The sequence below is a fragment of the Halichoerus grypus genome, chromosome 6, assembly GCF_964656455.1.
Source record: "Halichoerus grypus chromosome 6, mHalGry1.hap1.1, whole genome shotgun sequence".
NCBI classification, from domain to species: domain Eukaryota; kingdom Metazoa; phylum Chordata; class Mammalia; order Carnivora; family Phocidae; genus Halichoerus; species Halichoerus grypus.
The window spans coordinates 33,746,952-33,803,581 of record NC_135717.1 but is presented as its reverse complement, the minus strand read 5'-3'; the positions used below and the strand labels follow the sequence as shown (position 1 = coordinate 33,803,581).

At 49.6% G+C, this 56,630-nt stretch overlaps 1 protein-coding gene and 1 long non-coding RNA gene across 4 annotated transcripts; one reads left to right on the top strand and one right to left on the bottom strand.

Moving 5' to 3' along the window:
* Positions 1-25,974: 25,974 nt before the first annotated feature.
* On the bottom strand, positions 25,975-30,868 carry LOC118524649 (uncharacterized). 2 transcript variants are annotated; one of them, XR_004911763.2, is made up of 4 exons: positions 30,725-30,868; positions 27,259-27,594; positions 26,500-26,583; positions 25,975-26,388 (listed from the first exon to the last, which is right to left on the bottom strand). It is a non-coding gene; the product is annotated as an uncharacterized LOC118524649 (long non-coding RNA). The 2 variants fall into 2 exon arrangements; XR_004911761.2 differs by having other exon boundaries at positions 25,975-26,583.
* Positions 30,869-30,913: 45 nt separating this feature from the next.
* On the top strand, positions 30,914-48,296 carry METTL22 (methyltransferase 22, Kin17 lysine). 2 transcript variants are annotated; one of them, XM_036074869.2, is made up of 11 exons: positions 30,914-31,007; positions 34,372-34,537; positions 35,947-36,303; positions 38,956-38,996; positions 39,085-39,229; positions 42,341-42,412; positions 43,755-43,808; positions 44,603-44,683; positions 44,894-44,996; positions 46,618-46,786; positions 48,185-48,296. In XM_036074869.2, exons 2-11 carry the CDS (start codon positions 34,432-34,434, stop codon positions 48,218-48,220), a joined length of 1,164 nt encoding a protein of 387 aa, XP_035930762.1. In that variant the 5' UTR covers positions 30,914-31,007; positions 34,372-34,431; the 3' UTR covers positions 48,221-48,296. The 2 variants fall into 2 exon arrangements, with proteins under 2 accessions (XP_035930762.1, XP_035930771.1); XM_036074878.2 differs by lacking the exon at positions 30,914-31,007 and adding an exon at positions 32,145-33,053.
* The last annotated feature ends 8,334 nt before the right edge of the window (positions 48,297-56,630 follow it).

Sequence of the window (56,630 nt, the reverse complement as noted above, 5' to 3'; positions counted from 1 at the left end):
CCACCGCCATGATTAGGATTGATCTTTTCCATAACCGTCACCACTGAAGGCTTTGCTTTCAACTCCATCCCACTGTTGCTGTTATCCTTGCTTGCAACATCATCAAAACAGCGCTCAACTGTTCCTTCAGCACTAGGGAGCCAAGACGAAGGTGAAATTCAATGAGGCTGGTCCCAGGCCACCCAAGAATGTCTTTAAAGTTGAATCTCTTCTTTCTCTTGGCTGTTTTTCTCTCTCTCATCTTCATTCTTACCCAGACTCTCATTTGTTGGACCCCGGGGGCTGCCTTTCACAGATTAGCAACCCCGCCAAAAAGAATCTCTTTTTCAGTGGTGCAAGCCAGATTTCCAAAATTGAAGCTGACATCCCCAGCTCTGACCAATCTCTGTGGGTGGGAGGGATAAAATGCACTGGTTGCCCAAGTCTAGATCACCTGCCCACTCCTGGAGCCCAGGTAGGGTGGATCCATCTCACTCCAACATTTGAGCTAAGAGGTGTCATGGCTATCAAATGTAGCAAATAAAAACACAGGACACCCAGTCAAATGTGAATTTCAGATAAGCTGTGAATGGATTTATAGTATAAGTATGTCCCGTGCAATACTTGGAATATACTTATACAAAAAAAATTATTTTGTTGTTGATATCTAATCTGAAGTTCAAACTTAACTGAGTGTCCTGTATCTTATCTGGCAAACCCAGCTGGCTCCCCAAAGGAACACCAAGGTGCTATCACCAGAACCGGGAGGAGGGGTGAAGGGAGACCAAAAGAGCAGATGCCCCTACACCCAGCCTGTGTGCCTGCCTCAGGTGTGCTTCCCTCACCTACATAAGGAGGACTTCTCCCAGTCCCCTCTGCAAAGATAACCTTGTTGGTTTTGAACATTCTGTTTTTCCCCGAGGATTTTAATATAATCTACCTAATTATGCTCAGCCACTCTTGAAGAAAACAGACAGTAATGTTTTTCAATAAATACGGAAACACATCAAACATTGGACAATATCATTACTCAGCCAGTCAACTGAAAAGGCATGATAAAATTGGAAGGTTCCCGAGGCAGAATCCAAACAAGCCATAGCATTGAGAATTAAAGCCACACTGGCCCCATGCTGGGTCCTGGAGTGCTGGAGGACAACGTTGGGTAGGGGTTCCAGAGGCTGGTTTTTAGTCTTAAATCAGCATCTGACAGGCTCTAAGAGCCCAGAGAAGTCGCCTTCTTTCTCTGAGCCTCAGTTTCCTTAGCTATAAAATGGGGGTGCTCATACTTATCAGTCCCAGAAGGGGCACTCTGAGAGGATGGGCTGAGCGTGTGCTGATGATTGATGTAAAAAGCACTTTGTAACTTATGCAGAGTCAGACCAACAGTTACTATTAAAACATGGGGAGGGAGGGAAGGAAAGATGGCAGAGGAGTAGAGGACCCTATTTCAACTGGTCCCCGGAATTGAGCTGGATCTCTACCAGACCACTCTGAGCACCCACGAAACCAGCCTGAGATGTAAGAAGATCTGGATCTCTACAAACAGAATATCGCAGGGGGTTGGTTTTGAGGTACGAAGCAGGGAGCCGTGATTCCGCGGGCAGATATCGGAGGATAAACGGCAGCGGGAGGGTGCCTGGCCGTGGGGATCCTACACCGCCGGTGAGCGACAGCCTCGCTTGCTGTGGACGGGCACAGACTCGCAGGTAGCAGAGGGGAAAGGACTCTAGGGCAGCCCCCGGGGCGGAAACCCAGAGCAGCTGGGGTCGCAAGCGCGAACTGGGGGCAGCTGGCGGTTTTAGAAGCACAAAGGGCAGAGATGTGCCCCGACCTGGAGGCAGGACTGGGAGCGCTGCGGAGGGGTGCACAACCCAGGACACTGCAGTTTATAGCAGCACGGACAGAAACAGAGACGGTGTGGCCTGGAGAGCTCACTGAAGAACAGACTGAGGTCTCTCTGCTCTGAGGCAGAGGGTTGGAAACGGTCTCTTCTGCTCTGACTCGTGGAAGAGACGTGGAAAGCCGCCAGGGAAAGCCGCCAGAGAACAAAAGCCCCAAAAACTGATTCCCACTGAGCCCATCCCCCGCCAGAGGGGGGCAGGGCAACTCCGCCCAAACAGGGTTGCCTGAGTAACAGCACGGCAGGTGTCTCCTGCAGAAGACAGGCTGGGAAAAAAAGAGGCCAGCAACCCTAAGGTCCCAAGAAAACAGGTGCATCTTGCTTGGGTTCTGGTCAATAATTTGGATTCTATACATTCCCTCAAACACCCATCAACAGAATGACTAGGAGGAGGAGCCCCCAAAACAGAAAAGACTCAGAGATTATGACTTATGCTGCAGATTTACGAATGGATGCAGATATAACCAAGATGTCAGAGATGGAATTCAGGATAGCAATTGTGAAGATAATGGCTAGAATGGAGAAATCAATTAATGGCAACATAGAGTCTCTAAGGGCAGAAATGAAAGCTGAATTGGCAGAACTTAAAAATGCTATCAATGAGATCCAATCCAATCTAGATAATCTAACAGCTAGGGTAACTGAGGCAGAAAAACGAATAAGCGACCTGGAAGACAATATAATAGCTAAAAAGGGAAAAGAGGAGGCCAGGGAAAAACAACTCAGAATCCATGAAATAGAATCAGAAAAATAAGTGACACCATGAAGCGTCCCAATGTCAGAATAATTGGAATCCCAGAGGGAGTGGAGAGAGAGAGAGGACTAGAAGATGTATTTGAGCAAATCATAGCTGAGAACTTCCCTAATCTGGGGAATGAAACAAACATTCGCGTCCTAGAGGCAGAGAGGACCCCTCCCAAGATCAAGGAAAACAGGCCAACACCCCGGCATGTAATAGTAAAACTTGCAAATCTTAGAACCAAGGAAACCATCTTAAGGGCAGTTAGGAGGAAGAGATTCCTTACGTACAGAGGGAGGAACATCAGAATAACATCAGACCTATCCACAGAGACCCGGCAAGCCAGAAAGGCCTGGCAAGACATATTCAGGGTACTAAATGAGAAGAACATGCAGCCAAGAATAATTTATCCGGCAAGGCTTTCATTTAGAATGGATGGAGAGATGCAGAGCTTCCACGACCGGCAGAAGTTGAAAGAATATGTGATCACTAAGCTGGCCCTGCAAGAAATATTAAGGGGGGGGTTCTATAAAAGGAGAAAGACCCCAAGAGTGATCTACAACAGAAATTTACAGGGACAATCTATAAAAACAACGTCTTCACAGGCAACATGATGACAATTAATTCATATCCTTCGATAATCACTCTCAACGTGAATAGCCTAAACGCTCCCATACAACGGCACAGGGTTGCAGATTGGATAAAAAGACAGAACCCATCCATATGCTGCCTACAAGAGACTCATTTTGAACCTAAAGATACATCCAGACTGAAAGTGAAGGGATGGAAATCCATCTTCCATGCCAGTGGACCTCAAAAGAAAGCTGGGGTAGCAATTCTTATATCAGACAAATTAGATTGTAAACTAAAGTCTGTAATTAGAGACACAGAAGGACACTCTATCATTCTTAAAGGGTCTATCCAACAAGAAGATCTAACAATTGTAAATATCTATGCCCCCAACATGGGAGCAGCCATCTACATAAGCCAACTGTTAACCAAAATAAAGAATCATATTGATAACAATATGTTAATTGTAGGAGACCTCAATACTTCACTCTCAGCAATGGACAGATCATCTAAGCAGAAAATCAACAAGGAAACAAGAGCTTTGAATGATACATTGGACCAGATGGACCTCATAGATATTTACAGAACATTCCACCCTAAAACAACAGAATACTCATTCTTCTCGAGCGCACATGGAACTTTCTCCAGAATAGACCATATACTGGGTCACAAATCAGGTCTCAATCAATACCAAAAGATTGAGATTATTCCCTGCATATTCTCAGACCACAATGCTCTAAAACTGGAACTCAATCACTAGAAAAAATTTGGCAGAAATTCAAACACTTGGAAGCTAAAGACCACTCTGCTCAAGAATGTTTGGGTCAACCAGGAAATCAAAGAAGAACTTAAACAATTCATGGAAATCAATGAGAACGAAAACACATCGGTCCAAAACCTATGGGATACTGCAAAGGCGGTCCTAAGGGGGAAATACATAGCCATCCAAGCCTCACTCAAAAAAATAGAAAAATCCCAAATTCACCAACTAACTCTACACCTTAAAGAACTAGAGAAAAAGCAACAAACGATGCCTAAGCCACTCATTAGAAGAGAAATAATTAAAATTAGAGCAGAAATCAATGAATTAGAAACCAGAAACACAGTAGATCAGATCAACGAAACTAGAAGTTGATTCTTTGAAAGAATTAATAAGATTGATAAACCACTGGCCAGACTTATCCAAAAGAAGAGAGAAAGGACCCAAATTAATAAAATTATGAATGAAAGGGGAGAGATCACGACTAACACCAAGGAAATAGAAACAATTGTTAGAAATTATTATCAACAACTATATGCCAATAAACTGAGCAATCTGGATGAAATGGAGGCCTTCCTGGAAACCTATAAGCTGCCAAGACTGAAACAGGAAGAAATTGACAACCTGAGTAGGCCAATAACTAGTAATGAGATTGAAGCAGTGATCAAAAACCTCCCAAAAAACAAGAGTCCAGGGCCTGATGGATTCCCTGGGGAATTCTACCAAACATTCAAAGACGAAATAATACCTATTCTACTGAAGCTGTTTCAAAAAATAGAAACAGAAGGAAAACTTCCAAACTCATTCTATGAGGCCAGCATTACCTTAATCCCCAAACCAGGCAAAGACCCCATCAAAAAGGAGAATTTCAGACCGATATCCCTGATGAATATGGATTCCAAAATCCTCAACAAAATCCTAGCTAATAGGATGCAACAATACATTAAAAGGATCATCCACCACGACCAAGTGGGATTTATCCCCGGGATGCAACGGTGGTTCAACATTCGCAAATCAATCAATGTGATAGAACACATTAATAAGAGGAGGAAGAAGAACCATATGGTCCTCTCAATTGATGCAGAAAAAGCATTTGACAAAATACAACATCCTTTCCTGAATAAAACTCTTCAGAGCATAGGGATAGAGGGAACATTCCTCAAGCTCATAAAATCCATCTATGAAAAACCCACAGCGAATATCATCCTCAATGGGGAAAAGCTGAGAGCCTTTCCCTTAAGATCAGGAACACGTCAAGGGTGCCCACTCTCACCACTGTTGTTCAACATAGTACTAGAAGTCCTAGCAACAGCAATCAGACAACAAAAAGAAATAAAAGGTATTCAAGTTGGCAAAGAAGAAGTCAAACTCTCTCTTTTCGCAGATGACATGATACTTTATGTGGAAAACCCAAAAGACTCCACCCCCAAATTACTAGAACTCATCCAGCAATTCAGTAATGTGGCAGGATACAAAATCAATGCACAGAAATCAGTTGCTTTCTTATACACTAACAACGCAACTGTTGAAAGAGAAATTAAAGAAACGATTCCATTTATAATAGCACCGAAAACCATAAGATACCTCGGAATAAACCTAACCAAAGAGGTAAAGGATCTATACTCTAGGAACTACAAAACACTCATGAAAGAAATTGAAGAAGACACAAAAAGATGGAAAAATATTCCATGCTCATGGATCGGAAGAATAAACATTGTTAAAATGTCTAGGCTACCCAGAGCAATCTATACCTTCAATGCCACCCCGATCAAAATTCCAATGACATATTTCAAAGTGCTGGAACAAACAATCCTAAAATTTGTATGGAATCAGAAAAGACCCCGAATCGCCAAGGAAATGTTGAAAAAGAAAAACAAAGCTGGGAGCATCACATTGCCCGATTTCAAGCTATATTACGAAGCTGTGATCACCAAGACAGCATGGTACTGGCACAAAAACAGACATATAGACCAATGGAACAGAATAGAGAACCCAGATATGGACCCTCAACTCTATGGTCAAATAATCTTTGACAAAGCAGGAAAAAACATGCAATGGAAAAAAGACAGCCTCTTCAATAAATGGTGCTGGGAAAATTGGACAGCCACATGCAGAAGAATGAAACTCGACCATTCTCTAACACCATTCACAAAGATAAACTCAAAGTGGATGAAAGACCTCAGTGTGAGACAGGAATCCATCCAAATCCTAGAGGAGAACATAGGCAGTAACCTCTTTGACATCGCCCACAGCAACTTCTTTGAAGATACATCTCCAAAAGCTAGTGAAACAAAAGCAAAAATGAACTTTTGGGACTTCATCAAGATAAAAAGCTTCTGCACAGCAAAGGAAACAGTCAACAAAACAAAGAGGCAACCCATAGAATGGGAGAAGATATTTGCAAATGACACTACAGATAAAGGGCTGGTATCCAAAATCTATAAAGAACTTCTCAAACTCAACACCCAAAAAACAAATAATCAAGTCAAAAAGTGGGCAGAAGATATGAAAAGACACTTCTCTGAAGAAGACATACAAATGGCTAACAGACACATGAAAAAATGTTCATCATCATTAGCCACCAGGGAAGTCCAAATCAAAACCACATTGAGATACCACCTTACACCAGTTAGAATGGCAAAAATGGACAGGGAAAGAAACAACAAATGTTGGAGAGGTTGTGGAGAAAGGGGAACCCTCTTACACTGTTGGTGGGAATGCAAGTTGGTACAGCCACTTTGGAAAACAGTGTGGAGGTTCCTCAAAAATTTAAAAATAGAGCTACCCTATGACCCAGCAATTGCACTACTGGGTATTTACCCCAAAGACACAGATGTAGTGAAGAGAAGGGCCATATGCACCCCAATGTTCATAGCAGCAATGTCTGCAATAGCCAAACTGTGGAAAGAGCTGAGATGCCCTTCAACAGATGAATGGATAAAGAAGATGTGGTCTATATATACAATGGAATATTACTCAGCCATCAGAAAGGATGAATACCCAACTTTTACATCAACATGGATGGGACTGGAGGAGATTATGCTAAGTGAAATAAGTCAAGCAGAGAAAGTCAATTATCATATGGTTTCACTTATTTGTGGAACATAAGGAATGGCATGGAGGACATTAGGAGAAGGAAGGGAAAAATGGCAGGGGGGAATTGGAGGGAGAGATGAACCATGAGAGACTATGGACTCTGAGAGACAAACAGGGTTTTAGAGGGGAGGGGGGAGGGGGGATTGGTTAGCCCAGTGATGGGTATTAAGGAGGGCACGTACTGCATGGAGCACTGGGTGTTATACGCAAACAATGGATCGTGGATCACCACATAAAAAACCAATGATGTATTGTATGGTGACTAACATAACATAATAAAATTTTTAAAAATAAATAAATAAATAAATAAATAAATAAATAAATAAATAAATCATGGGGAGAGGACGTTGAGACAGGGTAGGGGGGAGTGCACTTTAAGAATGTAAGGAGGAAATATTTTAAAAGAAAGAGAAGGAGGGCAGAAAGGAGGGAGGATGTCAGAACATCAGGAAGAATGGTTACCCCTCTCTCATTATGAAGCACCAGGCATCATGGGAAACGAGGCATTTTTTTTTTAATTAGAGAGATCTGGATCCGTGCAACTCTGCAGCCCTGAGGCCCCAGTTGCCTCACCAGCCTCACCTACCGGGGTCCTGAACACACAAAATTCTTTCCTGCCCCTGGGCCTTCACACATGCTGCCCCCTTTAACTGGGACACTCGAAAGTCTACTGCTTTTTTCTTTTTTTTTCTTTTTTTTAAAGATTTTATTTATTTATTTGAGAGAGAGAATGAGAGAGAGAGAGAGCATGAGAGGGGGGAGGGTCAGAGGGAGAAGTAGACCCCCGCTGAGCAGGGAGCCCGGTGCGGGACTCGATCCTGGGACTCCAGGATCATGACCTGAGCCGAAGGCAGTCGCTTAACCAACTGAGCCACCCAGGCGCCCTACTGCTTTTTTCTTATTTGGTCTCAGAAATTACTTCTTCAGGAAGGGTTTAGCTCACACCCCAGTGTAGGTTAAAGGCTCTTACGATGCGCTGACTCAGGTGTGGTGAATGCCCCACCATCTCCCCTCCGGCACGCAACTTCCAGCTCGCATCCGACCACACACCCCAGTGACCCTCCACGTACGGACTTTTCTCCCCAGGGGAGAATGCTGGAATTGCTGAAGAGGGAAGGCCCCCAGGAACAGCCAAGGATGGGTGGGGTTGGAAGATAAATAGCCGCAGGTCTCTCACCCCTTAGAGGAGGACAAAGCTCTGAGGTTCTCAGCCTAGGTGAGCCCCAGATGCCAACCGCAGTGACTTGCTCAGTGGTACAGCTTATAATGGTTTCCTTCCTTCTCCACCTTAATTCCCCTACTTGTACCAGTGTGTCCTAGGATCACCCCCAATGCATATTGTTGGCTTTTAGGTTAGTGCATAATACGCAGTAGATATGGAATGAAGATTTGTTGATTTAATAAATGAATTCTGCCCAAAAGTCCCTTCCTGCGCACAGGCTTATTTTGTGTGGCAAACCCATAAGGAACAAACTCAGGGCTTTAGCCATTTAGCCAGAATTAACTGTATAGTTATTAAGATTGTGGCACTAGAGAGAAATGGTCTCTGTTTATTAAGTCTCATGAGGTCATGGTGTTCTACTGGCCAGTTGGACCCCACAGACTTGACCCGTTTGTAAGTATTTAAGCGCAAAGCCTCCATCTGTCCATTAGAAACACCTAGAAGAGCTGGCTGCCGCTCTTCATACCCTATATGATATAATTAGCTTAGAATGAAAAGGATTCAGTAACCCATTGGTCTAATTTCCCCATCACACCCCTGGCATGGTGCCAAGAGATGAAAGTAGGCTGCCCTTTCTCCATTTCTGGAAACATCTTCCCAAATCAGCATAAAAATCCCTTGGCCAGAGAGAAGCTGCTTCCAGGAGCAATGTGGTAGGGAGAGCGCTAGGACCAGAAGCCAGTGCATCTGGGTTCCAACACCACCAGCCTGCTGAAAGATCTGGAACTGGTTACTTCCCCCCTCTGAGCCTGGGCTTCCTCCACTAGTAAAAGTCCTCTCCTGGAAATCTCTTCCAGGAACAGCTTACATGCTGAATGAACTGTTACAATGTGGCAGACACATCAGGTGTGTTTCCTTTTTGACTCCTCACATCAATTTTATCAGAAAAACACGCTGCCCCAACCTTATCATTGGTACAACTGGTATACAAAAACACTGCACAGGGTTAATGTATACAATTCAGTGAGTTTAGATATTTGTATACACTTGCGTTACCATCACCACAATCAAGATGATGAACATATTCATCACCTTCAAAGGTTTCTTTGTGTCCTTTTGTGGTTGTTTCTTTGTTGTTATTGTTACTGTCTGTGGTAAGAATATTTAACCTGACATTTACCCTCTTAACAAATGCTAATCCCCTCTCTTTAAAAAAAAAAATGCTAATATCTGGGAACACCCACATAGACACACAGACACACCCAGAAAAAATGTTGAATTAGGCCAATCAGGTTGACATAAAATTAACTGTGGGGGGGGGGGGACGAAGAAGGACTATAAAGGGGCATGGGGTTGCTTTTGGGGATGAAACAAAGTTCTAAAATTAGATTGTGGTGATGGTTGCACAACTCTGTAGATAAACTAAAACCATTGAAGGAATATATATATATATATATTCATTCAGTGCATATATATTTATACATATTCATTCAGTGCATATACATATGTGTGTGTATATATGTATATATATATATATATATTCAGCGCATATACGTATGTATGTCTATACCTATATATGCAAATATATGTGTGCAAATTTGTAAACACCACATCAGACTTGCCCAGGCCTGAACAAAAGGAACCGGAAGGAAGAGCTCAGGAATGCTGAAAATGAGAGAAGGTGATGACAGACGCGATGACCAGAACGACAGAATCACAATAGCACCACCTATGGAAAGTGGACCTCCGCCAAGTATCAGGCACGGCGGCTCCACTCACCTCTGTAATACTGCAGTCCGGGAGGTGTTGCTGGTCCGGGGGTGGGGGTCTGCAGCCAGCACATGGGCTCTGGAGACAGGCCATCGGGTGCAAACCGCACCTGCAGCCCTTCCTAGCCTGGGACGTGGGCAAGGTCCAAAGCCTCGCCAAGCCTCAGCTTTTCCATCTGTAGAGAAGGCCTAAGACCTTGGGATTGGGAGCACATGAGCTGGAATCGGGCATGTGAAGCTCTGAGCAGAGCCCTGGGTAGCCCGTAAGAACAGCCGGTAAGCATTAGCTCCAGCTATTAGCGTGGGTCCGCGCTTGATAAGACATGCACAGCGGCTCAGGGTTTGACCCAGCAAGGTCACACAGCTAATAAGACATGAACTTGTTGTTCCAACCCAGGCCCAGCCCCAAACTGGGGGCTGTTGCCACTACTCATCCAGATATGAATCTAAACAATTAGGTCTGCTGCCTTCGCCTGCCCCAGCCCTGCCCCTGAAGGCATCTCTCCAGATCATTAATGCCAAATCTGCCACAACCGTACCCAGCACCAGCCTCCAGTCAGCTCCCCCTGGCCCTCCGAGGCCAGGGCATGCGAAGGCCAAGCTAGAAATTCACTGATAGAGATTCTGAACAGCACAAGCAGTGGGTCTGGAACCAACCAGATCAAGGTCATGTTCCCCTGAAACCGCCTGCTGCTGGGGCCACTGTCCCACCCTTTCCCAGCTAGGACCTACAGTGAGAGACTGTGAGAGACAGATGTCTCAGTACTTCGGCTCAGCAGGGGCTGGGAAAAATCACAACATCAGCCCAGACATCTTGCAGAAGGAAAGGGGGACCCAAAAAGAAAGGGTACAGTTACTCAGGCCCCGGCAGAAGATGAGGAGAGGGCCACCTCTGTTCAGCCTGGCAAGCTCTCATTTGCTGAGCAGCAACTGTGTGCCAGGCACTAAGGAAACCACAGGAATAGGACAAGGTCCCCTTCCTCCTCTGAGGACCTCACAGTGTCCTGGGGGACATGGAAAAGGGAAGGAATACATGCCACACGATATAGCACACGTGGTCACAGAAATAGGCCAAAATCGTCCTCTTTGATGACAACTGCCATTTGTAGAGTGCTGACCCAGAACCCCTTCCCACACCAGGGGATTCAGAGCGCCCCCTGCCCACGTCCACCCCAGTGGCTCTCCCTCACCCCTGTCATGCTGGTGAGAACTGAGCTTCACAACAAACCAGCAGGAATTTCGTGTGGCCACTGTGCAAACTCATCACAGATTTCGTGGCTTCAAACAACACATATGAATCTGTTTCAGGTCGGGGGTCAGATGTCCGAAATCAGTTTCCCTGAGCTGAAGTTAAGGTATCTGCCAGATGCACTCATGCTAGAGACTCCAGGGGATCCGTTTCCTTGCTGCTTCCAGCTTCTGGAAGCCACCTGCTTTCATTGGCTTGTGGCCCCTCCCTCCATCTTCAAAGCCAGCCTCGGGGTACCTTCTCTCCTGTCTGACCTCTGCCCTGTCTTTATACTCTCTCCCTCTGACCCTCCTGCCTCCCTCTTGTAAGGACCCTGGTGATCACAGTGAGCACACCCAGAAAATGCAGGAAAATCTGTATTCCCTGTATTCCCCATCTGTATTCGAGACTCTTAACCTAACCACATCTGTAAATTCCCCTTCACCGCGGAAAGTAACAGAGCCACACGTTTCAGGGATTAGGCTGTGGACACCTTTGGGGTCCCTGATTCTGCCCAGCACAAGCCCTATGAAGGTGGGGGCTCACCATCACCCCATGTTAGAGATGCGGAAACCAAGGCTCAGAACATTGAAGTAACTTATCCAAGGACTCAAAAGGAGCAGGGATTTGAATCTGGGTTTACCCGGTCCGTACAAGTACGCAGGTTCTAGTCTCCACTCCACTACAAAAGACAGTGGGAGGAAGTCCCCAGCAGGCAGTCAAAGAGGGCTTCTCAAAGGAGGGGACCCCCAAGCCAAATGGCATCTGCAGTTGGGGCATAAATAGAGTATTCGGGGCTGAACTGCAGGCCGCCTGACTGTGCTTCCCTCCACTGCTCCCCAGGGCGGCATCCACGCATGCCACATGGGGGAAAGAAGCTGGGTAGCCAGTTCCCCCTGTCGTTCCAGACATCACGACAAAAATAGTAGCTGAGCTGGAAGTTTTAACAATCCAGCCAGTTATCTGCACACTTGTTTGAATATCTGGGCCCTCCCTGAGCATCCGTTTCCTGACTGAAAAAAATGAGCAGAATTGATGTCTGTTAACGTAAGTGCATTAACCCACCCTCCCTACCTCCTTCCATTCTTTTCCCGGGCCCTGGAGTTCTGTTCAGAAGCATTTTTCCAGTATGAGGAAGGATCTCATTTCTACAACAGCTGGGGGAAATAAGGCATCTAGACACAGACCAGACAAGCCTGGCCTTCCCCAACCTCGGCTGTTAGTCTGAATAGAACCCCTTGGAGAAGCTGCAGTCAGGGACTTGTGGGACCATCCAGGCTGGGAAGGAGTGGAAATGTTTAGTATAAAAATAGTACATAACCTCTTTTTTTTTTTTAATCTTGGGAAAAAGGAAGAAAATAAAAGTTGCCTATTATCCCATAGCAGAGAAATTTCTATTAACATGGGAAGCGAATTTCTTTTCTAATCTTTTTCCTATGAATGAAATAATGATAATGGCATTTATTAAGCGTACTCTGGGTGCAGGGCGCTGTTCTGAGTGTTTGCATCCATTGTGTCGGCCCTCCTGGCAATTGCATGAGGTAGGTGCTATTATCATCCACAGTTCACAGGTAGGAAAAAGCAATAAGATGATAAATAGAACCTGGATGGTGGACAAGAGCAGAGGCTTTGAAGGCAGACCACCCATTCTTTCTTTTTCTCTCTCACTTTATATATTCCTTGTGTAGGTAAATATACACAAGTTTTAAAGTTCAAAAGGTACAAAATGCCACACCACTCGAAGTCCCTCTGCCTCTCCTGATCCCAGTCACCAGGTCCCCTTCTCCAGAGGCAACAGCTCTTAGCAATTTCTTTTTTAAAAGATTTTGTATTTATTTACTTGAGAGAGAGAGGGAGAGAGCACAAGCAGGGGGAGCAGCAGAGGGAGAAGCAGACTCCCCACTGAACAGGGAGGATCCTGGGATCACGACCTGAGTTAAAGGCAAACGCTTAACCAACTGAGCCACCCAAGAGGCCCCTCTTAGCAATTTCTTTGTATCTTTCCAGAGGTATTTTGGGCAAGCAAATAGGGCTTTGTACATCTCTGTGTGCGTGTGTGCATTCCTTTTTACAAATGGTGGTATACTCCACACCTCCATTTGCTAATTTAACAAAATATCTCATTGGTCATTATGAGTCAGTTGAGGGTGGGCTCTACTTACCAAATGCATAGCACCGAGAAGACATTTCACTAGTTCCTCCTTCAGGCAATCATTGTGAGAAGCAAATAATGCAGGTAAAACACTTGGCTAGAGCCTTACACATAGTAAGCACTCACAATATGCAAGATATTATTATTAGAATTGCAATCGTACTGCTTATAGTCTTCTCTTCAACTCTAATTGCATCGCTCAACTGACCATAATATGCAAAAGTAAAAAACCTCAATCCTTACCTTGCACCACATATAAGAATGGGCCACAGATCTAAGTGTAAACACCAAAGCTATAAACTAGAAAATCACATGGGAGGAAGGCCTTGGGGCTTGGGGTTAAGCAAGATTTCTCAGGGGGTTAAGCAAGATTTCTCAGGCAGGACACAGCACCATTCATAAGAGAAAACCATGGTCCCCAATGATGCTACCCCCTGGTAATCACATACACATGTAACCCCCTCTTTGTGAGTGGGAGTGGGAGCCTCAACTTGCTTCTAACCAATCAAACACAGCAAAGTTGATGAAATGTCATTTCCATCATTAAGTTACCCAAGATCGTGATTGTAATGTCCATCTTGCCAGCAGATTTTCTCTGTTTGCCTTCTCAGCATGCATACTCTGTGTTAGAAAGGCCTGCACAGCCAGAAATTGCACACGGCTCTCTAGCCAGCTGAGGCCCTAGTCAACACCTCTGGAGGAACTGAATTCTGCCAACCACCTGAGTAAGCTTGGAATCAGACCCTTCCCCAGTCAAGCTTTCGAATGAGACCCTGGCCCCAGCAAACAACGAGGTTGCAGCCTTATGAAAGACAGACACAGAGAGGACCCAACCAAGGCATGCCCGGGTTCCCGCCCCACAGAGATGGTGAGATAAAGAGATGTGTGCTGCTAAATTTGTGGTGCTTTGTTACATAGCAACAAAGAACTGATACAATTGACATGTTTCTGCAGAGCAGTTTGGTGCTGTTTGTCGAGGACCTAAACATGTACATGCTCTTTGATTCTAGAACTCCACTTTGGGAAACAGAGCCAATTTCTCCAAAGAGTATATACAAAGATATCCATCACAGAGTGCCCTAGTCTGAGAAAAGTATCTAACATTTAGTGAGGACCTGCTATATGCCAGTTATTTTGTATGCTTCACTTCACTTAAGCCATGTAGCAATCCTATTCTTATGATATTACACCCATTTTACATGGCAGCTAATAAAGTCTCCAAGAGATGAAGTGACTCACCCTAAAATGAATCAGACAATGCTTATTACATTCTTTGCATGGTGTCTGGCACAAGGCAAAGAGCTCAATAAATCTTAGTGTTTGTACTCATTTCATTTCGAGTGGCAAAAACCTAACCCAAAACAGTCTAAGCTAAAGAAGGCTCAAAGAATTGGGGAGTTCAAAGAGGTGGCTGGCTCCAGGTATGGCTGTATCCAGGAGCTGGAAGGATATCTACCAACAGGACTGTCTTTACCAATCTATTAGTTCTGCCTGCTTCTGTTTTTCAGACTTTAGCCACATGACAAGCAAAGGCCCCAGACTTATTTCCTCCTGACCTAGCAAACCTGGGAGAACAGGAGCATCCGTTTCCCAAAACCCATAGGCTGATCCCAGAGAAGAATCTGATTGGCCCTGATTGGGTCACATGCCCCTTTCCAGAATTATGTTGCCAGGAGGTTAGGGCTATATGACTGGCCATCCTGGATCACATGACCATCTTCCAGGGGTGTAAATATCATGACTGAAAGTCCCTCCCAGAACCACAAGCGCAGGACAGAGTGGTCCCCAAGAGGAAGGAAGCGCTGCAGACAGCATGGGCACAGCCACCCCCATTAGCAAGGATTATTCCAGCATGGACATTGAGGGCAGGCCACAGTCAGGCCACCACTGTCAGCTCTGGAGCTCACATCACACCCCTCATCTCTTACCTCCCTGCGCTAACCCTTTCAAATCTCAGGGCAGCTCCAGAGCTAAGACCTGAAGGTGGCTGTCAGCAGGTCTGCAAAAAAACTCCCTGACAGTGTGCAGGAAAAGCAGCTCCTCAGAGAGCCTCTGTCAACCAAATCGGCTGGAGGCAAAGGTCAGAGCCGAGCCGAGCTGACGTGCCCCCGGGTCCTCACACACAAGTGCCCAGTGCTGCCAACGCGGCCGGTGACAAAGCCAGCCCAGGGGAGGCCCTCCGGAAGGCCGAGGGGCTGGCCGCTTCTCCGCGGCCCCACCCAGATGACAGAAACATTTATAAATTGGCAATTAGGGTTGTTGTCGCTATCTGTCTGAAGTGTGATCTCCAAGAAGAACAAGGACCAGGTTTCTGGCTCCCCAGCACTAAAGAGCTTCTCCATCCCTCTTTCACACTGCATATTCCTCGAGTACAGAAGCTTCCATCCTCAGGAGACAGACCACACATTGTTTCCCCCCCAGCCCAACTTCTCCTGACACCCCATCCAGCAGAGCCCCATCTCTCTGTGCTGCTCCCACACCTTGCTTTTCCGAACAGGAGTCAACGACCACCCGGCCCTGTACATGAGCTGGCGCGTTGTCTGTCCCTGCCACCAGAATATAAGCCTCGTGAGGGCAGGAATGGTTGTCTCTTTCGTTCACTGCTTCATGCTCCGCTTACAGAAGCGTTCCTAGCACATAGCAAGCACTCGACATGTGCTTATTGAATGAATAAGTACATTGCTTATTACCCAATCTCTGTCAAACGTGGAAAACAAACACACGACCGATGAGACACAGAGATGTCCTGTTTCAGGAAAAACAGACGATAGTGTATTCATCTGCAGAAATGTTTGCGTAAGCAAACCACAGATTGGCCTGACCAGCCTGATGCCTTCAGCATTTGAGGCTTGCTGTAGACCCCTAGCCTACCTCAACATATCCGTGAAAATCTAAAGAGAGCTGAGGCTTCCTATAGAAGATACGTATCTTATATACAGATAAAGACTCAACCAACGTTTACTTAAGGGGCTGGAATAGTAAATATTTGAGGCATCCCTGGGCATAGGATCTCTGTCACAACTGTTCCACTCTGTCTCTGTAGCATGAAAGCAGCTAAAAACAGTTGCAAATGAGTGGACCTGGATTTGGTCTGCTGCGTTTTTGCTGGCTGGTTCTACGTGAACTCTTCAGGGACTGAAGAGAGGAATCTGTGTTAGGGTGCAACTATTATATACCAGGTAGTGAACTGGGCTGTTTCCTTGAGTCCCTAAAACAACTCTGTCGGGTGGGCATGATCCCCATTTTACAGATGAAGGAAAGTGAGGCTCAGAGACATTAGTAACTTGCCCAAAGTCACACAGCTCATTAGCCAAGGTCAGGACTTGAATCCAAGACTCCAAAGCCCCGGCCTTGGTGGCCACATCACACTGCCTCCCCTGGGATGACTGTTGGTTCTCGTTACCCCACTCCAGGTCCCTCAGCACCTGTGCACCCCCGTCCCCACTGGCATTCAACCCACCCCCACCCCTGCCCAGCTCCTGTGGAAGCCTGCTTATCCCCAAGAGCATGCAACTGCTCCATTTGCCTGCAGCCCTTCCTACCAGCCCACCCTCCCTGAATCACCCCGTCAGCTGTCTTGCTCTCTCCTTCTCCCCTGAGCTCAGCGCTGCTCTGTTGGCAACACATTTTCCCACCTGGGAAAGAAGAAATTGAAAATTTTGTTTTTGCACAAGCTGTCCTCTTTGCCTATGGCTAAAATCCCACAGAACAAGAATAATAACCAAAGTCATACAAAAAGTCGATATATATTGAGCTGGCACATGGACCAGCAGCTGGCTAGGGGCTGGCTAGGAACTGGAGAGGCAGGAGGAAGAAGGAAGAGCCATCTCCAGGAGCAGATAGAAACCAGCACAGACCCTCCTGCGGGAACACGGAGTTCCCTTAATTCAGCCGGGCAAGGGAATGGAGGAGATTCCAAAAGATGGAGAACTTATAGGAACTCATCAACGGGGAAAGTCACATGGAAGGGCATTTGGGTGCAACGACACAGAAGGAGGGCATGGTCCTGGTCAAACAGCCAGCAGCCTGGCAAGACTAGCCACCGGGAGAGAGAAGGACTGCCTGTGGGCATCTGGGGTTTCAGATGGCCCAGCACCCCTTCCCCCTTTTTCAATGGAGAACCACGCCTTCCAACTACACTCTTAGTGGGGCTGTCAATCAAGGCGTCCCACCCACTCACAGCAAGATAGACCCTTCAGATGCTCCTCTTTCTGGAATTTGCCTCAGGAACACAGAACCTAATGAAGGAAAATGCTTGGGGGCATGCGGTTGACTTATTTCTAAGATAATGCCTTGCAAAAGGTCCCTTTGTTTTCGTCCTAAATTTCCTGAGCCTCTCTGGCCCCTGTCCCTTTCAAGGCCTGGCTTCTCCAGCTTTTCCTTCCATTTGCTGTGAGATTTACCCACACACATCTTTTAGCATAAATCAGCCATTGCTGGTTTCAGGGGCTTCTAACCAGGCCGTCCAAACAGATGCCGAGCTGTGTAGGGTCAAGCAGTCATGGGAAAGAGTGGAAAAGGGATTGGACTTTGGAGTGATTGAGTCTCGGCTCAGAAATGCCAGGCGGGCAGTTACTGCAGAAATACAGGTGAGCAACAAGGTGGCCTGAACTATGACAATGACGTTTGGAATTGAGAGGAGGGCTCACAGTCCAGCCCAACGACCAGAGGCATGCATCATTCATTCAATCACAGGCACTTCTTCAGCACCTACTATGTGCCCAGCATTTCCCCCCCTTGGCCTCCTTCTTTGTCATCTGCCACTCATCTCCTGCATGAGCTATTGCTACATCACAAACTACCCCAAAAGTTAATGGCATGAGGTAGTTAATACAATAAACACTTGTTATCTCCTGTGAGTTGGGAATGTGAGGGAGGCTCGGGTGGTTTTAGGTCTGGATCTTTCTCGAGGTTACAGTCAGGATGGCGGCTGGGGCTGCGGTCATCTGACGGCTGGACTGGGGCTGGAGGGAGATTCTGCTTCCAAGGTGGCTCAGTCACATGGCTGGCAAGTTTCCGATTGCTGCTGGGAGGGCTCAGTTCCTGCCATGTGACCCCTCCAAGGCTGAGAATCCGAACAACTTGGCAGCCAGCTTCCCTGGAGCAAGTGACCCCAGGCAGAGCAACAGGTAGCCTGCAATGCCTTCATGCCCCGGTCTTGGAAGTCACACACCTGCCGCTTTCTGTTTGTTAGAAGTAAGTCACTAATCTACACGCAAGGTGGGAAGGAGGGAAACTAGGGCCCACCTCTTGAAGGGAGGACCATCAAAGAGTTTATGGACGTATTTTAAAACCACCACAAAGTCCCAACATTGTTCTTCCCCCACCTACCATCTCTACGGGATACTCAAGCAAATAATACAAAAGCCCCCATCTATTGAGTACCTACTATGCGTCAGGCACTGTGTTAGTTTACTAGGGCTGCTATAACAAAGTACCACAAATTGAGTGGCGGAAGCAACAGAAATTTATTCTCCTACAGTTCTGGAGGCTGGGAGTCCAAAATCAAGGTGTCGGCAGGATTGGTTCCTTTGGAGGCTGTGACGGATCTGTTCATGCCTCTCTCCTGGCTTCTGGTGGTTTGCTGGCAACCTTTGGCATCTCTTGGTTTCTGCTGCATCATCCCAATCTATACCATCCTTCATTTGGCGTTCTTTCTGTATGTATGCCTATCACTTTGTCCAAATTTCCCCTTTTTCTAAGGACACTAGTCATATTGGCCTCAATTCCTTAGTGCAACAAAGCGGCGTGTGTGTCTTCCGATAAATGTCACCAAACATACTCAGCTCTGTTCCCGCCAAGAAATGTACAGACGGCACCCTCTGCCCCGTGGCTCTGTCAGGTCTGAGGGGCTGCTCTCTGAGGACTGGCCTGTCCTCCTTCCTCCAGAGTCTAGAGTCTTGCATGGAGGATTATTGAAGGTGAGAGCTCCATGAGGTCATAACCCACAGGACAGTTACAATCTGTGTCTAAGGCAAGTAATAAGGGACCCCAAGCATCATTTGGGCAGAAGCATCAAGAAATAATGATGGTAGTTAATGGTTGCGTGGGGTTGAGTTCTGGCCTGCTTATTGCATTTATGACAATCCCTATGGGATAACATATAATTCTCCCTATTTTCCAGGTGAGGCTCAGAGAGATTTCCCAGCACCGTAGACAGGTGATCTGCATGGTGCAGTCAGTTCTCCAGCTGGATCCTATAGCAAGGACTCCACCCACTGGCAGGAGGTGGGCTCTAATTCTCTTTGAACCTGCACTGGCCTCAGGACTTCTGGACCCATAGAATGAAGCACAAGTGCTGTTCTGACACTCCCTAGAACAGGACAGAAGGGACCTTGCAACTGCCACCTGGGTCACCAGGAACACTCACTCTGGGAGAAGCCAAACATATGCAAGTCACTCGGCTCCCCTGAGGACCCCCGCACCCCACCCCCATGCTGTGAGAAGCCCACGGCACATGGGGAGGCCTTGGAGGATGTCCAGCCATGTGGAGGGAGAGAGAAACAGAGACTGGGAGCATGGATGTCCCAGATGCAAGAGTGAAGAACCCACCCAGAAGTGGGGCCCACCCCTCACTTCCTCCAGCTCCACCACATGGGTCAGAGACAAACAGTCCAGATGAATCCTTCCTAAATTCCTGCCCCACACATTGATGAGCAGAATGAAATGGCTGCCCGAAACACTAGGTTTTACAATTGCGTTTTATTCGGCAGTAGAGAGCCCAGTCTTGCACATCCCTTGTATCATCTTTGTGCATCAACCCTGGCTTCCGTGAGCTTGACTTTTTTTTTTTTTCTTTTTAAATGTGTAATTTTTTTTTTATTGCTTGACTTCTAATGGCTGTGGCTGAGACTTTGTTCAGCGGACCGAAAGCACCGGATCCGTGTCTACACCAGCAGAAAGCTGGTAGTGCCTGGGAGTTACGTCTTCCCGCAGTGACCTTAGCTGATCACTGACGAGAGTGGGAGTGTGAAAGCCCAGTTTCCTTGCTGTGCTGATTGAATGGTGACCCCCCCAAAAAAATATATCCACCCAGAAACTGGGAATGTGACCCGATTTGGAAAAAGGTCTTTGCAGGTGTAATTAAGTTAAGGCTCTCAAGATGAGATCATCCTGGATTGTCTGTATGGGCCCTAAACCCAATAAAAAGTGTCCTTATAAGAAGAGGGGACACACACATGGAGGAAAAGGCCACATGAAGACAGTATCTGAGGGGCGCCTGGGTGGCTCAGTCATTGAGCGTCTGCCTTCGGCTTAGGTCATGATCCCAGGGTCCTGGGGTTGAGCCCCACATCGGGCTCCCTGCTCCGCTTCTCCCTCACCCACTCCCACTGCTTGTGTTCCCTCTCTCACTGTGTCTCTCTCTGTCAAATAAATAAATAAAATCTTAAAAAAAAAAAAAAAAAGACAGTATCTGAGACTGGAGAGACATGTGCACAAACAAGCCAGGGACCCCCAGGGTAGCCAGCCCATCCAAAGCTGACGGAGAGGCAGGGAGCAGATCCTTCCCAACAGACCTCAGAGGCCCCCAGGACAGTGAAGGAATGAATTTCTGCTGTTGTAAGCCACCCCATCTGTGGTCCTTTCTTGCAACAGCCCCCAGGAAACTCCTCCACTGGCCTGCAGAGGCTGGATTCCACCTGAGTCCTCCTCCCCAGGTTCAATCACGTGCACGTGAATTCTCATCGCTGGGTCTGCTTCTGAGAGCCTGACCTAACCCAAGGAGTAAGAGGCAGGACCAAGGATGACCCCAGGGTGGCCCAACTCTAGGGAGTTGGGAGCATATTTGAGAAGACCCGCTTGCTTTTCTGAACCAATCAGCAGAGTCAGACTTGCCTGGGTCATTCCCTTGGGAGCTGAGTGACCGCAGGCAAGTGACTTTGCATATCTGACCTGCAAAATGGGGCCAGTCTTGAACCTTCCCCTCTCAGGTGGCCTAGAGAGCTAGAGATGGTGTATGTAAGCACATGGAAGGTGCCTGGGCTTGGGCACTGTGTACTGCACTGTGGGGCGGGAGCAGGGTGGACAGTTCCCAGGCAACGCACCACACCCCCAGGCAGGGCTCTCGAAGCACACTCTGGAAGATGTAGACTCTCCACGAGCCCCTGGCTGCTCCGTGTTGACCAGACTTGGCATGTGAAGTGTTCCCAAGATACAAGGAGCTAATGGAGAGCCATATAATCAAAGTGTATTTGTGAGATCTGAAGGTTCATGAAATATCTTTGGCTACAATAGAGAAAAATGCAAACTGGAGAGAGGGAAAGAAGATACACCACAAAGGCTGGAACAGAATGAAAGGAGCCACCTGCATTCTGACCCTCATATAACAGTCCCTGTTTCTGTTCTCAGGGGGTGGTGTTGACACTTGGGAGCAGCATTGCAGGGGAGAAAGCATTGAATGATCTTGCCTTCGGTCACCCAAAAAGAAGCCAGAGCTAGAGAGGTTGCCCACAGTCTCCCAGGGTCGGAGGGCTCAATCCCAGGTCAGCTCAAGTCCAGAGCCTGGACTCCCAGCCCCTGCCTTCCTGATGCTGCCCAAGGTCCCTCCTGACCCTGCTTTTCTCCACCCTCCAGCCTCTTCCCCCTCCACCAAAGTTCAGCATTTCAAATCACAGTGCATTCTTGGAGGTTCTGCCTCAATACAGCCATGACGCCCAGAGGAACGATGGTCATCACAGAAACAAACAAGAAAGCATCCCGGTGAGAAGAGCAATGGTCATCCATCCATCAGGCCACCATTTTCCTGAATGTCAAGACCACGACTGCACACCCGCGCAGGAGATTTCAAAGTGTTGCTAAGAAACGGGTAACTAATGCGAGACGATGGACTCTGAAAAACAAACTGAGGGTTCTAGAGGGGAGGGGGTGGGAGGATGGGTTAGCCTGGCGATGGGTATTGGGGAGGGCACGTTCTGCATGGAGCACTCGGTGTTATGCACAAACAATGAATCATGAAACACTACATCAAAAACTAATGATGTAATGTATGGTGATTGACATAATAAAAAAAGAAACAGGTAACTACAGCCCGGGCTGAGAGCATCTCTGTAGTTAGTTTTGGCATATGGATGTTGTAATGAAAAGGCACTCTGTTGGCATGGAGAGAAATTTAAATGCACTTCCTCCTAGACGGGGCTGGACAGAGTTTAGAATTTCACCTGCTCTGCGCATCACTCTACCTCTCAGAGTGAAGTCAAGATTGTCAGAACAAATTCACAGCATCCTTTTTGCTCCATGTGGGGTCGACACAGGCGAGTCCAGCTGAAGGAGCAGACATAAGGTTGCTGAGACGGAATCACCCCGATGTCCATCACAGTAGCGTGAATAAATAAATAGCGGTATGTTCGTTCCTTGAAATATCATACTGCAGTGAAAATGAGTGCCCTGCACCACACACAGCACAGACTAGCCTTGGAGCGTTGGGCAACAATACCAAACACTAAAGAATAAACGCGAGTGTATTTTATTTTTTTTTTATTTTTTATTTTTTAAAGATTTTATTTATTTATTTGACAGAGAGAGACACAGCGAGAGAGGGAACACAAGCAGGGGGAGTGGGAGAGGGAGAAGCAGGCTTCCCGCGGAGCAGAGAGCCCGATATGGGACTCGATCCCAGGACCCTGGGACCATGACCTGAGCCGAAGGCAGTTGCTTAACAACTGAGCCACCCAGGCGCCCAATGCGAGTGTATTTTAATTTCAAGAAGGCAAAACTACTACAAAACTATAAGGACAAACTAATAATTGAGTATCTAAGTACCTTCGAAGGGAAAATGGTGATTATTTCTAAGGGAAGAAGAGGAGAATAAACAGGCTATTGGGGGTTCTGGTAATGTATAGATCTTGACCTGGGAATTACATGGGTGTTGGCTTTGTAACTATTCTACACCGGTATGTTGTGTGGGTATATCCTATCAGTGTTGTATTTCATAATGGTTTAAGACAGTCGTTAGGGAGTTGCAGATGAAAACAACAAGGAGGTACCCGTACACGCCTGTTGGAATGGCTAAAATCCAAAACACCAAATGCTGGCAAGGATGTGGAGCAAAAAGGAACCCTCATTCGTTGCTGGTGGGAATGCAAAATGGCACAGCCACCTTGGAAGACAGTTTGGCGGTTTCTCATAAAACTAAACATACTCTCACCAGGCGACTCAACAGTCGTGCTCCCTGGTATTCTCCTAAACGAACTGAAAATTTAGTCACACAAAAACCTGTTTATGGCAGCTCGGTTCATAACTGCCACAACTTGGAAGCAACTACAATGTTCCTCAGTAGACAAATGGATAACCAAGCTCTGGTACATGCAACACAGTGGAATATGAGTCATCACTAAACAGAGATGAGCTATCAAACCAGGACAAGACATGGAGGAAACTTAAATGCACATCACTAAGTGAAAGCAGCCAATCTGAAAAGGTGACCAACCATAAGATTCCAACGAGATGATGTTCTGGAAAAGGCAAAACTATGGAGACGGTCAAGACATCAGTGGTCATCAGGGGTTAGAGAGGAGAAAGGGATGAACACAGGCAGAGCACAGGGGATTTCAGGGTAGTGAACACACTCTGTGTGACTCTACAATGATGGACACATGTCATTATGCACTTGTCCAAACCCATGTTATGCCCACCACCCAGAGTGAACAGCAAGGCGAACTATGGACTCAGGGTGATGAGGACATGTCAACGTGCAGTCCTCAATTGTTAACAAATGTGCCACTCTGCAGAGGGTGTTGATGGTGAGGGGGGGCAGGGGGGTGCATGAGAAATCTGCAATTCCCCTCAGTTTTGCTGTGAACCTAAAACTGCTCTAAAAAATAAAGTTTATTAATTTTTTGAAACTGTTTTAAGAAACGAAGGAGAGGAGAGGAGCAGCCTGGGACCTTACCTCTCTGACCTCATCTATAAAATGGGAACAGCAAGCCTTCTGTTGCAGGACCGTGATGAGGACCAATGGCGATGACGCACTATGCAGGATGCCTGGCATGCCTCCCATTCCTCTGGGATTAATAACTGGGACGTAGCTTTGTATTCCAGAGTCACTGCCCCTTACTCAGCTCGAGAAGATCAACCCATGCCCAGCTCGAAGGAAAGAGGTATATTTTAAATAAAATGAAATAGAAACCAGATGAGAGACCAAGGCTGTTGAGAAGTGGGTGGCCCTTCCCTGGGGAGATGGTGTGTAGCCCCCCTCCCTGCCCCTGGCATGCTCCTGCTGCTCTCGATATTCAGAGGTGATGGACCCCACTGTTGGGACCCCCAGCGATTGCCCCGGGACCCCACAATTCGTGCCAGCATACAGCAATGGGATGTCTTGGTTGGGCAGGCCCATAACTGGAGGAGGGAGGGAGCCCGGCCGGGAAGACAGGCTGCCACTCCATACCCTCCACCAGCATCCTAGGACCTGGATAACCCAGAGGCAAGAAGAAAAACAGAGCAGGCTCGCACCAATTGGAAATATTCATTACTCTGCAGACGCAGGAAAGAACAGGGTGACTTTGTAAGCTCATCTCAAAAGAGAACATTTTGACCCAGGTCTAAGTGGATCGCTAAGAGCTCTCCTGCTCACCACGCACAGGGAGAGGGTGGGGTGTCAGTGGCCAGGCTCTCTGAAATCGGGCGTTCCTGGTGACATCCCAGGCAAGAGTGCCTCCCACGTTGCTCCTGGGTTCTCCAGTCTCTCGTTCATTCTGCAAACGCAGGTGCACAGCATGATAAGGACGAGCAGGACAGGCAAGGCCCTGCTCTCATGCCGCTTACATCTGCAGGGCTGCTTCCTGCAGGAGGCTCTGAGGGGAGAATGAATGCTCCATGCCTCTCTCCTGGCTTCTGGGGTCCCAGCAATCTTGGTCATTCCCTGGCTTGTAGACACATCACTCCGATCTCTGCCACTGTCTTCATATGGCCTTCTCCCCATGTGCCTTCCTCTCTCTATAAGGACACTTCTAGGATGGTGGGTGATTTCATCTCAGAATCCTGAACTAATGACATCTACAAAGACTCTATTTCCAAATAAGGTCACATTTGGAGGTTCCACGTGGGCACGAATTTTTGGAGGATACTATTCAGCCCACTACAGACCCTAAATGGTGCAATTTTAACGCCGCAGCAGAGGAGGTGAGCATTGGCTGGACGACCCTAAAACAATTCGCAAAAACGATGGTAGCAGGCACCATAGATAGGGCACCATAGTCCCTCGTCCAGACCGTTTCTGTGCCTGTGGGCCTGACTTTTGGCAGGCGGCCCCAGGACATTTTCACTGGAGTCACCCTGCTCATACACGGCTGATCAGAAAAGCCAAGGAATTAGCAGCCCTAAGCAATGACTGTAGGATTCAGTGTACAAATACCGCGGTGCTTTCATCTCTTAGGTGTGACAACTCAGAAGCACACATTTTACACTGGTTCCAAGAATTCCCCAGCAAGATGAAACTCCAGGGAACTGAAGCCTTCCCACTCAGCTGGAGGGGATGTAAATGGTGCAGCCACTTCGGAAAACGGGCTGGCTGGCCCTCAAAAAGTTAAATATGGCATTACCCTAGGACCCAGCAACTCCACTCCACGGTATGCAGCCAAGAGAAAGGAAAACTTATATCCATATAAAAACTTTCCATGTGTATTCATAGCATCATTATTCATAATAGCCAAGAAAAGTAGAAACAACCAAATGCCTATCCAGCAACGAATGCACGAATAAAATGTGGTCTATCCATATGATGAAATAGCATTTTGCCGTTAAAGAGGAATGAAGTAATGAATCATGCTACAACATGGATTAACTTGGAAAATATATGCTCAGTTAAAGAAGCCAGACACAAAAGAGTGCATATTGTAGGATTCCATTTATGCGAAATCCATAGTCAGAAAGCAGATTAGGCACTGCCAGGGAAGAGGACAATTGGGAATGAATGCTCGTGGGCTCGGAGTTTATTTCTGGGGTGATGAACATGTTCTGGAAGGAAATGGTGGTGCCACCGATAGAGCTTCGTGAAGACACTAAATCCCCCGATTCGTACACTCGCTCGTTCGGGCAGCTATAACACACCAAAGACAGAGTGGCTCATAAACCACGGAGATTTCCTTCTCAGAGTTCTGGAGGCCAAAGCCCGAGGCTGAAAGTCCTCCCTGACCTGTCCCCATCCTACCTTCCCCCAAGAAGAAACCGCTACTTGAGTTTGAAGACATCTTTGCAGACTTCTTTCTGTGCATTCACATAAGCTGCATACATCCTGGGGGGAAAAAGTGTAATATTTTGTGAGCATTTTCTCTCACATACATAAGATTTATACAGTTTGTATGGCCCTGTAACTTGTTTAATTTTTTTAATCTAACAATGTGACTTGGTAAAATTAGTGAAATTAGTGGGGTCTTTAAAACTGCAACAGAGGCTGGCAGGTCACCCCCAGGGAGGCAGAAGAGTCGAGCCTGGAACCTTCCTCATGTTCTCTTTTACTCTCAAAATGACACTTCAAGGTGGGTATGATCATCAATACTCGAGAAATTAGAACGTTAAGTTCCAGGGAAGTAACTCGCCCGACCACCTAGTATGTTAAACGTTCCCCGCAATTCGGTGTTGAACGAGTGGAAAGGACTAGTCAGTGGCCCTGCTGTGGATTTGAACCCAGCGCTGGTGTACCCGAAGGTCAGCTTGGTGCCTCTCCACACGCAACAGGGAACCAGAGAGGCAGGCGACTGCTGTGCATTTGTAGCAGGTGCTGTTAGAAGCTAGCGGGAGGCAGGGGGCAGAATTATAATCACCCGGCTGTCAGCAGTCCGAGGGGAAGAGCTCTCCCTCGGGAGGACAAAATTGTCTAGAGCTGATTGGGAAAACACATCAAGCATTTGTTAAACACACGACCTTTGGAAAGGGGGCTGCTCTGAATACCCGAGCCAATAATAATCACCTGATGGCAATTTCCTGCAAGCTGGTTTCTTATCATACATCTCGCAGTGCGTCCGCCTTCCTTTGTTGCATACATGATCTGTCATTAGTTCAGGCAGCAGGGGTAATATACACGCCGGCATGTGTGAGCTGGCACCCTAACCCTTGTGCTGCCAAGCCTTGGGAGAGCCGCTCATGGGAAGAGGCATACAGGAAAGGGCCTCTGGCTTAGGCTTCATCCAGCACGCCCGCTCAGACATCTGGGAGACCAGTCTGCATGCCAGCTCCACTGGGTGACTTCCAGTAAGGTACTTCATCTCTCTGAGCCTCGGGGGTGGTCGTGTGGATGAAAGAAGACCTGAATAAGAAGGGGCCAGCAGAGTGGCTTATAAATAACTGAGCAGTGGAATGGGGAGGGACCTCTCTCCCCGCCCCCACCTGCAGAATCCTGCAAAGAAGGGCTAGCTCTCACTCCCCCTTATTCTGATAAGCTCCTGCAGTGTTGCAAACTACCCCAAAATTTAGTGCCATAAATAATAACTCTTTTGTTATGTTCATGGATTCTGTGGGTCAGGAATTCTGGAAGGGCACAGGGGGGCTAGCTTGTTTCTGTTCTGGGAGCCTTAGCCAGGAGGACTGGGGGGCCGAGTGGGGGCGGCATCCCTTCCAAGATAGTTTCTATTGTGGGTTGAATTGTGTCTTCCCAAAAGATACGTTCGAGTCCTGACTCTGCACCTAAACATAACCTTATTTGGATATAGGGTCTTTGCAGATGTAATAAGGTGAAGACGAGGTCATGCTGGATTAGGTGAACCCTAATCCAGTAACTAGTACCCTTACGAAAAGGCCATTTAGACACATACATACACAGAGGCAGAAATTGGGAGCGATGCATCTGTACGCCAAGGACTGCTGAGAGCCACCAGAAGCTTCGACAGAGGCAAGGAAGCGGTGTGGACTGAATGTTTTTTTCCCTCCCCAAATTCATATGTTGAAGCCCCGGCCCCCAGTGAGGCTGTATTTGAAGGATAGAGCCTCTAAGGAAGTAAATAAGGTTCAGTGAAGTCATAAGGGTAGAGCCTGACCACGGAGGAGGATTCACGTCCTTCTAAGGGGCACCAGAGAGCTTGCTCCCTCTCTCTCCGTATGCACACAAAGCAGAGGCCAGGTGATGACCGAGAGAAGGTGCTGTCTGCAACCCAAGGGGAAAGCTTTCACCAGACCCCAAGCATACTGGCACCTCGGTCTTGGACTTCCCAGCCCCCTAAACCATGAGGAGATCAATGTCTGTTGTTTAAGCCACGAAGTCTATGGTGTTTTGTTCCAGCAGCCTGAACTGACTAATACAGATCATTCCCTAGAGCCTTTGGAGAGTACACCACTGGCGACACTCGATTTCGGACTTCGGGCCTCCAGGACTATGGGAGAATAAATTCTTGTTGACTTAAGCCACCATGTTTGTGGTGCCTTATTATAGCAGCCCTAGGACATTAGTAACAGTTTCATGGCTCACATTTGCAGGGCTTAGAGGGATAAAGAACAGATTCACCAGGCCTGTTGACCAGATGGTCTGCATGTGCCCCGCCCCCAGCACATCGGGGGTGTTTACCACGTGGATGAACTACTGTAAGCAACAATAATAGCTTATAAGGTCCATTAACCTTTGACAAATCAGGAAAGAATATCCAATGTGAAAAAGACAATCTCTTTAACAAATGGTGTTGGGAAAACCGGTCAGCCACATGCAAAAGAATGAAACTGGACCACTTTCTTACACCACACACAAACATAAATTCAAAATGGATTAAAGACCTACATGTGAGACCTGAAATCATAAAAATCCTAGAGGAAAACACAGGCAGTAACTTCTTTGACATCAGGCGTAGCAACTTCTTTCTAGATATGTTTCCTGAGGTAAGGGAAACAAAAGCAAAAATAAACTATTGGAACTACATCAAAATAAATAGTTTCTGCATAGCAAAGGAAGCAATCAACAAAAACTAAGAGGCAATCTATGGAATGGGAGAACATATTTGCAAATGATTATCTGATAAGGGTTTAGCATCCAAAATATATAAACAACTTATACAACTCAACACCTCAAAAATAAATAATCTGAGTAAAAAATGGGCAGAAGACATGAACAGACATTTTTCCAAAGAAAGCATACAGATGGCCAACAGACACATGAAAAAATGCTCGACATCACTTGGCATCAGGGAAATGCAAATCAAAACCACAATGAGGTATCACCTCACACTTGTCAGAATGGCTAAAATCAACAACACAAGAAACAACAGGTATTGGTGAGGATGTGGAGAAAAGGGAACCCTTGTACACTATTGGTGGGAATGCAAACTGGTGCAGCCACTCTGGACAACAGTACGGAGGTTCCTCAAAAAATTAAATAGACTACCCTATGATCCAGCAATGTCACTCCTGGGTATTTACCCAAGGAATACAAGAACACTCATTCAAAGGGATACATGCACCCCTGTGTTTATAGCAGCATTATTTACAATAACCAAGATACGGAAGCAGCCCAAGTGTCAATCGACTGATGAATGGATAAAGAAGATGTGGTATAGATATAAAATGGAATATTATTCAGCCATAAAGAAGAATGAAATCTTGCTATTTGCAATGACACAGATGGAGCTCGGGAGTATAATGCTGAGTGAAATAAGTCAGCCAGAGAAAGACAAAAGACAAATACCACATGATCTCACTCATATGTAGCATTTAAGAAACAAAATAAATGAGCAAAAGAAAAACAGAGAGAGAGAGGGAAACCAAGCAACAGACTCTTAACTATAGAGAACAAATTGATTGTTACCAGAGGGGAGGTGGGGGGTGGGGGGTGGGGGGTGGGGATTAAAGAGTACACTTATAGGGGCGCCTAGGTGGCTCAGTCGTTAAGCATCTGCCTTCGGCTCAGGTAATGGTCCCAGGGTCCTGGGATCGAGCCCCACATCAGGCTCCCTGCTCCTCGGGAAGCCTGCTTCTCCCTCTCCCACTCCCCCTGCTTGTGTTCCTGCTCTATCTCTCTGTCAAATAAATAAAATCTTAAAAGAAAAAAAAGAGTACACTTATAATGATGAAAAAGATAAAAATAAATTTAAAAAATAAAAGCTTCTCCTCCAAAAAAAAATATATGTATATAACTTATAAGTACAGTTGCCATTTTTCGGGTGCTCACAGCATGCCAAGGATGATGCTAACTGCTTTACAAGCATTATTCTATTTCCCCTTTTGGCTTCGGAGAAGTCCAGCCTGGGTTGCAGATGTGACCCTGCAGCTTCTTCTACCCCCAATGCACTAAAATCCTAGTGATGGAGACAGGTAAACATGTCTTGACAACCAGAGCCACAGGTGCTCTGATGCGGAGAGCCCAGACGCTGGTCAACGTGAGCAGGAGAAGGGGGACTCAAGGAAGGCTCCTGGAAGAGGTGACCCCAAAGTAGGATTGCCGCTGGGTCATAACTTACGGTAGGACCCTCATGGCCCGACATGGCAGGTCTGTGTCAGGCCTCGTGAATGGCGAAAGGCACAAAATACGAGGGACCAAGGTCCCACAGCTTCTTGTTAAGGAAGGGTACCGAGGAGCCCGCCGCCAGGGAACCTCGGACAGGTGGGCGTGGCCACGGCGCGGCGCCGGAGGGCGCGCGCAGAGGGGGCGTGGCCGCGCCTGCGCAGACCGCCTACTATGGCGGCCGCCTGAGACCGGCGGCTAGAGGACTCGGCCGGGCTCCATCCTGCAGCCCGCGGCAGGTAAGCTCTAGGGAGAGGCGGCAGGATGGGGAGAGTGCAGGGAGCCTCCTGGCAGCGAGCCTAACCTTGAAACCGGGCCCCCACCGACCTGAAGCCCTAGTCCCCACTTGGCCTCAGTGTCCCCTGTCGAGCAATGGTGGTTGGAGAAGGAGCCTTGTCATGTGGGTTTCTGTCCGGGGTCCAAGCAGCCCCCTCGGTTCAGGATTAAGAAGGGAGGACGAGGCCGAACTGTAAATGCCTTTTGAGAGGCGTTCAGGGAGGCGGCAAGACAGAAAGAGGAGCCCCGGGAGGGGAGGAGGTCCCTGGAGCCCCTGACTCCCAACTCTGCGCGCCGCCCCCGCGCCCCTGGACCGCGGTCCCTCCAGCTTCCCAGTCTTCATACCCTGCCCTGCATTATCCCGCGCCTGGACACAAACTGTCACAGAACTTCGCCCAAATCCCCATTGTTGAATGAGTGGGTAGAGTGACACCTGAAAGAGGGAACGCCTGGGAGGCGGGGCCGTATTTCAATCCTCAGATCCCAGCAAACTGCTTTTGGAGGGGAACCCTAGGGGAGAAAGGCTGAGAGCGTCAGAGTCTGGCCCCCACGGCTTTAGAGAGCCAATGCACTCAAACCCTAGTGATGGAGGTGCGAGGGGGGTACCATCTGCAGTCTGGGTGTTCTTTCTCTCTTCTCCAGTGAGGAGACGGGACTGAAACGCATCCAGTTGTAGCATTCCCAGACAGAGACTCTGAGTCAGCTATTCCTAAGTAGAAAAACTGTTGCCTGTCTCTATCTTCCAGCACACTCTTCAATAATAATTATTATTTGGGGTACCTGGGTGGCTCAGCCAGTTAAGCGCCTTCGGCTCAGGTCAAGATCCCAGGGTTCTGGGATCAAGCCCCACGTTGGGCTCCCTGCTCAGCGGGGAGTCTCTCCCTCTGCCTCTCCCCACACTTGTGCTCTTGCTTACTCTCTCTCAAATAATAATTATTAACGCTACAATGATCGGTACTCACTTTTGTTATTTATTAACCATTTACTATGTCCTGAACCCTAAAACTGATCATTGTCTCATTTAATCCTCACACAGGTCTGGAGGTGGGTACAAGACACCTCTGTTCCCAGATAACCTGATCCTAGGAGAAGCCCTCTAAAGGGATTCCAACTCCTGGTACTCAGTTGTAGGGTACATTTCCAGGAAGCCTGGGCAGTTTGAATTTTAAAACTGAAAATTGAGCTAGAAATGAAGAATTTGAGTTTTGTTTTTGTCTATATTTAAGAAAAGTTGGTGTGCAATGGTAATATTATGCTTACCTGTGGGATGTAATTTTTCCATCAAAATTGTCCTATAACAAGAAACAGCATCCTTTGGTTCTTGTTTGACTTTCGTAGCGTCATCACAGACGATTTTTTTTTTTCCCCAAAACTATATGTAAGAAGTCCTCAGTTTTCCCCCAGGACATGTTTCAGTCCTGGGAGAACCACACCTACCTTTGAGACATTTAGTCTCTTTTTGGATGCAGCCTAATTTTTCCAGTCCTCATTGATTGAGGGCTTTTGCCTGAGGATGGAGCATTTCTCCTCTGTCACTTTCACCGGCACCATGAAATCCTGCATCATTTTACTAGATTCACAGCCTCACTTACAACCCACTTGCTCTGTGCTGGCTTCTAGTGTCAAGTGGGGGAGCCAGCATGGAGACTAATTTAACAAGGGGTCAGCTTTTTCACAAAAATTTTTTGTGTAAGTACAATTTTGGCTTCCACATGGCAAGTCCTTAAATGTAGGAACTCCAGTTATGTGTGCTCAAACTATGAGGACAGCCTGGGTTATGATGATGCCATTTTCCAGTTGAAGAAATAGAGGCCTGAGAGGTTTCATGACATGCCTAGGACGCACGGCTAGTGTACACACCTACCCAGGTAGGAACAGCTCCTGTAGGAGGTCAGGAGTTATGGGCAGGTTTGGGCCAAACGCCTGAAACCAACCCCAACACAAGGAATTAACAACTGCTGTGGGCCACGGACTCTGCTCAGTTCTTTACACCCCAGGAAACCTGCAAGGTGAGAATATAGCTAAAGAAACAGGTCCAGAGAAGTGAAGTGATTTTCCCCAGGTCACATAGATACGAGGTGGGAGACTGGGGTTTACACCTATTCCACCCAGCATCCCAGCCCATGGCTATGCATGTTGCTGCTGTTTGATGCTTTTTGATGAGGCAGAACGTTGGGTTGGAGAGGGAGCCTTCCTGTTTTGACCCCTTTGCAGCAGGCGTAGTTTTCCACACCAGTTATTGCTGTGTCACCTGCATAATTTCCCACATCTGTACATCACCTGTACAGTGATTGCCTTGGTTGCTTTCCCTTTGAATCTACTCCCCTGCCCCCCACTTTTTTAATTTAAAGAGAATGTTTTAAAGCAAGAAAGGGTATTTGGGCCATTGGAGTCAACTTCTAGGATAAAAAAAAAACCGAAGGGGCAATAACTAAATGCAAAGTGTAAATTGTGATTGAATACTGTTTTAGGGAAAACCAGCTATAAAAGATATTTGCATGAGAAATGGAGAAAATTGGCTATGGACAGGGATGGGGTTTTATTTTTTATTTATTTTTTATTTTTTTTATTTTTTAAGATTTTATTTATTTGACAGAGACAGCAAGAGAGGGAACACAAGCAGGGAGCCCAATGCGAGGTGTGATCCCAGGGATGCGGGGCCCGATCCCAGGACCCTGGGATCATGACCCAAGCCGAAGGCAGATGCTTAACAACTAAGTCACCCAGGCGCCCCAGGGATGGGGTTTTAAATGGTACAAAGGAATCATAAATTATCTTAGATTTGCTAACGGTCTTACGGTTATGTGACAGATGTCTTAGGAGACACTATAGAGGAATTTAGGGATAAAATGTGATGTGTAGAATTTACTTTCAGTTCAGGGGAGCAAAAACCCAGGTAGACAGATCAATCGACCCCATATGACAAGGTGTTGATGATCACTGGATCTAAGCTGCGGGTATATGGCTGTTTATTATGCTATGCCCTCAACTTTCTTGTCTATTTGAAAACTTTCACAATAAAAAAGTTGGAAAAGATTAAAAGGGAAGGAAAACTTTATCAGTATAAATAGAAATTCAGATCCTTTGCCATAAATAAAAGATTCCTGTGAAAATGAACACACCGCAAACAAAATAACACAATTCTAGCTGGATTCTTTTCCCTTGCAAAGGCTCCGAGACTTTCTCCTTTAGGAAAAACATAGAGAATTTAAAAAGGGAAGCATCTTCTCCCGGGGTAATGCAAAGCTGTTTACCACCAGACTGGGGAGTGTTTATACCGTTCCCCTTTGGGACCTGCTGTCCTGAGGACTTGATCTTGCCTTCCAGGTGCTGCTGTCCCATGATTCACGAGGAACCCGGCCATGGTGGCTGGCCCCCACCACAGCTATGGATGAGGTCACCTTCAGAAGTGACACTGTGCTCTCAGATGTCCACCTCTACACCCCGAACCACAGGCACCTCATGGTGCGGCTGAATGGCATGGGGCAGCCCGGTAAGGTCCTGGACTTGTGCCAAGGGGCCCAGCCCCGTGGATCTCATTTTGTTTTCTGCTTTCTCATACTCCTCTTTTTGGGTAAAAGACTAGGTAGATTGCGTTGTTCAACTGTTACCCTCATACCACTTCTTAAGTACCCTTGTTGCATTGAGTGAAGTCCTGTGCTTTCCCAAGCACTTACTTTGTACAGGGTTGGGGGTAGGTGGGCAGGACTTGATGCTGCGAATGCAGAAGGCAGTGAGCCAAGCCCTGCTCTCAGGAAGCCCATGGTCTGGTCGGGAGTCAGGGCTCAGGCTCCCATTGCCCCACCCCAGTCCGGCCCCGTTCGTCACTAGGGAGGCTCCAGCTCTTCCCACCGGGGCTTCCTGGCTTTGCTCCGCACACCCTCCCCCTACTCATCTCCCCAGCAGCCAAGGGGATCTTTTAAAAATGCAGATCACATCAGCACCCTGATTTAGACCCTCCAGTGGCTCCGCCTTGCTCTTAGAATAAAATCAGACTCTTCACCCTGGCCTGTGAGGCCCAGCCCAACCCAGCCCTTGCCTGTGTGTTCACACTTACCTTTCTTTGCTCCTTTCTGTCCCTCATACACTGCACGCACTTCCTCCCTCAGCGCCTTTGCTCTTGCTGTTGTTCGACTCAGAAGGTTCTTCCCTCCCAGCTCTGACTCCAAATGTCACCTCACACAGGTCCTCCCTGGCCACCCTCCCCAGCTTTGATCACCCTGTATTAGCTTGTTGTGGTGTAATTAATACTCCCCTTTTCCTTGTGTCCCAGTTTGGACCCTGAATTCAGGAACCGGAGATCCAGAACAGATCAGTGGCTGGCCTGGGTCAGGTAGCCTGGGGAGATGGAGGACTGCAGCCCAGGACTGTCCTCTTGAACCCTTGCACCCCCGCCTCCAGCCCACTTCTCTAGAACACATACTCTTACTGAAACTGGTCCCAGTGACGTTCTAGCCACCGGATGGGGAAGGCCACTTGGTGTCCTTGTCCTGTCTTCCAGCCCTTAACAGGTGGAATGGTGTAGTGCGAAGGTCATCAGTTTAGGAGTTGAGCAGGCTGGGTGTGAGTCTTGCCTTGGCATGTCAAAAGCTGTGTGGCCTTGTTGGCTCCCTTAACTTCCCTAAGCCTCAGTTTCCACGTTTGTAAAGTGGAGCTGGGACCACTCTTCATAGCGGCAGGGAGGGCTAAGATAATGGGGGCCAAGCACCTTCACAGTAGATGCTGATCAAATGGTAGTCGTTCTCAATGGCCCCAGCTCCTCGACTGAGTCAAATGAGCCTTTTCTGTGGGCATTACTATGTCTCCACCTGGCCTGTAAAACTGTCCGGGTGGAAATCAGATTTTCTGCAAGGAGGAGACAGCTTGGAGATATGCTCCTTTTGTGTTCATCTTGCCTTGCAGTTTTCCTGTCCCAGTTCAAGCTTCTGTGGAACCGAGACTCTCAGACAGACTCAGGGGTTGAGGGTAGCCGTCATGCCATGGGCCCCACAGAGGAAATGCCTCCCTCTGGGCCGGGCAGTGCCAGACCCCCTCTGGGGAGTGGCTGCAGGAGTGACGCCACCATCCAGGAGGGGGTGGGAGCTCGGCTGGACGAGGACGGAGATTTGGATGTTGAGAGGAGACCATGGGCAGCTTCGGACCCTGAGCCAGCGGGGCCTCCGAGAGACAAGGTACATCCCACGATTCTAACACAGGAGGAAGACGACCCCCTGGCAGACGAAGCACAAGAGAGCAGCCTCCAGGATATCATCAGAATAGGTAAATACAAGTCTGGCTCGCCTGCCACTAGCACGGCACCGCAGTGTGGATCAGGGCCCAGTGTGTTTGTGGGTCAGGGAGAGTATACAGATAGGAAGTGACAAGCCCGAGGCCACACAGCTGGGGAGCAGTGAGGAAGGTTCTGAATCTATGTCCATCTCCACAGCCACGACTCTTGCCACCCCCAGCATTGCTCATTTGGGGGAAAAGAGCTCTGGGTTGAGTCTGTTCCTTGAGATCCAGGGTCCCTGATGGTATCTGAGGCCCCAGTAAGCCTGGGCACTGGCATGGGGTGGGGACACAGGGTCAGTTAGGGCACCCTCAAAAACAGCAGCAGCGGGCGCCTGGGTGGCTCAGTCGTTAAGCGTCTGCCTTCGGCTCAGATCATGATCCCAGAGTCCTGGGATCGAGCCCCGCATCGGGCTCTCTGCTCGGCGGGAAGCCTGCTTCTCCCTCTCCCACTCCCCCTGCTTGTGTTCCCTCTCTCGCTGTGTCTCTCTCTGTCAAATAAATAAAATCTTTAAAAAAAAAAACAAAAAACAGCAGCAGCTCTCTTCCATCCACACATCCGTACAACAAGTAGTTACTGAGTGCCTGCTCAGAACCCTACTCTGTGTTTTCCGTGGATTACCTCTGTTCCTCACAGCCTTTCCAGAGATGAGCATTCCCATTTCACAGAGGTGGGAACTGAGACCCAAAGAGGTTGAGGAACTTGCCCCAGGTCACACAGCCAGTCAGTGGCAGAGTGATGATTCGCACCTAGGTCTGTCTGACGCCAGAGCCTGTGTTCTTTTTTTTTTTCCATTTTTTTTTTTAAAGATTTTATTTATTTATTTGACACACACACACACACAGAGCACAAGCCGGTGGAGTGGCAAGCAGAGGGAGAAGAAGAAGCAGAGAGCCCAACATGGGACTCAATCCCAGGACCCTGGGACCATGACCCGAGCCGAACGCAGACGCTTAACTGACTGAGCCACCCAGGCGCCCACCACAGTCTATGTTGTTATGTCATGTGATCAGAACATTGGAAAGTTCTGGCCTGGGGAGACGTAGGGGGGCTGTGATGGCTCATTTTGCTCTCAGCTTTCACTTAATTGGCCTCCCTGAGTGGGGAGTGGCTGACTTGGTTATTCTATACCGAGGGTTTAGCCTCTGGTGTGTGTGTTTAACGTCCGGGGAATGTACCATTCCACAGGCTGAGAACAAAGTCCCACAGCAGAGGGCCTGGCCTGTCCCATCTCACAGACCTCATGGTGAGGCCCTTCCTTTCAGCATGCTGTCAGTCCTTCCCACCCTGCGGGAGCAGAGTGGCAAGGCAATTAAATGCTCGAGCTACAGGGATAACCCCTAGGTGTTCCATCCCCAGCTGTATGCTTCCATCTGTAAGGTGTGACATAAGGGACCAGGTCTTGGACTCTGGCGCCCTGCAGAGCTGGGCTTTAACCCACCTCCACCCCTCACGAGCCAGGTAACCTTTTATAAGTGTCTTGCTCACCCAGAGCCCGTGTTTGCATGTGTAAACTGGGGGCCAGGATACTGCCCTTTGGTGATCATTTAATAAGTAATGCCAAGTATGTGCCTGTACGGGGCCTGGTACAGAGTGGACACTAAGCAGATGTCAGTCTCCTGACCCCCTTTTCCTCTGACCCACAGATCAGGTCGTTGTTTTCAGGTTGTGGACCCATCTGAGAAGCCAGTTAAAAAATACCCGGATGGGAGGGACACCTGGGTGGCTCAGTCTGTTGAGCTTCCAACTCTTGATCTCAGCTCAGGTCTTGATCTCAGGGTCATGAGGTCGAACCCCCCATTTGGGAACCAAACAGCAGGGGCGTGCAGGCTGCCCCCCTCAACTTGTAGGGCAGACCCTCGTGGAGGGGGCGTGGGCAGCATCACCCATGCTTCTTCTGACCCTGCGGTTCTCTGCCCTGTCTTGGTCCCTCGGTCCCTTCTCCTGTTCCATTGTGAGCATGTGGTCCGATGTGGGCAAGGCTGACAAGCACATGGAGCCCCCCACACTGTGCACGTGTTGTGCATATTTTAATTTGATAGCCATCCCCATCCTGCTTAAGAATGCGAGAGCCAGTTCTTTAACAGCAAAGATGTTTGCCATGTTCCTCTTTCTCTTTGGTCTCCTATTTCTGTTCTCTCCCCCGCCCCCCATACCACCATGAGATTTTATCCTAATACATTTTGTACTTGAGAATATGTCTTATCATAGTTCACCTGAAAAGGGATATAAACTCAAACTCACTTTGTTGACTTCTGGTCTGGTTCTAAGCGTGAGAAACATGCGGAATGCACCGTGACTGTTGTCAGCATAGAGCCGATCCAGACGACATAAACACACTGTGACGAGTGTGCAGTTACTGAGCACAGTAAAGTGGATTGTGGGATGCGGTGTGTGTGACCAGGCTGGGCCAGGACCTGAGGGGCAGAGATTCCCGGTTATCGGAGCCAGCCCCTGTGCCTGATCTGTGAGTGACGCTCACACAGTCCCTCCCAACTGTCGCACCACCTGTGTTTCTGCTGCTCTGGAGAATGCTCAACTCCAGCACCCATTGCAGAATGCCATGCACCTCGTCTTGTCTGTGTTCTGTCCGTCCCCATTTTCACAGTAGCCCTTTCTCTTTTGGTTTCCATCCTGTCCAGAACACACCATGGCCACCCCCCTGGAGGATGTTGGCAAGCAGGTGGGTAGGTCCCGCCCACTTCCTGTGGCCCCGAAGGGTCTCCCTGGAGCCTCACGTCAGCTGTCATTCCTTGTCCTCTCTCCCCCAGGTGTGGCGGGGTGCCCTGCTCCTGGCTGACTACATCCTGTTCCAACGGGACCTCTTCCAGGGACGCACCGTGCTGGAGCTCGGGGCGGGCACGGGGCTGGCCAGCATTATGGCAGCCACTGTGGCGCGTACCGTTTACTGCACAGGTAGGCCCACCATCTCGGGCTGAGGGGAAGTAGTTTCCCCACAGGGCGCGCCCTGCTATGTCAGAAAGTGAGGCGGAACAGCCGGGAATTGAACTTCTGCTGCTGTGGATTTTGCCATCCCGTTCCATGGTTTTCTCCACCCTCTGTTGTTTTCTCAGTCACGTCGGGATGGCCCAGCACAGCCCACAGGTGCAGGAGCACTTACAGTGCAGGAGGCCCTGCTGCCCTGCCCACGAAAGCTGGACGTCTCAGGAAACCAGGAGGGGTCCGCCTTTTATAAGGCTTGAAAACAGGCTTCACATTTTTTCTCTGTTATAGAAGTCTTGCTTACTTTTTGTGGAAACTTCCTAGGACAGCAAGTCAAATTGACTCAGACTTCTACAATCCCCAGATTCGTTCAACAGTGTGCAGTTTATTGAGTGCCCACTGTATGCAGACACGGTCCTAGATGCAGGAGATCCAGGAGTGAGTAAGACAGAATTGCTGTCCTCCGGGAGCTTTAGAACCATTACTTGAACTGTTCGTATATGGGGTTTTTTTTTTTTATCATCTTTCCCCTTTTCCTTTGAATGTACATACTCCAAAGCAGTAGCTGAAATCAGACTATATATTCGTTGCTGTGTTGCCAAAAATGTGAAAAAAACATTTTTTCAAGAGTATTTTCCAAAGTCATTAGAAATTATAAATATGACTTAATGACTAGGTAATGTTTCATCTTTTCTTTTTTTTTTTTTTTTTTAACCATTTTCCTGTGTCTGGACATTTTGGTTGTTCCCATGTGTTTTGGTGTTTTTGTTTTTCTGTTTGCCCCTTTGTTAGTTGCCCTGCGGTGAACACCTTTGTTCACCATTGTCTGCTGATCCTCAGACTAGGTTCCTAGAAGCAGGTGTGACCCTTTTGAAGCTTTTTTTTTTTTTAAAGATTTTATTTACTTATTTGACAGAGAGAGATAGCGAGAGAGGGAACACAAGCAGGGGGAGTGGGAGAGGGAGAAGCAGGCTTCCCGCTGAGCAGGGAGCCCGATGTGGGGCTCGATCCCAGGACACTGGGATCATGACCTGAGCTGAAGGCAGGCGCTTAACCGACTGAGCCACCCAGGCGCCCCTTCCCTTTTTAAGCTTTTGATACATATTGCCAAGTGATTTCTTTCTCAGTTTTTTTATTTTTTATTTTTTTTATTTTTTTTAAAGATTTTATTTATTTGAGAGAGAGAGAAAGAGCACGAGCAGGGGGAGCAGCAGAGGGAGAGGGAGAAGCAGACTCCCCGCTGAGCAGGGAGCCTGATGCAGGGCTCGATGCAGGGCTCCATCCGGGAACCCCGGGATGATGACCTGAGCCGAAAGCAGACGCCCAACCAACTGAGCCACCCAGGTGCCCCACTCTCAGTTTTTTATTTTGAAGTAGTGTTAGACTCACATAGAAGCTGCTAAAATGTTACAGAAAGTGCCATAGATCCCCTCACCCCCCCGCCACAGTGATGGCATGTCACGTACCCGCAGTTCAGTGGTGACACCCGCAATTTGCCAAGGGCGTGGTGCTCTCAACTACACCCCACTCTGGCCCACACGCTTTTTCTGAAAGCGTGTACTAGTTCATAAGAGGGTAGGATCTCATCAGGGGAGTGTCACTGCACTTTAAATCTTCAGGGTCTGTTGGGCAGAAAGGGGACATCTGCTCTGGTTTGCATCTTTGTTGATTCCTAGTTCCCATCCCCATGGTGCCTCTGTGTTTCTTATGAGACTGGAAAGGGAAGTTAGGGATCCCCTGTGATGCTGGCACACTTCCCAGATACTCTGCATTGGCCACTGGCCGGGAGTGTGCGGGGCAGCCCCGGTTCTGCTCCGTGCCAGGGTGCAGGCAAATTGTCAGCAAGCCCTTCCCAGAGTCAAGCCGTCATACACCACCCAAGAGCTTTGCCCTGTGCCTGGTGCCTAACAGCAGCATATAACGAAGTTGTCTTATCCTTGAGAGGGGGATTTTCTGGCACAAAGAAGGGAGCTCACATCTACATGGCACGTTCTAGTTGGCAAAGCCTTTCACATGCTTCAGCCCCCGCTTGTGACTTCATAGTGACCCTGGGCAGTAGTCAGGGAGTCTGTCACCATCCTTGGTCCAGATGGGCAGACTAAGAGTCAGATCACATGCTGGCCCCAAGTCATACACACGGCCGCTATCACATGGCGGGTGGGGGAGGCGCCCATGGTTCATACTGGTTTCCATGGAGCAGAGTTCTGTGCTCTCCCTCTGGGGCTGGCAAAGGGATAATTGGGGGGCAGCCCCAGGTCTCTGGTCTTCCACTGCCACTTGGCCAAAGCTGCTCCTTTCTTACCTGTTTTATATGTTAAAATCCCACGGAAGATCTATTTGAACAAAAACTCCCATAAAGACTTACAAGCTGCTAAACTGGTTGTGTGCTATCAGGCACACACCATCAATATTCTCTCTACCCAGTGGCCCCGGGAAAGCGATAGGTGTGTCCCAGGCTCTGCGCGTTCCCTGGAATGGAGAGCCCTCAGTGGGTAACGGGACAGGGTCAGGACGTCCACAGCCATAGTGGGCCGGGCAAATGTCACTCACACAGCTTTCTGTACCTTCCACGCATACACTCTCCTAAGTGAAAATCAAGTTTTGGTAAAATCCCTGCACCCCTGCACCCCAGGCCCCATCAAGGATGCACGGTACTGAGGATCAAACGGTTCTGCTGAAATGGAGGGAAGCGCCATCTTGTCAGAGCCATGGGCGGCTCAGGAGACAGGGATGGCCGTGACGAGTCATGCTCCGAGAGCGTGCCCCCAGCATGTAGGAACCTGCCCTGTGTCTCAATGAATCACCTCCAAACACCCATGCCTGTTTCTTTCATACACACTCAAAACAGGAGCTCTCACCCCTTCCCTCTGGACTGCACAGTCCATCCCACCAGCACCATCATCTCTTACTGAAGGGAAAGGTCGTTAAAGAGGAACTTAAAGTGAACGTACTTAATGTTGGCAGTAAGCATACAGGAGAAACTTGACTTTCCATTTTGCACCTCTCTTCAGTCAGGCTTTTGAGCCTGGAGATGAGAATGCGGTGGTGGCTGGCGTTTTATGGCGTGCCCTTCTGTTGTTCCAGATGTTGGTACAGATCTCTTGGCCATGTGCCAGCGAAACATTGCCCTCAACGGCCACCTGACTGCTGCTGGAGGTGAGGCTCAGCGGCTCTTCCCCCTGGGAGGGAGGGTTCTCTGTTTGGCCGCTGGGACAAACACCCTGTACCGTGACTGTGGGAGCTGGGGTCTGCCCGCTGCCCTGTAGACCCAGGTGAACGGAGTGAGCACAATCCCGGCTTCACGGAGCTTCGGATCCGATGACTCTGCCCTTGCATCATCCACTCCTCCCACACCCACTGCCGCGTCCTGCTTCAGCTCTCTCCCTCCTGGACGTCACAGCGGCCCCCACCTGATCTCCCAGCTCCTTGTCTGCCCCACCCAGGCTGTCCTGCAAGCCAGACTCTTCACTCCCCACAGAAAATCTTCAGGGTTGAAGTTCAAGCTCGCCTTCTGTCGCCCAAACCTCCTGGTCTGACCCCTGCCTGCTTTTCCTGCCTTTTGCCCTGATAGCCTTGCTCTCCAGCGAGCCGAACACTCATTTCACATGCTCTTGCCTCTGCCCGGACCATCCCCCCACGCCCATCTGCCTGATTGTTGGATTTCTGCCTTGACGTGATAGATGCGGGCAGCCACTCCTCACTGGCCTTCCTGTCCAGACCTTTTCTGAGCAGCCTGGGGGGCACTTTCCCACTCAGATCAGGTCATTCCAGCCCGCAGGCTTCAGACCCTTCAGTGGTCTCCCATTGCTCTCTGAGTGGACACCGAGCTCCTCTGCCTGTCCCAGGGCCTGCGGGGGTCGGGCCCTGCCATCAGTAGCCCCTGCCTCACAGGACCTGCTCCGTGCCGGCCTCCCTAGCCTGTCTGAGGGTCCCAGACCTCCAGACGAGGTCACAGTTCCCTACCAGAGCTTCATTTCACCTCGAACGGTTGCATTTTGATGTCTGTGTGACCAGTTGATAGGGATCTGCCCCCCCCACTAGGCCACGCGCTCCATGGGGCGGGGCCCTGTCTGTGTGATGCCCCGTCGCATTGTTTGTTGAATGCCCAGTCGTCAAGAGCTGGAAGGGAGGAGCAGTGTGACTCATGTTCTCTTTGAAGCCTCCCCTGACACCGCTGTCTGCCACCAGAGCTGGTCTCTCCTGGGCCCCTGGCACGTCCTCTCAGCAGTGCCCTGACCACATGGCCTGGCCGGTGCACGCTGGCCAGCCAACCTCTCCTGGGCTGCTGGTGCCTGAGGACAGGGACACGCCTCCTAAACCTTTGCATTCCCTGTGTCCGGTGCAAGACCCGAGACCTAGCGCTCAGAAAATGCTGCAGGGAAGGAGGGACATGGAGAGGATGTTGGTGGGGGGACGGAGGGATTTGGGCATAGAATGGGAAGGGTTAGCCTTCTCTGTGTTTTGAGTTTGGATATTCTACTTGGTTTTGCTTTTGCAGGTGGTGTAGTTAAGGTCAAAGAACTGGACTGGCTCAAAGACGACCTGTGCACAGGTGCGCATCTTCTTGTCCCGCGTCCCGGCAGACGCACGGCCCCTTGTCCTACCTCCAGGACATCAGCCCTGTGTCCTGGGCTGAGCAGAGGGTCCCGGCTGTCGCCACAGTCCCTCAGCTCACGGCCACTCCGCTCCATCGGCTGATGAGTGACAGTTGCTGGCCGCTTCTACCCGCTCTGTCACTCAGACTCGCAGTGTCCCTGTACAGTAAGCACATTAGTCCCCAAGTTACAGGTGAGGACAGACGCTCCGGGTTAAGCACCTGCCCAGGACTGGGAGGCAGCCTCCCAACATGGCTCTCTGTCCTCTGTCCATGGCAGGGAGTGGGCCATGTGGCTTCAGAGCCAACTGCATGGGAGAGTTTTCTAAATTTATTATATAGACTCTTTCATTCAGACTTGCATGTTTGCTCACTCTTTATACAAACACTTGGTCATCTACCGAGCACTTAGCACCTTAGGTCCCCTGCCCTCCCCAGCAGTCCTTGAGGGCAGCCTTACTATGCTCATTCTGGTGCAGAATTGAAACCCAGAGAGGTGGAGCACCTTTCTCAGCATCACCCAGCAAGTTCATGGGGCAGCAGTGCCTGCCCCTCAGTGGCAGAGGCAGCCCCTGGCAGCCGCGTTGGCAGCCATGGCCCTGAAGCTGGGGCGCTAGGATTCAGAGCTGCCTGGCGGTGCCCACCGTTCCGAGCTAGCCCCAGCTCTGTTTCCTCTCCTGAAGCTTCACTCAGCCTCAGAGCCGGCCCACAGAGAGAGGAACGTGCGCAACATGGCCTTTCTTCTTTCACAGACCCGGAGGTCCCCTTCAGCTGGTCACAGGAGGACGTCTCCGACCTCTACAGCCACACCACCATCCTGCTCGCAGCCGAAGGTAAGACGTCTGGGTCACAGCGGCGCCCGGGCCCCCCTGCGGAGCCCTGCCTGGCCTCCCGGGCGCCCCACCGCACCCGCCTGCGGTTTTCAGCGTGCGAGCTGCTGCCGTTGCACATTCACGGGGACCCGGCACCACGTCCGGGGCTCCTCCGAGGGACAGATCTCCCTGATGGTTGCATTTTCCCCTCGCCCGTTTCCTTCCCCGCAGTGTTTTACGATGATGACCTAACCGACGCTCTGTTTAAAACGCTGTTCCGCCTCGTTCACAAACTGAAAAACGCCTGCACAGCCATTCTGTCTGTGGAGAAGAGGTGAGCTCTGCGCCCCCGAGAGCCAGGCGCCCCCTTCCGAGCGCACTTTCATCAGCGTCGTCCTGCCCCTTGCTCACTGAGCACCTGCCGTGTGCCAGTACACGCCGCCCCTTACACGCGGGGCCTCCTGTCATCGCAGGCCAGCCCACCTTGCCTCACCGGTGGGGGGAGAGAGGCTGAGGGGCAGCAGGGAACCTGTCATGGCTGGTCTGTGAGCAGACGAGCACTTGAACACAGCCGTGCTCCAGAGCCGGGACACGTGGCCACTCTTTCTGAATGTCCCCTCCAGGATGCCTTCTGTCTCCTCAGGGCCCCATGTCCCGATGCAGACAGAGCCCCTCCAGGATGCTTGCACTTGAACATCCTGAAGCATTAGGGCTCCCATTGAGGGAGTGTCCATTTTGGACACAGTACTGGACACTTTACACCATTTTTTCCCATTTCTCTGCTAGGGCACAACTTTTCTGAAAGCAATTTGGAATATGTAGCAAAAGCCATAAAACCGGGGCACTTGGCTGCCTCAGTAGAACTTGTGATTCCTGATATTGGAGTTGTGAGTTCAGCCCCACATTGGGTGTAGAGATTACTTAAAAATAAAATCTTAAAAAAAAAAGTGATGAAACTGACCCTACTTACTGACCCAGCAGTCCAGCATCTAGAAATTCACCCTGTGGAAGCGATTACGGCTGTGTCCACACTACCCACCTGGGCGTATCCATCACAGTGTTGTTCATATGGATAATATTGAGGCGCTTCTTCACAGCACACGTGAGCAAGGACAGCATGTGGACCGCGCCTGGATGCTGATTTTATAGATAGAGGGAAACCTCGAAAGTCCTGACTGGATATTGGAATGTTAAAGAATTATCATCATATTTGTTTTAGGTGAAACAAAGAAGCAGATGATCCTTTATCTTTTCGAGATGCATGTGGCTGTATTTACAGAGGAGACACTGTGATGGCTGGCGTTAGCTTTTTAATAATCCAGTCTGGGTGTGCGGGAGGCAGAGGCCACAGCGGCCGTGAGCTGGCGGTGGTTGAAGCTGGGATAGTTGATCACGCTGTCGGAAATTTCTCGTAATAAAAGATCTGGGAAATAAAAGGGGAAAAGGCAAAGAATTTGTTTCAGCATAAATCATGTTGCAGGTTAGGGTGTAGAGGTGGCCGAGTGGCCGGGCTGGGAGGACTCGGGAGGACGTGTTCTGAAGTCGCCCCTCTGATGGCTCCCCACCCGCTGCTCTCAGGCCCTGCCCTTCGTACACTCACTGCAGATATGATTGTGGGCACCTCGTGTGCAGATTCTTTGCTGGGGGAGGCAGGAGAGGCCAGTGGGTGGTGGTCAGCATCCACCTCCTGTTCCACTTTGTAGCTCAGGGCAGGGCCTGTCTTTTGGGTGGTGGTATCTTAGCCACCTGACTTCGCCTCCCTGAGCCTCAGTTGCCACGTCTATAAAATGGAAGCAGAGACTATATGTCCACCTCCCGGGCTCTCCTGCAGATTCAGGAAGGAAGCGCACCCAGTGCTCGGTACACGGTAGGCGCTCAGTGAAAATCCGCTGGTGGGGAGTGAGGCCAGGGAGCAGCCGGAAGGTGAGGCATCTGTGTCGGCTGCTTGTTTGCAGGCTGAACTTCACACTCAGACACCTGGACGTCACGTGTGAAGCCTACGACCACTTCCGCTCCTGGCTGCAGCGGCTGGAGAGGCTTGCGGACGGCCGGCTGCGCTTCATGGTGGAGCCGGTGGAGGCCTCCTTCCCACAGCTCCTTGTCTATGAGCGCATCCAGCAGCTGGTAGGTGCAGCCCCACCGCGTGCGGGCCATCGTTGCTGCGCGTGACACTGCTGACCCCAGGGCCTTCCAGACACGGGCCCGTACCCTGTGCTGTCGGGGCGGAGGAGTGCGAGCAGCCGAAGGCTGTGGTGGGCTCTCCCCTTCTTAGGGGTCACTGTGTCTGCGGGCGGGCCTGCAGGCCAACCGTCGCCTTGGACTTGAGAGCCTGTTCTCTCCCTGCGGGCAGTTCAGGCTCCAGAGGAAGTAGGGCCGAGCACAGGCGGTGGTTGGTGACACAGGAAGGCAGTGAGGGGGCACTTGGTGGGGTTCTTGATGTAGGAACCCCAGTCCTGGAGGCCACACCTTCACCGTGGAAATACACTGGCCTCTCAGACTAGGCAGGCTTAGCTGATGACAAGTGGCCCTCTGACCAGGCACAGTGGGTCCATCAAACTAGGCCTCTGAGTAATCATACTAGTAACGGCACGCGGGCCAGGTACCAGGCCGAGCTCCTTTCTCCCCTGCCTTGGTGGATACCGGGACAAGGTAAGTCACCCCACCAGGCAGCGACAGAGCTGGGCCTTAATCCTGCAGCCACATCACTTCCTATCGCGGTTTTTAAACCTAGCTCATAGGGGGAAATCTGAGAAACAAAATTACCCTTGAAAATCCCTTATAATTACCAGGAGCTGCAAGTCCAAATGTCTGGAATGAATGACTTCTGTTCTTTTTGCCTCTTGGCTGTGACTGCCCCTTCTGTGGTGGGTCTGTGGGGACAAGTCCTAGTTCTGAGGGGACCAGTCCTAGTTCTGAGGAGGAGAGGGGAGGATGAGGGGTAACAGAGGGCTCTCCCTCGCACGCTCCCCAAGCAAGCACAGCACTGGATTTGTGTGGTTGCCATGTGTGAGGAGCAGTCTTCTGTTCACGGCTACGCCGCCTCTGGGCCGCCTTCCTGCCCGCCCGTCTCCCTGTAGACGGCAAACGGTCTACTGCCAGTGAGGACTCAGTCCCCACTAAGAACTTGGTGTATCTGTACCTTCTCCACCTGCCGTGTCAGAAGGAGCAGCACATGACCAGGAAAATCAGCTCCTCACGAAATTCAGCAGTCATGGGATGCGGCACTTACGGTCTCCCCAAATGGAAAAATTGTGACTTGCTGCCATTCTTCTGGTCCATTTTGATCATGTGGCATCCTGATGCGTCTTGGATGAATGCCAGGACTTAGCCATCCAGGTCTTCTTCCATAATGGGGCAGAAAGAACAGCCCAGAGCAACGAAGAATCAGAAGCAGCTCCCCACTCCTGCGGCAGCGTGCGTGCTGCCCCGTGGTGACTCTTCTCCTTTGCTAATTACTCCCTCTCTGATGTTGTGAAGTCTCCTTTGCGAACCTCAGGAATCTGCTTTCTCTGTTTCCTGCAGGAGCTCTGGAAGATCTTTGTGGAACCAGTAATGTGATCCATCGCATCCACAAGCACGGCCTCTCGACTGTTCTAGAATGCATTTCTAATAAAATGGAAAGCTCATAAAATAATGTGTTTGCGATTGTATCATTTTAAAAATGTGGCAGACGTACTTTATATGCCCCAGGGCTGTTTCTGGAGTCCGTTGCTGCTTCCCAGCAGCAGCCAGAGAATGTCCTTGCTCTGGGCTAGAAGTCCATCTAGTTGCCTGTTGTCCATGCTGCCGGCTTGTCGTATGTGTGCCAGGATGTCTCGAGAGCTGTGGCCAGGTTGGGTAGGTGTTCTCAGCTTGATTCCACTTGAGTCAATTACTTCAGGTTCCCTGGCGGGCGGGGGACCCAGGGCCCAGCCGGTAGCATTTAGTGCTCCCCTGTGTTACGTGCTTACAGATGTGTTTAATATGGTCGCCACAGTTGCGGTAATAACACTACACAGAATGAGGCACAGAAGCCTCATTGCCTTCCCCGTCCCTCTGGCCAGGGCCCATTCAGAGGAAGTGGCAGGAGCCAGCAAAGAGGCCTTCATTTTCTGTTTTAACTCTTTATAACCAAAATCAGATGAGCTGAGAACAGACACGAGCGTTTTTCCTGGTCGCGTGTGGCTGACCCGGGTGCACGCCATGATCTGCCTCGTGGCATTTCCTCCCAGAGCCCGGGCTTCTTCCCCGCCTCCCCTTGGGCTCCCTTTTCTGGTTGCATCACATGCACATGTCTCTGTCTGCGCCCCTCCCATCTCAACCCCTCCCTGTTGCTTTCTCCCTCCTCTTCCTTCCCAGCTCAGGTCCCACCCTCCTGCTGCCTTGGCCTCCCCGCAAACCCCCCCCCCCCCAGTCCTGTTGTTCCTGCATGCTCGGCACCGGGCAGCGTGTTCCCCTCCCTGCCTGCCCCCCACAGTCCAGATAACCTTCCTGGCGTCTCTGCCTCTCTGGCTCCATCTGGACACCAGATTAACTCACTTCATCTTCCCAACGCCTAGGACTTCAGCCTGGTTACACCCACTTAACAGTTGTGAAGGCCACTGGCCCAGAGTACGTAGTCGACACGTACTGTTGAACGGACACTGAATAGGAACTGTTGCCTGGGAGGCTGCTGCCCAGTCAGGCACTGCTGCCTCCGGGGGCAGTTGGCCATGTTTGGAAAGCTTTGGCTTGCCACAACTCAGGGAGAGGGTGCTACCAGCCAGGGGTGCTGTTTAAAACATCCTGTAACGTACAGGAGTGCCAAGGTCGAGAAATCCGGATCAGGAAGAACAGTAGCTTCTTTAGGAAAGAAAAATGGGTGTCGGCTGAACGTGCAGAGAAGGTGACCCAAGAGAAGGAGTCTCACCCTCCCCTCTGGGAGTGGGAAGAAGATCCACACACATCATCTCTAAATCTTCCAAAGACCCTAGGGAGCAGAAGCAACCCCCATTTTACAAACGAGGAACGTGAACTTCAGAGCAGTTGGGCCACCCGCCTGACATCACAGACGGGCTCGGAGCCCATGCTCCCCCCGATCCCTTTCCCACAGCAAGTTTCCCGGCCCTCCAGCAGCAGCAGCCTCGGCCCAGACCTGACTCAGAATCTGCTCTTGGGCAAGACCCTGGTGATTCGTGCACAGCGAGGGGTTCGAGAAGCGTAGCCTTTGAGCTCTTCCCGTTTTCCGAGGTTCCTACACAAAACCATCCCTGATAGACTTGCCATCATTGAACAGAGTTGCAGATCACAACGGGGTATATTAATAACAAGTCCTGGAAACAGAGCCCCATGAGACAGAGCCCCCAGCTGGTGATGTGTCAGCACTGACTGACATTTTCCCGGCACTCCTGGGGACAAGCCCATAAATGTAATTGGCACCAAGCAGTAGAGTCGTCGTGCCTTTCGCCTGGCGCATTAGGGTGAGTGCTTTCATGTCTAAAGCACTCGGCCTGAAAGCTTCCTCTAGGGGGGACCTGGAATTAATCCAGATCCACTGTAATTCAAAGCATTGTAAAATTTTCACTTCTCAGAGGTGAAATGCCCCCTTCTCGCTGTGTTTTATGGCTTTGCTTGAGCCTCCAGAAGTTCTTGTTTGGCAGCAATATTTCCGAATCATCAAACCATCGAGATGTTCTGCTAGGGAATTAACCTAGATAGACCATTGCACTTTTTTTTTTTTTTTTTTTTTTACACATTATAATGTTTTCAGAGAATATCAGAGAATATACAGCTCAAGGAGGGGACTTGGTTGTCCAAGACTTTCCAGGAAAGATTTAGTAAACCAACAGTGATACTGTGGCCCCCATCATTTCTCGAATTACTGTGCACCCAAGTCACCTGGGGTTTTGCCAAAATGCAGATTCTGACTCAGGTCCTTCTGGTGGGGCTTCATGCTGGAACGTAACCAGCCGCCAGGGGGTGCTGGCGCCGCTGGTCCAGCAATCACCATGAGCAGCCGGGCTGGGACACGTCATTCCTGGTTAAGAGCACAAACTCGGGCTGGGCAGACCAGCTTCTGATCCTGGCTCTGCCCCAGGCCAGCCAGACAACCTGGGACAAGTGGCCTAGCCTCTCTCAGCCTCCAGTTTCCTCGTCTGTGAAATGGTAAGACTCCTGTCTGCACAGAGTTTTTGTGAAGATTATATTAGATAATCCACAGAAGATGTGCCAGGGAAGTTTTCAATAGATTGCAGGTATTATCCTAATACAGTTTTTTGGTTTGGGAGCATTTTCAGCTTGCACACTGTGGCCTAGCGTCGTCACCTGCTAGAGAAGTCTTTGTGAGCAATCTGTACTTCTCTCTGCAAATAAAGTGCTCCCTCTTGTTTCTGTATCCTGCAGTAGTAGCTGGGCAAAGAGCAAATGAGAAAAGTCATGTGGAATAGGCCTGCCTTAAATTCAGGCTCCGCATTACACACGAGAGTCACCCTGGGGACCTAAAAGGCCCTCAGAGGAATAAGCAAGCCATCCTACACACCGCCGACCCCAACTGCAATAAGACACCCCGTGGGCTGCCGGCAGCAGGAGACGTGATTCCTGGGGAAGCGACCTCAGAGACCAAGTTCTTCATAGAGTGAAGACCGTGGTGCCTGCCCGTTTGCAGTGAGACCCTTATGCGTGGAATGGCCTGGACTTGGGGAGCTGTAAGTTGACAGGCAGACCTTGGCCTTACGTGTCTCTGATGTGGAACGTCACTAGGAGACCCAGCTTGCCATCTCTGTGTCAAAGTGACCTACACACGTCTTGGCCCTCAGCCACAGCAGCCACACGTGCCCCCCATGGGTACAGGAGCAAAAAAGCTGTGTGCATGGTCCTCCCAGTGGGATGACACCTGTGCATGCTGTGTTTCCTGTCCTGCGTGCTCCTAGAAAGCTAAGTGAATGGACTTTTCACTTAGTTAGGTTGCAGCCCCCTGCATCTTGGGAAGGACTGCCAGTTGGAACCCACCCCTGCCACTCGGCCAGTGCACCTGCCCAGCAGACAGCAGCACCACCGACATTGGAAAGAGCAGGAGTTTCAACCCCGGACCCGGCTCAAATCAGGGAGACCTTCCAGGTGGTGCTGCTTGTCACGTGACAGCTCCATGCAGTGTCCCAAGGCAGGTGTCAGCAGGGATCTGCTTACCTGACATCGGTTAGTGATTCTGCCCAGCAATACCAGGCAGCCAACTGGTGGCTTTTAAATCTGTGAACTAAGTGATGTTACAGCCTGTCTACCAACAGACTGATATCAATCTGATAGTTTTGTGCATTTCAGCCCTCTGTTGGAACCAGCAAGGGCTGTGCTACTTTAGAGGTTAATGGGCTTGAGTAGTGAAAAGTGCCCTTGACCCTTGGGGATGGCCCTGATCTCTGTCCCCACATAGGCCATCATTCTTGTCAGCCCAGTCTGGCATTCGGTCATGTGATTGCCTCATTGATGGGAGGAATAGAAAGGGTAGAAGTGGAGGGGCAGGTACAGGAAGAAGAGGGGCTCTGGGTGACACCCAGCTTTCTGACTTGGGTGATCTGTCTTCGGAAGTTTATGAAGGCCCCCCGCCACCCCCTCCACCAAGGGCAGATTGAGTAGAAGGATACTTGGAGCAGATGTGTGAGACCCTTGAAAATACTTATTCTTCAGCATGTAAATATAATGGAAAATCTTCCTGCTGTGAACATCTACATCCAAGTGAATTCGGAGACTTGCTTCTCAGGCGGGGTATCAGTCATGAATGTCAAGGCTCTACTGCAGACAGCTGCCATGAGAGGTCTTTGCTTAAAACCCAAACCCCTTTGCAGAGCCCACTAGGCCCTCAATGTCTGGCCTCTGCCTACCTTTCCAGCCCCATCCTGTCCGTCACACTGAATTCCTTCCTCCCAGAATGCACCACACTCTTAGCAACCCCCCCACCCTCTGAGACCCCTCTCACCCAGCCTCTCTCATTTTCTTCTTCCAGAAAGCCTTCCCCAGGTGTCCACAGCCCCTGAGCCTTCTGTGATATGACCCTTTTAAAACTTGGTGTAATGGTTGTGTTTCCCCGCATGTCTCCCTCACAGATGGTGAGCTTCATGGGGACAGGACTGGCGTCATGCAAACCCAAGTCTGACACACCCTGTCATTCTGCAAATATTTGTCCACCACTCTCCATATGCTAGATGTTGACTGGGTGCCTGGGAGAAAGCAGGGAGCAAGACATCTCACATCTGTGCCCTCGTGGAGTCCAGTACTAGATGAGGCAACAGGCAAAAAACATAAATACATAGCGTGCATCAGGTCGTGTAAAGTACGATGATCCCAAAACCAGAAGTAAGGCCAAAAGTGACTGCACGCTGCAGCATTTGCAAGAGCACGTTTTGTGTACCCGACTGCTCAGGGTGCAAGCATTTTGCAGTTCGGTAAAAACTGAAACCACATGATGACTTTCTTTTCTGTCCAGTAGGAAAATTACCCCAAGAGGAACAGCAGTTTGGCCCCGCGGGACCTTAACCAAATTTGTGTCTAATATGGCGATTTCATCTTGTTGTTTTTCCTACATACTGTAAACATCCCCGTTTCTCGTGTTCTCTTTTGAACCAGCTTTGTCATCCTGCATTGTCCCTCGTTTGTGAATTACATAAGACCGATGCGTGCTATCACTTTTAAAAGAATTACGTTTAGTGGTTTAAGCCTTATAAACTCGCCAGGGTTGTTGAGGGCTATGAAGAAAAGCAAAGGCATCTGGGGGGCTAGGTGAGTGTCCATGAGGGGCAGGGGAGGCAGAAGGAACGGATGAGTGAATGAATGAAGAGAAGCCCAGAGCTTTCAAGGCTCCTTATTGGGGGCTAGCCAACGGTAAAGACAGGTGTGGAGCTTGTTCTTGGCTTCACGTCGCCCAAGCAGTCTGGAGGTCATTTTTCTCCTCCCCCAGGTTGCAAGGCTTGAGGGGATCGGCCTCATTGGGCGCTTCACCTCGGGGCCTGGCTCGATGGAGGACCCTCGCCACGAGGTGGCGCTCCAGCCTCATGAATTGACCGCAGGAAATGCCCCAAGGAACCCAGGGCAGTCGACAGTCCCCTTAGCCACTGGCAGCTACCCCAAAGCGTGGGTCCCCAGTGACTCTCAGGGGACCCTAACTAACCTGCTATATGTTATACAGTGGCACGTTGGCTCTGAGAGCTGCCCAGTAAGCTGAGGCTTAAAAAGCATACGTAGGCTGAGGCCACAGGACCAGGAAGTAACGAGGGTGGGGTCTCCGCCCAGGTCGGTCTGACTCTGTAGCCAGCATTCTTTCTATTGTCTCCTGCCCAGAGTAGGGATTGTTTGTCTGAAGGCAAGCAGGAATGGTGTGGATTGGAGGCTGTGCTGTACCACGATAGACTGAAGGGTTAGGTGTGCCACGGCTGAGATCTTGATTCTGCCTCAGGCTTTACGAAGCAACAGATACTGGAGCCAGGCAGGAGCCCTTCTTTGGGGCAGGGATGTCTGGATCAGGAAGGGCCATGCTCAGAGACGGGCTCCAGGGGCAGGTGGTAGTGTTTCCAGCTTGAGAGCTCACCAAGAAGAGAGCCTGGAGCTAACCGTTTGGATGCCGGGGCCACAGATAAAAGGAACTGAGCCTTGTCCCCATACCCCCTTCCACTGGAGGCTCCTGAGAGGCAGTGAAGTTCGGTGGTTAGAGCATGGCACCTGGCATCTGAAACGGGCTCAGACCAGCCCCAACACTCACCCCTGTGAGCCTCAGCATCAGTGTCTGTAAAATGGGCACAGTACTGTGCTCACACTCAAGGTGGTACTTGGTGTGCATGTGAAGCATCTGGCACAGAAGCTGGTGGGCATGGGGGGAGGGGCGGGCTGTGTCCGGCAGCCATCACCGTCATCATCACTATTATTAATTATTCACTGTTGCATTGCTATTAACTGCCTGTCGTGGGGGGTGGAAGCTCCCCAAGCAGGCGCCTTGCTCAGCAGTTAATGAAGGCTAAACAATCTCACTTGCCTAACCACTGTGCCTGAGTGTTACTTGACTGACAGCATGGGTTATTTTGAGGATGAAAAAAAATCAGTCAAGCTCTTGAGTACGCCATCCCTGAAAGGTTTCCACGACAACACACACCTGGATGTTCCAGACAGCGGCCGGCTCCTCGGGGAAGAGTCAGAACTAAACTCCAGAGGTGGGGACGGGGTCCTCCCACTCCTAATCTTCCAGCTGTTGGTACAGCCCTGGGCAGGACGCTTTGCAGGGTCTCTCTCCTAAACCTCTCCACAACCCCACTGTGATTCTTACCCCCACTTCGCAGATGAAGACGCGGAGGCTCGGAGAAGCTGAAATGGGTTAACACCCACTGGGTGATGTGGGCCTTTCTGGGTTTCACTCGTCACCCTGGAGGAGTTGTACTAGAGCGGGTTTCTCAACCTCAGCACTGTTGACATTTTGGGCTCGATGGCCTTTGTTGTGGGGCCGTTCTGTGCACTGTGATGTTCTGCAGCATCCCTGGCCTCCACCCACTCAATGCTGGGAGCGTCTCCCTCCTCCCAGTTGTGATAACCAGTCAAGGGAGGTGCTGAGGAAATCAGGCTGAAACCCAATCATCAGAGCTCCTCGCTGGGCTGACTCTGGCCTATGGGCAAGGAAACCAAGAGTCAGAGAGGAGGAGGGGCCCCAGGGGTCCCACAGCCTGTGAGCAGCATGCTGGGTGGAGGCAGCTGGGCGGTTTCCAGTGCAGCCTCTAAGCACTGCAGACCCCAGCGGCCTCTATTTGCTCACGCAGGACCACCAGCTCAGCTTACTGTACTGTATCACAGACTTGAGGACAGCCTAGAGCACGGGCAGCCCCGCTCAGGGCCAGCACAGCAGACGTCAGGCCTCAGCGACACGCAGGGAAGTGGCATGGGAGGTGGGCTGTGTCTCCCTGGGGTCACAGAGGCGAATGCAGGGTGTTTCAACGCACGCAGCTTTGAGCCGGTGGTCCTCATAAGGAGGATGGGGGCCTTCGGGGCTGTGCACCAGCTGTCACATTCAGTGCTCTCAGCAACCAGCAAGGAGAAGCTAGAATCCATCCTTTAGAAAGCTGAGGTCAGAGAGGGTCGGTGACAGGCCCAGCGTCACACAGCTGTGGAGCGGCAATTGGTCTGGGACCGGAACCCTGGTGAATCCAACTCAGGAGCTGCTCCCTGGAGCTGATGCGAGGTTGGTACCTTCTGGCAAAGCTCCTCCATCTACTGCCTCTGAATTCAGCAGGAGAATGAGCATTTGCACGCATTTCCTACCCGCAAACTCCCAGGGAGCCCAGGATTCGTTTTCAGGAAGACCTGTTTTCATGGGAAAGGTCTTTGAAATCTCAGTCGAGCAACTGTCTAGTCCCCACCAAGCCTGGATCTTTCTGGGGTGTTCAGTTTGGAAAGAAAGAGAAATAAAAGGAGACCGTTTCCTCTAATGTGTGTCCAGGTTAGTTAAACACATACTGAGCCCTGCTCAGTGCTGAGAGCTGTGCCTGGTGTGGTGACATGAGTCAGGCCAAGGGCCTGTGCCCGAGGAGCTCACAGCCCTGAAGAGATCCTTTAATAGCCTGCCCGACACACAGTAAGTCGCCGGTCAGCAGTTTTGGTGAGTGTGGAAGAATAAATGGGCGAGTACACACATGAGCAAATGAGGACTTGAATCAGCTAGTGACTTTGTGATGGAACGACTGATCTAATGAACTCGTGAGCACTATGGAAGAGGTGAGCACAGACCACGAGAGCCCAGGAGAATGGCATTTTAAAACCTTAGCAGTGACCAAAGAGGAGGAGGGGGGAGGAGGAAGAAGAAATCCAGAAAACTCGGGATGTGGAGCAACAAGAACTCTCATTCATGGCCAGTGGGAACGCAAAATGGCACAACCACATTGGAACAGTCTGGAGGTTTCTTACCGGACTAAACATACTCCTGCCATATGAGACAGCAATAGCACCCCTTCGTATTTACCCAAAGGAGTTGAAAACTGTCATCCAT

Bases quoted from the DNA above. Each gene is read 5' to 3' on its own strand.
- METTL22 (XM_036074869.2), top strand. From the start codon at position 34,432: ATGGATGAGGTCACCTTCAGAAGTGACACTGTGCTCTCAGATGTCCAC. The intron at 42,413-43,754 runs GTGAGGCTCAGC...TTGCTTTTGCAG, and splicing joins CCACCTGACTGCTGCTGGAG to GTGGTGTAGTTAAGGTCAAA. The intron at 46,787-48,184 runs GTAGGTGCAGCC...TGTTTCCTGCAG, and splicing joins ATGAGCGCATCCAGCAGCTG to GAGCTCTGGAAGATCTTTGT.